General features: G+C 39.2%; 3 protein-coding genes across 6 annotated transcripts; 2 read left to right on the top strand and 1 right to left on the bottom strand.

Moving 5' to 3' along the window:
- Positions 1–26,366: 26,366 nt before the first annotated feature.
- LOC140803919 (adenine/guanine permease AZG2-like) lies at positions 26,367–28,275 on the top strand. Its single transcript, XM_073159760.1, has one exon. The coding sequence runs from the start codon at positions 26,514–26,516 to the stop codon at positions 28,104–28,106; it is 1,593 nt and encodes a 530-aa protein (XP_073015861.1). The 5' UTR covers positions 26,367–26,513; the 3' UTR covers positions 28,107–28,275.
- A 376-nt stretch (positions 28,276–28,651) lies between these two features.
- LOC140803349 (uncharacterized) lies at positions 28,652–33,966 on the bottom strand. 3 transcript variants are annotated; one of them, XM_073159201.1, is made up of 6 exons: positions 33,700–33,817; positions 32,922–33,103; positions 30,511–31,594; positions 30,138–30,215; positions 29,889–30,034; positions 28,652–29,250 (listed from the first exon to the last, which is right to left on the bottom strand). In XM_073159201.1, exons 2-6 carry the CDS (start codon positions 33,096–33,098, stop codon positions 28,984–28,986), a joined length of 1,752 nt encoding a protein of 583 aa, XP_073015302.1. In that variant the 5' UTR covers positions 33,099–33,103; positions 33,700–33,817; the 3' UTR covers positions 28,652–28,983. The 3 variants fall into 3 exon arrangements, with proteins under 3 accessions (XP_073015302.1, XP_073015301.1, XP_073015303.1); XM_073159200.1 differs by lacking the exon at positions 33,700–33,817 and adding an exon at positions 33,849–33,966 and having other exon boundaries at positions 28,653–29,250; XM_073159202.1 differs by lacking the exon at positions 33,700–33,817 and adding an exon at positions 33,849–33,966 and having other exon boundaries at positions 28,653–29,250; positions 29,889–30,028.
- Positions 33,967–66,455: 32,489 nt separating this feature from the next.
- LOC140803348 (E3 ubiquitin-protein ligase AIRP2-like) lies at positions 66,456–69,103 on the top strand. Of its 2 annotated transcripts, none has more exons than XM_073159198.1 (5): positions 66,456–66,917; positions 67,734–67,891; positions 67,984–68,050; positions 68,377–68,611; positions 68,705–69,100. In XM_073159198.1, the coding sequence occupies exons 1-5, from the start codon at positions 66,905–66,907 to the stop codon at positions 68,913–68,915; spliced, it is 684 nt and encodes a 227-aa protein (XP_073015299.1). In that variant the 5' UTR covers positions 66,456–66,904; the 3' UTR covers positions 68,916–69,100. The 2 variants fall into 2 exon arrangements, with proteins under 2 accessions (XP_073015299.1, XP_073015300.1); XM_073159199.1 differs by having other exon boundaries at positions 66,811–66,917; positions 67,729–67,891; positions 68,705–69,103.
- The last annotated feature ends 2,986 nt before the right edge of the window (positions 69,104–72,089 follow it).

Genomic DNA, 72,089 nt, shown 5'->3' with positions numbered 1-72,089 from the left:
CGAGTAATTGTTAAAAAGAGAGAATTGGTGTCATCAATCATATCGATAATTTCATAAGATTGATGAAGCTTTGCATGTTAAAATAATTGGGTGTCAGTTTATTTTAAAAAAAATTGGGTGTCAGTTTATTAAAAGAAGAACCCCTTCAGGCTTTTGACAATATTAAAAATAAAATTAACAAGGAATTTTGCGCCTGAATTAAATTATAGTCGTAATTTATATATTAAAGTGGATCTTTTATTTTATCAAAATTAAAAAGTAATCGATTATATCAAAATTTAAAAGCCAGCTATGTTTGTTTTATTATAGATTGGTGTCGCACTAGAAAAGTCTTGAATTAACCATGGACATTTTATTTAATGTTCTCTTCTCTTATATGTATATAAGAGAAGAGAACATTAAATAAAATATCCATATATATATAGAAGAGAACATTAAATAAAATATCCATTTATATATATATATATATATATATATATATATATATATATATAATAAGTAAAGAGAACATTAAATAAAATATCCACATATATATATATATATGAAAAAAATGTCTAGGCTATTGAAATATTTAAAATTCGGCAGTATTTGTAAATAATATAGGTCGATAGAGTAAAATACGATTATAAATAATTTTTTTAAAAAAAGTCGATAAATCAGCATAATCATATCATAATTAAAAAATCGATAGGTTCTGAAAAGCATGAATAAATAATTAACTACCATCATTATAAACCTTTAATTTTGCAATCATTGTGCCGAGATTCATTCTATTATTATTATTATTATTATTATTATTATTATTATTATTATTATTATTATTATTATTATTATTATTATTTAATAAAAAAATATTTTAAATTTTTTGAAAGTTTATTTTTTGTTCCTTAAATTTCGGATATAACAAAAAATAAAAATATTTTAAATTTTTGGAAAGTTTTTTGTTCCTTAAATTTCGGACATCAGTGGCAGCTTAAACTACAGATAAATAATGACAACGTAAGAAAATTTCAATGATTTGGGATACGAGTATCTTCCGTCAGTTCTCCAAAACGGGAACAAAGTGGAATCTTAGAGTCAAGAAAATACTTTCTTTAGATCTATTTTATTAGTGCGTTTGGCCAAAATGCAATGGGAATCAATGTCTAGCCAAGTGCATCATATAAACCTATCACAATTTTTTTTAGATTGTCCTACGAGTCAATTTTATAAGATATATATCTTATTTGATGTCGACAAAGAAGTTAAAAGTGGTAGGCATTAAATGAGTTAACACGTTTTTTGAAGGTTTTTGAAAGTTGGCATTATTTGACTTAGGAAAGTTCAGAGGAGAAAACAAGTTTTTATACGGGTCTTCACATGGGCAATGTGCTCTATAAATAGAGCTCCTCCTTTCATTCTGAAATTATCTCTTCTTCGAGTTTTCTCTCATCTTATAAGCATTTGAGTGCTTAGTTCTATAATATTTATGTGGTGTTTTATTCTCCTGTATTAAGAGAGTGTGTGTTCTCTTTGAAAACACAGTGAGTAAGTTGTACAACACAAAATATTATAGTGGAATTTTTTTCATCTTGCCCGTGTTTTTTACCCTAATAATTTTAGGGGTTTTCTACGTAAATCTTGGTGTCCAGTTTATTCTTTATTTTCGGGTTTATTATCTCAAATTCCACACGTGGGACCAACAAGTGGTATCAGAGCTTTGGCTTAAAATTTCTTAAAATTCTGAGTATGCTATGTGGTTGCAGCCTAGACTGATCTTCCACATCAGAAAAGATTTTTTGAGATTTTTATTAAGGCGGGATTATTTTGTTGAGTCTACTAAAATTGTTATAGACACAATGGCGGGAGGTACGAGATAACAAAGTTCAACGGAAGCAATTTTATGCTGTGGAAAATAAAGATACAAGCAGTTTTAAGAAAGGAAAATTGCTTGACGGCTATCGGAGATAGATCGATGGAAATTATGGACGATGGAAAGTGGAACGAGATGAATGATAATAATATTGCCAATTTACACTTGGCTATAGCTGACAAAGTTTTGTCAAGTATTTTTAAGATAAAAACAACCAAAGTTATCTGGGATAATCTGACAAAGATGTGTGAGGTCAAGTCGCTACACAACATGATTTTCCTAAAGAGAAAGCTTTATACTCTTCGGATGACGGACTCCTCATCGATGACCGACCATATCAACACACTAAATACTATATTTGCCCAACTCACTTCCATGTGGCATAAAATAGGGGAAAATAAATGTGTGGAGCTTCTACTTCAAAGTCTACCAGATTCATTTGATCAACTTATCATCAACATAACCAACAATATTCTTATGAGCTTTCTAAGATTCGACGATGTCTTAACTGCGGTTCTCAGAGAAGAAAGTCGGCACAAGAATGAGGAAGATAGGTTGGTAACCTCGAAGCAGGCAGAAGCTTTACCGATGATAAGAGGAAGATTCATGGACCGTGACTCCAGTGGGAGCCAAAGACGAGATAGATCAAAGTCAAGAAGTAAGAAGAAAAATATTTATTATTTTAAATGTGGCGGTAAAGGGAACTTCAAGAAAGAGTGTACGAGTATCGATAAAAGTTCTCAAGGAAATGTGGCCAATACTTCAGGCAGTGGTGAAATATTATTCAGCGAACGGAAGCTGCTGCCGGGACTTACAAAAGTGTCACTATCCTTTTCTGAGCATTGTGTTACCAGTAAAAAACACATATCAAAGTTTGGCACTTCTACTGCCAGGAGCAAAAGTATATTGGATCTTATTCATTCGGATGTTTGGCAAGCACCGGTTGTGTCCCTAGGAGGAGCGAGATACTTTGTCTCGTTCATTGGCGATTTCTCTAGGAGATGTTGGGTGTATCCAATCAAGAAGAAATCAGATGTTTTCCAGATCTTCAAAGATTTCAAAGCGTGGGTTGAACTTGATTCTGAAAATAAAATCAAGTGTCTGAGGACTGACAATGGAGGCGAATATACCAGTGACGAATTTGATACATATTGTCAACATGAGGGTATCAAAAGACAGTTCACGACGGCCTAAACATCTCAACAGAATGGAGTGGCGGAGCGGATGAACAAAACCTTGTTGGATAGAACAAGAGCTATGTTGAGGACTTTGGGTCTAGACAAGTCATTTTGGGCAGAAGCAGTCAAAACCACTTGTTATATTATCAATCATTCTCCCTCAGTGGCGATTGAACTGAAGACTTCGATGGAGATGTGGATCGGGAAGCCGACAGATTATTCTCATTTGCATATATTTGGAAGTCCTGTGTACGTTCTGTACAATGAGCAAGAAAGATCGAAGTTGGATTCGAAATCCAAAAAATGTATCTTCTTGGGATATGCTGATGGAGTGAAAGGGTTTCGCTCGTGGGATCCTACTGTTCACAAGCTTGTCATCAGCAGAGATGTTATCTTCGAGGAAGATAAAGTAAAAGGAAGACAAAGGCACACCGAATTCAGAAACTACTATTTTTCAGGTGGAAAATAAGACAGACGAATGTCAAATTTCTTGTGAAGCAGTACCAGAGCACGAAGAACAAGAACAAGTTGAGTCTGAGATTTCCAATGTCAGGCAGTCAACTTGAGACAGAATACCATCAGGTTGGCTTTCAGATTATGTCACTCAAAGCAATATTGCTTATTGTCTATTATCAGAGGATGGTGAGCCATCGAGTTTCCACGAGGCTACTCAAAGCTCGGATGTATCCTTGTGGATGATAGCAATGCAAGAAGAGTTGGAGGCATTAGACATGAATAAAACATGGGATCTTGTTACACTACCACGAGGGAGGAAAGCCATTGGAAACAGATGGGTCTATAAGATCAAGTGTGATGGTAATAACCAAGTGGAGCGGTATCGTGCTAGGTTGGTGGTAAAAGGATATGCTCAGAAAGAATGTATTGACTTCAATGAGATATTTTCTCCTGTTGTTCGGCTTACAACAGTCAAAGAAGTGTTGGCATTGTGTGCGGTGTTTGACCTAAATCTAGAACAGCTAGATTTGAAAACAACATTTCTTCATGGAAATCTTGAAGAAGAAATCTATATGCTCCAGCCAGAAGGTTTTGCGAAAAAAGGCAAAGAGAATTTGGTTTGCAGGTTGAACAAATTTCTGTACGGTCTCAAACAGGCGCCTAAGTGTTGGTACAAGAAATTTGATTCCTATATCATGAGCCTGGGATACAATAGATTGAGTACAGACCCTTGTACGTATTTCAAGAGGTTTGGTGATGATCATAACATTTTGCTGTTGTATGTGGACGACATGTTGGTAGCAAGCCCCGACAAAGATCAGGTCCAAGGATTGAGGCACAATTGGATAGTGAATTTGATATGAAGGACTTGAGACCAGCAAACAAGATTCTAGGGATGCAAGTTCACCGAGACAGAAGTAACAGAAAGATTTTGATTTCCCAGAAAAATTATTTGAAGAAAGTCTTGCAACGCTTCAACATGCAAGACAGTAAGCCAATATCGACCCCTCTTCCTGTTAACTTCAAGTTATCCTCCGAGATGTGTCCTAGCAGTGAAGAAGAGAGGATGAAGAAGTCTTGAGTACCATATGCATCAGCAGTGGGAAGTTTGATGTTCGCTATGATATGCACAAGACCGGACATTGCTCAAGCAGTGGGAGCAGTTAGTCGGTATATGACGAATCTTGGACGAGAGCATTAGAGCACTCTTAAGATGATCCTTAGTTACATTAAGGGTACCTCAAATACTGCATTATGTTATGGAGGATCAGATTTTACACTCAGAGGCTATGTCGATTCAGATTATGCAGGTGATCCTGATAAGAGGAAATCTACTACTGGTTATGTGTTTACACTTGCAGGGGGAGATGTTAGCTGGGTTTCAAAATTGCAGACAGTTGTGGCGTTGTCTACAACAGAGGCAGAATATATGACAGCTACTTAAGCTTGCAAGGAGGCAATATGGATTAAAAGGCTATTGGAGGAGATCGGACATAAACAAGATAATGTTCATTTGTTTTGTGACAGTCAAAGTGTCTTGCACATCGCAAGGAATTCAGCCTTTCATTCCAGGACGAAACACATTGGAGTCCAATTCCACTTTGTACGGGAAGTAGTAGAAGAAGGAAATGTGGATATATAGAAGATCCATAAAAAAGATAACATAAATGATTTTCTGACCAAGCCAGTAAACACTGATAAATTTGAGTGGTGTAGATCCTCAAGTGGTATAGGGAAAAAGTAAGCAGCAAGGAATGAGTAGATTGAAAGAATATGTGGAGATATGTTTGATTCTCAATCAAATCTCCAAGTGGGAGAAATATCACCAAAGAAGTCAAAAGTGGCAGGCATTAAATGAGTTAACACGTTTTTTGCAGGTTTTTGAAAGTTGGCATTATTTGACTCAGGAAAGTTCAGAGGAAAAAACACGTTTTTATACGCGTCTTCACACGGGCAATGTGCTCTATAAATAGAGCTCATCTTTTCATTCTGAAATTATCCCTTCTTCGAGTTTTCTCTCATCTTATAAGCATTTGAGTGCTTAGTTTTATAATATTTATGAGGTGTTTTGTTCTCCTGTATTAAGAGAGTGTGTGTTCTCTTTGGAAACACAGTGAGTAAGTTGTACACCACAAAATATTATAGTGGAATTCATTTCATCATGCCCGTGGTTTTTACCCTAATAATTTTTAGAGTTTTTCCACGTAAATATCGGTGTCTAGTTTATTCTTTATTTCCGAGTTTATTATCTCAAATTCCGAACGTGGGACCAACATTTGAGTTACATATGAAAAAAAATATTACTTATTATTATAAATATATGTAATATTGACCCGTGAGATCGTATATATATATATTGCATGGATATGAATTTTTTGCCGGATTATACGGCAGGAGAGTGTTTTGTAACAGTTGATAGTTTGTTTTGCACTCATTAGTGGAAAGTATTTTACATCTTACAATAGCCGAATATATTATAATATAATTAAAAAGATTGATGCAAAATATTATTATTTAAATGAAATAAAGTGTGTAAAATATTATCACAAGTACGTTTTATTGATTGATTTAACATAATCACATTGAGCTATTGATTAAAATTCATCTTTTAGTTGATAAATATATCCATAGAAGAAATAAATTTCTCCTAATAAAAATATCATATTTCTAAGAATATTTGGAAAATAACATCAATCTGTTGACTTTTGACGAGTTAGGTTGTTTAGTACGAAAATTAATACAATGAGTTCTATATAATTTCTGTACTTTATTGACAAATTATTCATAATATTTCCCAAATATATTTAATGTTTTAATTACTTAAAATTTTAAAATAAAAAATTCCCGACGTACACACGCATATTTGTTCGTTATGTTTTAGTTGTTTTTTCATGGACTTTATGCACAAGCATCATAACACTATTTAGTAGCCTCTGACACAGCTTAATGCAAATGATAAGATATTGATTGATTGATTATTCATCTTTATTTTAATCAATATTTGGCTTAAATTCTAAAAAAATATTAGCGATATGCACCAATATCTTATCCATGTAAATTAATTTATCATTCCTATATCATGTTGTAATGCCCGGAAATTTAATCCCAGTAATCTGTAATTATTGATTTATAATTGATAGGATTACAAAAGGATTAATTGGGACATTGAGAAAAGAATTAGAAATGAAATGGTGAAGGTGAGGCCGAGGGGACACCGCACCCGCGGCCTAGGAAGCACCGCACCCGCGGTTGTGCTTCGGGAAATGTTGTGCATCGAAACCGTAGGGTGACCGCACCCGCGGTCTTGCAGCGACCGCACCCGCGGTATTGAGCGCACCCGCGGTCCCTATGACACCGCACCCGCGGTGCTACGTGTTGCGAGAAAAATGTTGCCACCTCGTGAATGCATGCACGGTTATATATAATGGTTATCCCTTCGAAAATCAGAACATAAATCGAGAAAGGGTCGAGGGAGATTTGTGAAAAATCCTTACGCCTTTATCTTTCAATCCGTCCGTCCGAATTTGAATCCGACTTCGGTATTGAGTTCCTGGCAACGTAGGCTACAACTGGACGTAAGTTTTACTACGTTTTGACATGTTTTAGAATTATGATATCGTCAGAATTGAATTGAATTCATATATGATGTTCTTGACATATGAGACATCGTAGAATCGAAGTCAGATTAAGAAACAGACTGATTATGGAATTGTTATGATTTTCTGATTATAATCAGTTAATACCGGACAGATTTGGATTATGGATTGATTATAGAATGTATTGGATATGGGTTATAGATTGTAACTATTATCTGGTGAATTGGTATAGACGGGGATATTGGAATTGTACCGTTATACTGTTGATTTTGAATTAATTCCAGATTGATCAGATTATTATGGAGTTGACTAGTATATTGATATGAGATTATTGATATTGTCAGTACCAGACAGGCTTTGAATTCAGGACTTCGACTGAGCGAGAAACCGACGAAAGAAAGGTATAAGTCAATGTGGTATTGGGAGATGGACTTGAGTCGGTTTAGACTTGGGTTTCCCTAAATCACATACTTTATTTTATTGCATGGATATTTGCATTACATTGATTAATGTACTTGTTCTCTTGAATTTAGATGACAGGTATTAGACGAGGTATCTTGTGACAGAAGTGCCGGATAGTGGTGGTATCGCCACGGCACATTGCACGATGTCACAAGATAGGATGCTAGCGATAGAGCTACAGTCCATGACGGTTAGGTCAGGACACTGGATGTATGGTTATATCGAGTAATGGAATCCATTACGGAATTCGATATAGGAACACCATATTTGGTTATATCGAGTAAAGGATATTGGAATTCTTCTATTACGGAATTCGATATAGGAATACCGGGGCACTGGTTATATCGAGTAATAGAGATTATGGTTCCATCCTTTACGGAATTCGATATAGGAATACCACATCTGGAAACCGGGATCCCTAGACTAGGATTGAGTCTAGTCTGAATTATGAGTTATGTCGACAGATTGATATTGATTATGTTTCAGATTTTGATACATATATCTGTTACCTGATTACATGCTTTATAGTGTTTTATATGATTGCATGTTTCATTGATTTATACTGGGATTATATTCTCACCGGTATATCCGGCTGTTGTCTTGTCTGTATGTGTACTTGACAACAGGTGGGACAGGTCCAGGGTCGAAGAGATGAAGAGCTAGATCGTGATTAGAGTGGTGGCACCGGACTTGGACTAGATGTAGGGTTAAACACTTGCCTTTAGTTTTAAACCCTAGTTTGAATAAATGTTGAAATACAGGATTTGTATTTTATATACTGATATGTATATATGTTGTATGTCACTACGTTCCGCATTTTGAAAAAAAAAAAAATTTAGACCCTGTTGTAATTGATTAATTAGTCCCAATGATGATTAAGAACTTGATTAGCGTCCGGGTCCCCACAACAGGTGGTATCAGAGCGATAGATCCTTGAGATTGAGATAGGAGCTCGTGAGCGGGGTAGAATGTGTTTTCTTTCCTGCTTTTGATTGCTAGCATGATTTACTGCTTTATAATGCATGTTTATCTGTTTATCTGATTTGATTTGAAAACATGTATTATTGAGATTGAATCAGAACCGATTCTGGATCAACAGTAAGATGATCCGAGGAGGCTTGAAACAGGATTATTGTTGGAATTGCTAACCCTTTTGGTTATCAGATATGCCTCCGAGAAGAATGCCAGAACAGGGGAGTACCTCGAATCCTCCCATGGATGTGACACCTACAGCAATGGAGAAATTGCTGAAAAGGTTTCAGTCATTTCATCCACCGACTTTGAAAGGAACGGAGAACTCCGTGGAATGTGAAAGTTGGTTGGACGACATTGAATCACTGTTTGAATCTTTGGAGTATACTGAGGAAAAGAGGGTGAAACTGATAATACACCAGTTGCATGACGTTGCTAAACACTGGTGGATCACGACTAAAAGGGCATTGGAACAGCGAGGTACGGCCATTACCTGGAATGTGTTCAAATCTGAATTTTATCTACGGTTCTTTCCAGTTTCTTATAGGAAGGACAAGGGAGCCGAGTTTGCAAACCTGAAACAAGGCCAGTTGAACATTGATGATTATGTGGCTAAGTTTTCGACATTGCTCCGATTTGCTCCTCACGTAGCTGAACATGATGAGGCCGTAGCAGATCAGTTCATAAATGGCCTAAATCCTGAGATTTTTACGCTGGTAAATACTGGGAGGCCCAACAACTTCACCGATGCCCTGAACAGAGCCAAGGGAGCCGAGGCAGGCTTGATGAGGCAGAGAGAGGCTTCATTTGTGCTTCCAGCACCGGGACAGCAACAACCACCTCCTCGATTTGAAGGTGGCAGCAGCGGTAGCGGAAAGAAGGATTTCTTGAAGGCTAGAGGGAAGCAATTCAAGAAATCAGGGACTACCTCGTCCAGTTCGAGTGGCTCTAGACAGACCGGTCAGAGCCAGAGCTATGCAGGACCATACTGTGGTACTTGTGGAGGGAGGCATTCCACAGATCAGTGCCGAGGAGTAGTTGGCAGCTGTCGTATCTGTAGACAGCAGGGACACTTTGCCCGAGTGTGTCCACAGCGAGGTGCCCAGGGATCCCAGGCAGCTGAGTCATCTGGATCAGTGGCTCAGGCAGGTAGACGACCGTCTGCCGTGCATACTTTTCAGCCAGTACCGTCTACTCTGTCACAGCAGAGGCCAGGAGGGGGCCAGACCGCGAGCCAGCCTCCTAGACAGCAGGCCCGATTGTTTGCTTTGACTGAGGAGCAAGCACAGGATGCACCTGATGATGTAGTTGCAGGTAACTGTTTTATTTCTGGTTATCCTGCATATGTACTGATTGATACTGGTGCATCACATACTTTTATGTCTGAGCGATTTGCTTTAATGCATGCATTGCCTGTTGAGTCCTTAGCTACTGTAGTATCTGTCACGTCTCCGTTAGGAACAGGTTTGATATCGGTGAAATCTGTGAAATCGTGTATACTGCAGTACGACGGGCATACGATTGATTTAGACTGTATTGCTCTTGGTTTATCTGATTTTGATTGTATTGTCGGCATCGACATGTTGACCAAGTACCGAGCTACAGTCGATTGTTTCCACAAGATTGTTCGATTCAGACCTGAAATGGCTGAGGAGTGGAAATTTTATGGTAAGGGTTCTAGAGCTAGAATTCCTTTGATATCTGCCATAAATATGACTCGATTATTGCAGAAGGGAGCGGATGGATTCCTGGTATATTCAGTTGATTTACTGAAGACGAGCCCATCATTGGCGGACTTGCCAGTGGTGTGTGAGTTTGCTGATGTCTTTCCAGATGAGATTCCTGGATTGCCTCCGATTCGAGAGATAGACTTCGGCATTGAGTTAATGCCAGGAACAGTTCCGATTTCGAGAGCTCCTTACAGGATGGCACCGATCGAGTTGAAAGAGTTGAAAGAACAGTTGGAGGATTTATTGGCCAAGGGTTACATTAGACCTAGTGTATCTCCTTGGGGTGCTCCAGTACTGTTCGTGAGAAAGAAGGATGGGTCGATGAGACTTTGTATCGACTACAGGCAACTGAACAAGGCAACGGTAAAGAATAAATACCCCTTGCCTCGTATTGATGATTTATTTGATCAGTTGCAGGGTTCATCGGTATATTCCAAGATCGACTTGAGATCTGGATACCATCAATTGAGAGTCAGGGATTCTGATATCTCAAAGACAGCATTCAGAACCAGGTATGGACACTATGAGTTTATTGTCATGCCTTTTGGTTTGACGAATGCACCTGCGGTATTTATGGGATTGATGAACCGCGTATTTCAGAAATACTTGGATGATTTTGTTATCATATTCATTGATGATATATTGATTTATTCAAAGAATATGATTGAGCATGCTAATCATCTGAGGACTGTGTTGAGAATTTTGAGGGCAGAGAAACTGTATGCTAAATTGTCGAAATGCGAGTTTTGGCTGAAACAGGTTGTGTTTTTGGGTCACATTATATCGGGAGACGGTATATCAGTTGATCCTAGTAAGGTTGAAGCCGTGATGAGTTGGCCGAGACCTATATCTGTACCAGAAATTCGCAGTTTTATGGGTTTGGCAGGATATTATCGACGATTTATTAAAGATTTCTCGAGTATTGCCAAACCGATTACGCAGTTAACTCAGAAGAATGCTCCATTCGTGTGGACAGAAGACTGTGAATCCAGTTTTCTTGAGTTGAAAAAGAGACTGACCAGTGCGCCTGTGTTGACGATTCCTTCAGGCACTGGTGGATTTGTTGTTTATTGTGATGCATCTCACCGAGGATTGGGTTGTGTTTTGATGCAGCGAGGGCATGTGATTGCCTATGCCTCGAGACAATTGAAACCACATGAGACCTGTTACCCAATTCATGATCTTGAATTGGCAGCCATAGTCTTTGCATTGAAGATATGGCGGCATTATCTGTACGGTGAAAAATTTGAAATATATTCTGATCATAAAAGCTTGAAATATCTGTTTTCGCAATCAGAGCTGAATATGAGACAGCGGAGATGGCTGGATTTACTGAAAGACTTTGATTGTGAGATTAAATATTATCCAGGGAAGTCCAATGCAGCAGCAGATGCGTTGAGTCGAAAGGTATGTGCACTATCCTTATCGACGATAGGTGTCTCGAATTTGATAGAAGACTGCTGTTTGTCTGGATTAGCTTTTGAGACGGATTGTCAGCCTCTAAGATTATATGCAATTCGAGCTGAACCAGAATTGATATTGAGAATCAAAGAGGCGCAGAAAATTGATCAGAACGTACAGAATTCGATTGCGATGGTCAGAACTGGACATCAATCGGAATATCAGGTTCGTGACAATGTCTTGTATGTGAATAATCGTATTGTTGTGCCAAATGTTTCAGAATTGAGACAGCGAATACTGACAGAAGCGCACAACAGTCGTTTTAGCATTCATCCTGGTGGCAGGAAAATGTATAATGATTTAAAGACACAGTATTGGTGGAAACAAATGAAATCTGATGTGACTGAATTTGTAGCCAAGTGTCTGAATTGCCAACAGGTGAAGGCTGAAAGAAAGAAACCAGGAGGATTGTTACAGAGTTTGTCCATTCCTGAATGGAAATGGGATCACATTTCCATGGATTTTGTGACGCAGTTACCGAGATCCTCCCGAGGTTGTGATGCGATTTGGGTCGTGATTGATCGATTGACCAAATCTGCATGTTTTATTCCATACAAGATGACGTATAGATATGATCAGATGGCCGATATCTATGTCCGAGAAGTGATTAGATTGCACGGAGTGCCGAAGTCGATTGTTTCAGACCGTGATCCTCGATTCACTTCGCACTTCTGGCAGAGTTTGCAGCAAGCTCTTGGTACGAAATTGCATTTGAGTACCGCATATCATCCACAAACTGACGGACAGTCAGAGCGTACGATCCAGACATTGGAAGATATGTTGAGAGCTATAGTGCTGGATTTTAGCACTAATTGGCAAGAAGCATTGCCACTTTGTGAATTTTCGTACAACAATAGTTATCAAACGAGTATTGAGATGGCACCATTTGAAGCGTTGTACGGAAAGAAATGCAGATCCCCATTATATTGGGATGATATCTCTGAAGTTCCTGAGACTGGACCGGATATGATCAGAGATATGACCGAGAAAGTTAAATTGATTCAAAAGAAAATGAAGGCATCTCAGGACAGACAAGCCAAATATGCCAACCTTCGATGACGACCGTTGGTATTTGAGACTGGAGACCGAGTATTCCTGAAGATTTCTCCTTTCAGAGGTGTTGTCAGATTTGGCAAGAAAGGGAAATTGTCTCCAAGATATGTAGGTCCATATGAGATTCTTGAAAAGATAGGAGATCGTGCCTATCGACTAGCATTGCCGCCTTCATTATCTGGAATACATGATGTTTTTCATGTGTCGATGCTGCGGAAATATCTCCCTGATGATTCTCACGTGATTCAGCCAGACGAGACCGAGCTGGATGAGACATTGAGTTATGTCGAGAAACCGATCAGGATTATTGATCGTAAAGAAAAATAGCTCAGAACGAAAATGATTCCCCTTGTGAAAGTTCAATGGACTCGTCATGGTGTTGAAGAAGCCACTTGGGAGACTGAATCAGATATGAGACAGGAATTCCCAGCATTGTTCCACTGATGTAAAGTTCTATTACATTTCTGTATATACTCCTTACTGATATGATAGATTGCTTGTGATTTCGAGGACGAAATCGTATCTTAGGGGGGGAGGAATGTAATGCCCGAAAATTTAATCCCAGTAATCTGTAATTATTGATTTATAATTGATAGGATTACAAAAGGATTAATTGGGACATTGAGAAAAGAATTAGAAATGAAATGGTGAAGGTGAGGCCGAGGGGACACCGCACCCGCGGCCTAGGAAGCACCGCACCTGCGGTTGTGCTTCGGGAAATGTTGTGCATCGAAACCGTAGGGTGACCGCACCCGCGGTCTTGCAGCGACCGCACCCGCGGTCCCTATGACACCGCACCCGCGGTGCTACGTGCTGCGAGAAAAATGTTGCCACCTCGTGAATGCATGCACGGTTATATATAATGGTTATCCCTTCGAAAATCAGAACATAAATCGAGAAAGGGTCGAGGGAGATTTGTGAAAAATCCTTACGCCTTTATCTTTCAATCCGTCCGTCCGAATTTGAATCCGACTTCGGTATTGAGTTCCTGGCAACGTAGGCTACAACTGGACGTAAGTTTTACTACGTTTTGACATGTTTTAGAATTATGATATCGTCAGAATTGAATTGAATTCATATATGATGTTCTTGACATATGAGACATCGTAGAATCGAAGTCAGATTAAGAAACAGACTGATTATGGAATTGTTATGATTTTCTGATTATAATCAGTTAATACCGGACAGATTTGGATTATGGATTGATTATAGAATGTATTGGATATGGGTTATAGATTGTAACTATTATCTGGTGAATTGGTATAGACGGGGATATTGGAATTGTACCGTTATACTGTTGATTTTGAATTAATTCCAGATTGATCAGATTATTATGGAGTTGACTAGTATATTGATATGAGATTATTGATATTGTCAGTACCAGACAGGCTTTGAATTCAGGACTTCGACTGAGCCAGAAACCGACGAAAGAAAGGTATAAGTCAATGTGGTATTGGGAGATGGACTTGAGTCGGTTTAGACTTGGGTTTCCCTAAATCACATACTTTATTTTATTGCATGGATATTTGCATTACATTGATTAATGTACTTGTTCTCTTGAATTTAGATGACAGGTATTAGACGAGGTATCTTGTGACAGAAGTGCCGGATAGTGGTGGTATCGCCACGGCACATTGCACGATGTCACAAGATAGGATGCTAGCGATAGAGCTACAGTCCATGACGGTTAGGTCAGGACACTGGATGTATGGTTATATCGAGTAATGGAATCCATTACGGAATTCGATATAGGAACACCATATTTGGTTATATCGAGTAAAGGATATTGGAATTCTTCTATTACGGAATTCGATATAGGAATACCGGGGCACTGGTTATATCGAGTAATAGAGATTATGGTTCCATCCTTTACGGAATTCGATATAGGAATACCACATCTGGAAACCGGGATCCCTAGACTAGGATTGAGTCTAGTCTGAATTATGAGTTATGTCGACAGATTGATATTGATTATGTTTCAGATTTTGATACATATATCTGTTACCTGATTACATGTAGTAGCCCGAATTCTAAATTGGGTAATTAACGGATTAATGGTGATTAAGAAGGTTTAATGTGTAATTTTGACCGTGGTCATGATCGGACGGACCGAAGATGGTTCGGTAGCACCGAAGAGTTCGGACGATCCGAAGTGGGTTCGGTGGATCCGATCATGAGGTGTCAAGAGTTGATCGACACGTCAGTTTACCTGCAAGTTCGGATGATCCGAAGTGTAGGTTCGGTGGATCTGATCATGAGGTGTCAAGAGCCGATGGACACGCAGGAGTTCGGACGTTCCGAAGTGGGTTCGGTGGATCCGAACATAGCCTATAAATAGTGCTCGGATTTCCTCATTTTGCATTGCAAATTCTTGAGTTGTGTCTCATATTTGAGAAGTTTGGAAGGTTTCTAGGGTTAGTTGTCGGTCGAGCGATAGCCAAGAGCTGCCAGGATTGGTAGCGTAGCGACGCCTGAGTTACGAGGCAATCGACATCAAAGGGCTGTCGACGGACGAAGGTAAACCCTAAACCTTTGGTAGTACTGGTTTTGCTAGTCGAGCATGGTAGTATTGTTCATTGGGTATGCTTTTGATGCGTAGGCTTGTTCTAGACCTGATTAGCGGTGTTGCGTAAGGCTAGGCTTGCTGTGATAGAGGTACGAAAGTACTATCCGAGATATCCTGGTCGAGTATACATCCTTATATGTGTTGCATGATTATGTGGTGCATTGATATATGTCATATGATGCATGCTATTATGTCACGTTTTATGATGCATGTTGCATTTCATGTTGAGCCGTATCTCCTTCGAGATAGCCTTTACTGTTGAGCTGTATCTCTTTCGAGATAAGCTATATCTTGTGGGGCCGCTCAGCCCTGTCTTGTCTTGTGGACGCATTGTAGTAGCCCGAATCCCAAATTGGGTAATTAACGGATTAATGGTGATTAAGAAGGTTTAATGTGTAATTTTGACCGAGTCATGACCGGACGGACCGAAGATGGTTCGGAAGCACCGAAGAGTTCGGAAGGTCCGAAGTGGGTTAGGTGGATCCGATCATGAGGTGTCAAGAGCAGCTGGACACGTGCATGTTCGGACGGTCCGAAGTGTATGATCGGAGGATCCGATCATGAGCTGTCAAGAGCCGATGGACACGTAAGAGTTCGGACGTTCCGAAGAGGGTTCGGACGATCCGAACATGGCCTATAAATAGTGGTCGGATTTCCTCATTTTGACTCGCCAATTCAGAGAATTCCATAGCATTTCAGTCGTTTCTGACAGGTTCTAGTCTTGTTCCGAGATTTGGGCACTAGCGGGGAGCTGCTGGTCTTGTAGCAGAGCTGTGCTCTAGTTGGGAGCTAGCGGCATCAGCGGGCTAGCGACGGACGAAGGTTTGGAATTTTATCAGTATTTATCTCAGGATTATCTAGTTAAGTCTGGTAGATAAGTTTAGTGATGGTTTTCACTTGATGAATAGGCTTGGATTAGACCTGTTGTCTGGTTGTTCCAGTGAATTAGGATTGCTGTGATAGAGGTACGAAAGTACTATCCGAGATATCCTGGTTGAGTATACATTCTTATATGTGTTGCCTGATTATGTGGTGCATTGATATATGTCATATGATGCATGCTATTATGTCACGTTTATTACTGCACGTTGCATTTCATGTTGAGCCGTACCTCCTTCGAGATAGCCTTTACTGTTGAGCTGTATCTCTTTCGAGATAAGCTATATCTTGGGGCCGCTCAGCCCTGTCTTGTGGACGCATGGACACCGAGAGTACACAGTGGCCGACGGGTCGGGAGGGCTTCGGTGGTCCGGGACATTTTAGGTCCACGTCTGTCTTGTAGTGGATGCAGTGACCCAGAGGTGTACCGCGCGGCACTATCCACTTGGCGCCTCTAGACTGAGCATTGTTGAGATCCTTTTGTGACTCCTGTTTCTTGACTACCCTGGTATCATGATCATAGCATGTGCATTTCATATAGGTCTGTATACTCATACTTTTGTACTGGGCGTTCTTATCGCTCACGTCCTCGGTTTTGTTTATTCTTGGACACCCCATTCCCACGGGGCAGGCCTCAGGTTGGACAGCTCAGGAGGAGCAGGAGGAGGACGTTGAGTAGCTGGTTGGTTTAGTTTATCGGTACTGTTTTGATTCGATATGGTTGTATTGGATATTTTATTTTGAGTTATTCTAGACTTCAGTTGGGTTGTATAACTTTCGTTTGGTGTCAGTTTTCCGCTGTTATCTCTGATTATTGTTATTAGGTTAATTGCATGCTTAGTTTTTGATTAGTAGGTGATTCTGGAACGGGTCACTACATTTATGGTATCAGAGCATGCATACGATTTTGGGATATAGATTTCTGTTTTGGGATTTCCGTTGACCAATTTACTAGTTTCCCCATTCTATTGTTGTAGCAATGGCTGACCACTTTGGTAATGAGAGTAGTCAGGGGAGTGTAGGTCGTTGGGGTGACCAGGACGATCGTAGACGTCATCGTGAGCATCGTCATCGTCGGGATGGTCCTAGGCGTTTCGATATGCATCGTTTCATGCAGATGGGGCCTAAGCCTCTAGTTGGTGGAGAGACTCCCGATGATGCGGAGGATTGGTTAGAGCGTATGGAGAGTTGTTTTGTTTTGTTCATCCTCTAAGCTTGATTTCGAGGACGAAATCGTTTTTTTAGGGGGGGAGAATGTAGTAGCCCGAATCCCAAATTGGGTAATTAACGGATTAATGGTGATTAAGAAGGTTTAATGTGTAATTTTGACCGAGTCATGACCGGACGGACCGAAGATGGTTCGGAAGCACCGAAGAGTTCGGAAGGTCCGAAGTGGGTTAGGTGGATCCGATCATGAGGTGTCAAGAGCAGCTGGACACGTGCATGTTCGGACGGTCCGAAGTGTATGATCGGAGGATCCGATCATGAGCTGTCAAGAGCCGATGGACACGTAAGAGTTCGGACGTTCCGAAGAGGGTTCGGACGATCCGAACATGGCCTATAAATAGTGGTCGGATTTCCTCATTTTGACTCGCCAATTCAGAGAATTCCATAGCATTTCAGTCGTTTCTGACAGGTTCTAGTCTTGTTCCGAGATTTGGGCACTAGCGGGGAGCTGCTGGTCTTGTAGCAGAGCTGTGCTCTAGTTGGGAGCTAGCGGCATCAGCGGGCTAGCGACGGACGAAGGTTTGGAATTTTATCAGTATTTATCTCAGGATTATCTAGTTAAGTCTGGTAGATAAGTTTAGTGATGGTTTTCACTTGATGAATAGGCTTGGATTAGACCTGTTGTCTGGTTGTTCCAGTGAATTAGAATTGCTGTGATAGAGGTACGAAAGTACTATCCGAGATATCCTGGTTGAGTATACATTCTTATATGTGTTGCCTGATTATGTGGTGCATTGATATATGTCATATGATGCATGCTATTATGTCACGTTTATTACTGCACGTTGCATTTCATGTTGAGCCGTACCTCCTTCGAGATAGCCTTTACTGTTGAGCTGTATCTCTTTCGAGATAAGCTATATCTTGGGGCCGCTCAGCCCTGTCTTGTGGACGCATGGACACCGAGAGTACACAGTGGCCGACGGGTCGGGAGGGCTTCGGTGGTCCGGGACATTTTAGGTCCACGTCTGTCTTGTAGTGGATGCAGTGACCCAGAGGTGTACCGCGCGGCACTATCCACTTGGCGCCTCTAGACTGAGCATTGTTGAGATCCTTTTGTGACTCCTGTTTCTTGACTACCCTGGTATCATGATCATAGCATGTGCATTTCATATAGGTCTGTATACTCATACTTTTGTACTGGGCGTTCTTATCGCTCACGTCCTCGGTTTTGTTTATTCTTGGACACCCCATTCCCACGGGGCAGGCCTCAGGTTGGACAGCTCAGGAGGAGCAGGAGGAGGACGTTGAGTAGCTGGTTGGTTTAGTTTATCGGTACTGTTTTGATTCGATATGGTTGTATTGGATATTTTATTTTGAGTTATTCTAGACTTCAGTTGGGTTGTATAACTTTCGTTTGGTGTCAGTTTTCCGCTGTTATCTCTGATTATTGTTATTAGGTTAATTGCATGCTTAGTTTTTGATTAGTAGGTGATTCTGGAACGGGTCACTACACGCATGGACACCGAGAGTACACAGTGGCCGACGGGTCCGGAGGGCTTCGGTGATCCGGGACATTTTAGGTCCACGTCTGTTCTTGTAGTGGATGCAGTGACCCAGAGGAGTACCGCGCGGCACTATCCACTTGGCGCCTCTAGACTGAGCATTTTGAGATCCTTTGTTACTCCTGTTTCTTGACTACCCTGGTATCATATCATAGCATGTGCATTTCATATAGGCTTGTATACTCATGCTTTTGTACTGGGCGTTCTTATCGCTCACGTCCTCGGTTTTGTTTATCTTGGACACCCCATTCCCACGGGGCAGGCCTCAGGTTGGATGGCTCGGGAAGAGCAGGAGGAGGATAGTGAGTAGCTGGTTGGTTTAGTTTTCAGTACTATTCTTTTCGATATGGTTGTACCGAATATATTTTGAGTTGTTCTGATTTCGATTGGGTTGTATAACTACTGTCGTTGGCCATATTTCCGCTGTTATCTCTGATTATTATTAATTAAGTTAATTGCATGCTTAGTTCTTCATTAGTAGGTGATTCTGGAACGGGTCACTACATTTATGGTATCAGAGCATGCTTACGATTTTGGGATATAGATTCTGTTTTGGGATTTTCGTTGACCATTTTACCATTTTCCCCATTCTATCTTGTAGCGATGGCTGACCACTTTGGTGATGAGAGTAGTCAGGGAAGTGTAGGTCGTTGGGGTGACCAGGACGATCGTAGGCGTCATCGTGAACATCGTCATCGTCGGGATGGTCCTAGGCGTTTTGATTTGCACCGTTTCATTCAGATGGGGCCTAAGCCTTTAGTCGGCGGTGAGACTCCCGATGATGCTGAGGATTGGTTAGAGCGCATGGAGAGTTGTTTCCGTGCATTCCAGTGCACCGAGGAGCAGAGGATGGAGACCCTTAGTTTTCTTCTCGAGGGCTGTGCGCGCAAGTGGTGGCGATCGACTTCTGCGCCGATAGTCCAGTCTCAGGGTAGGGTGACTTGGGCCGATTTCCGTGCAGCTTTCATGCAGCTGTATTTTCCTCCAGCCCTTCGCCAGGCAAAGACGATTGAGCTCCTGAATCTTAAGCAGGGGAGTATGTCTGTTGATGAATATCAGCAGAAGTTCTTCGAGTTGTTACCCTTTGCCCCTCATATCAGTGGCAGTTCTGAGGCCAAGTATGACCATTTCCTCCAGGGTCTTAACCAGGAGATTTTTGATCGAGTCACTGTCTGTGATAATCCTACTTCTTATGATGGGTTAGTGAACCGGTGTCGCCAGGCAGAGATCAGTCTCCAGCGTGGTAGGGCTATTCTTTCTTCTAGACCTCCGAGTACTTTGAGCCCTCGATCTCAGTCTTTCAAGAAATCTGGTTCTTCTTCTTCTGGATCTGGATCACGGTCTAGCGGTGTTTTCCGCTTTGGTAAGAAGAAGGTTTCTTGTGTGCATTGTGGGAAGAACCATCCATCGGAGCAATGCCGATCAGCCGCGGGAGCTTGTTTTCAGTGCGGAGAGATGGGTCATCTCAAGAAGAATTGTCCTCAGTTGCGAGGTGGAGTAGGATCTGGTTCCGGATCTCAAACGACTGTTCAGCAGAGGAGGCAGGGTCAGGCAGTGGGTAGTTCAAATCTTCGACCTCGTGCCCAAGGTCAGGTTTTTGCGCTGAACCAGGATCAGGCTGCAGATGAAACGGAGAGAGTCATAGCAGGTACTTTTCGTTTATGCGGTATTCCTGATTTTGTTCTTATTGATACCGGAGCATCACATTCATTCATTTCTGCACGATTTGTTAAGCGTCATAAGTTACCGTATGTTTCTCTAGACGTCATTCTTTCCGTTTCTACCCCGATGGGTCATTCGGTGTTAGCGAAGCGTCTAGTGATGGGTTGTCCCTTAGATTTTGAGGGTAACGAATTGATTGCGAATCTTATGATCCTGGAGATGGAAGATTTTGATTGTATTCTAAGTATAGACCTATTGACTACCTACCGAGCTACCGTGAATTGTTACCAGAAGCTTGTTCAGTTTCGTACGACTGAGAGCTCTAGTTGGTTTTTCTATGGTGAGGGAGCGCGACCTCCGATGCCAGTGGTATCTGCTCTGAAAGCCTGTCGTGCTTTAGAGGCGGGCGGGGAAGGCTACCTCATCTATGCGATTGATTCCTCCACAGGTAGTGTTGGTCTAGACGATCTTCCAGTGGTTTGTGAATTTCCTGATGTTTTCCCAGATGAGATTCCTGGTTTTCCTCCGGTTAGAGAGGTGGAATTTGGCATTGAGTTAATGCCAGGGACTGCACCGATTTCTCGTGCCCCCTATCGTCTTGCTCCGTCAGAGATGAGAGAATTGAAGCAGCAATTGCAGGATCTTCTTGATAAAGGTTATATTCGCCCGAGTGTTTCACCTTGGGGAGCTCCAGTCTTGTTTGTCAAGAAGAAAGATGGATCTATGCGATTGTGCATTGATTATCGCCAGCTGAATCGTGTGACGATCAAAAACAAGTATCCATTACCTCGTATCGATGATTTGTTCGATCAGCTTCAGGGTACCTCTGTTTACTCCAAGATTGACTTGCGATCGGGTTATCATCAGATGAGAGTTAGAGATGATGATATTTCCAAGACTGCATTTCGTACTCGATATGGGCATTACGAGTTTCTAGTTATGCCATTTGGATTGACGAATGCGCCAGCAATGTTCATGGATCTGATGAATCGAGTCTTTCGGGATTTTCTAGATCAGTTTGTTGTGGTTTTCATCGACGATATCTTGATTTATTCTCACAGTGTGGAAGAGCATATCCAGCACTTGAGGATTGTGTTGCAGATTCTTCGCGAGAAGCAATTGTATGCTAAGCTGAGTAAGTGCGAGTTCTGGATTGATCGTGTAGTATTTCTTGGTCATGTGATTTCCAAGGAAGGAATTTCTGTGGATCCTTGCAAGATTGAGGCAGTGCTGAATTGGTCACGTCCGATGACGGTGGCTGAGATCCGTAGTTTTCTAGGTCTGGCAGGGTATTATCGTCGCTTCATCGTGAATTTCTCTCAGGTAGCTAGACCATTGACGCAACTTACTCGGAAGGATGTTCCATTTGAGTGGTCATCTGAGTGCGAAGATAGTTTCAGAGAGCTTCGTCGACTTCTGACTTCTGCACCTGTTTTGGCGTTACCGTCAGGATCTGATGGTTTCAGTGTTTACACCGATGCTTCTTTTCAAGGCTTAGGGTGTGTGTTGACGCAGAATGGTCATGTGATCGCTTATGCTTCCAGACAGTTGAAACCTCACGAGGAAAAGTATCCTATTCATGATCTAGAATTAGCTGCTATTGTGTTCGCGCTGAAGATATGGCGTCATTACTTGTACGGGGTTAAGTTTGAAATTTTTACTGATCATAAGAGTCTGAAGTATCTGTTCACTCAGGCTGAGTTGAACATGAGACAACGTCGTTGGATGGATCTACTTAAAGATTATGACTGCGAGATCAAATACCATCCAGGTTCTGCGAATCTCACAGCCGATGCTCTTAGTCGCAAGGTGAGAGCCTCTGCACTTCAGACCAGTGCTATGATTAGTACTATCCAGGATTGTTGTTCATTGGGATTTAATTTCAAACATCGGAAAGGTATGGAGAGCATTCGTGTTGCTACCATTTTATCTGAGCCAGCTTTGTTCGCTCGGATTCGAGATGCACAGATGTCTGATCTCAAGACTCAGAGATTAGCCCGATTGGTTGGTGGAGATAGCAATTTCCATTATCAGTCTAATGGTCTTCTGTGTTTGTCTAATCGGGTTGTGGTACCAGAGGATGATACTTTGAGGGAAGAGATCTTGGCTCAGGCTCATCGAAGCAAGTTGAGTGTCCATCCGGGAAGCAACAAGATGTATAAAAATTTGAGGACACGATTTTGGTGGAAAGGGATGAAGCACAGCGTTTATCAGTTTGTTTCCAAGTGTCTTGTTTGTCAGCAGGTTAAGGCAGAGCACCGTCGAACGGGAGGATTATTGTTGAACTTACCTATTCCCGAATGGAAGTGGGAGCATATCGCGATGGACTTCATTACTCACTTACCATTGTCTTCGAGGAATAGTGATGCTATTTGGGTAGTGGTGGATCGACTCACCAAGTCTGCTCATTTTCTGCCATATAACCGTGATTTCACTTTCGATCGTATGGCTCGATTGTACATTCAAGAGATTGTACGTTTGCATGGGTGCCAGTTAGTACTGTCAGTGACAGAGATCCTCGTTTTACCTCACGATTTTGGGGTAGTTTCCAGGCGGTATTGGGTACGTCCCTAAGTTTAAGTACAGCTTATCATCCAGAGACCGACGGTCAGACGGAGAGGACTATCCGTACACTTGAGGATATGATGCGAGCTTGTGTGATGGATTTCGGAACCGATTGGCAGGATCATTTGCCTTTGATTGAGTTCGCGTACAACAACAGCTATCATCGTAGTATTGGTATGGCACCATTTGAGGCGTTGTATGGGCGACGTTGTCGTACTCCATTATTTTGGGATGAAGTTGGGGAACGACATGTTGAGGGACCGGAGTTAGTCCAGCAGGCTATTGATAAGGTTGCGATAATCAAGAAACGGATTAAGATCGCTCAGGATCGACAGGCTAGTTATGCGAACACCAAGCGGCGACCTCTTTATTTTCAGCCAGGTGAGAAAGTGTTTCTCCGAGTTTCGCCTTTTCGCAGGATTTTGAGATTTGGTCTCAAGGGTAAGCTGTCTCCAAGATTTATTGGTCCATTTGAAATATTGGAAAGCGTGGGAGATTTGGCTTACAGACTTGCTTTGCCGCCGTACCTATCAAGTATTCATGATGTGTTCCACGTATCTTTGTTGAGACGATACGTAGCAGATGAGTCTCACATTTTGCATCCCTCTGAAGTTCAACTAAATTCAGATTTGTCTTACGTGGAACGACCAGTGCGGATCCTCGATCGCAAAGACAAGGTGTTGCGGAATAAGATCATTCCTCTTGTCTTAGTTCAGTGGCAGCGCAGAGGCACTGAAGAAGCCACTTGGGAGCTAGAGAGTCGTATGCGTTCGGAGCATCCAGAGCTCTTTTGAGTTATGCTTTGTATATGTTTGTGTTTTCAGTTGTAATCGAAATATCAGTTGTATTCAACAACAATTGAGATGTAATAATGATGTTGTTATTTCGTTTTGTTCATCCTCTAAGCCTGATTTCGAGGACGAAATCTTTTAAGGGGAGGAGAATGTAGTAGCCCGAATTCCAAATTGGGTAATTAACGGATTAATGGTGATTAAGAAGGTTTAATGTGTAATTTTGACCGTGGTCATGATCGGACGGACCGAAGATGGTTCGGTAGCACCGAAGAGTTCGGACGATCCGAAGTGGGTTCGGTGGATCCGATCATGAGGTGTCAAAAGTTGATCGACACGTCAGTTTACCTGCAAGTTCGGATGATCCGAAGTGTAGGTTCGGTGGATCCGATCATGAGGTGTCAAGAGCCGATGGACACGCAGGAGTTCGGACGTTCCGAAGTGGGTTCGGTGGATCCGAACATAGCCTATAAATAGTGCTCGGATTTCCTCATTTTGCATTGCAAATTCTTGAGTTGTGTCTCATATTTGAGAAGTTTGGAAGGTTTCTAGGGTTAGTTGTCGGTCGAGCGATAGCCAAGAGCTGCCAGGATTGGTAGCGTAGCGACGCCTGAGTTACGAGGCAATCGACATCAAAGGGCTGTCGACGGACGAAGGTAAACCCTAAACCTTTGGTAGTACTGGTTTTGCTAGTCGAGCATGGTAGTATTGTTCATTGGGTATGCTTTTGATGCGTAGGCTTGTTCTAGACCTGATTAGCGGTGTTGCGTAAGGCTAGGCTTGCTGTGATAGAGGTACGAAAGTACTATCCGAGATATCCTGGTCGAGTATACATCCTTATATGTGTTGCATGATTATGTGGTGCATTGATATATGTCATATGATGCATGCTATTATGTCACGTTTTATGATGCATGTTGCATTTCATGTTGAGCCGTATCTCCTTCGAGATAGCCTTTACTGTTGAGCTGTATCTCTTTCGAGATAAGCTATATCTTGTGGGGCCGCTCAGCCCTGTCTTGTCTTGTGGACGCATGGACACCGAGAGTACACAGTGGCCGACGGGTCCGGAGGGCTTCGGTGATCCGGGACATTTTAGGTCCACGTCTGTTCTTGTAGTGGATGCAGTGACCCAGAGGAGTACCGCGCGGCACTATCCACTTGGCGCCTCTAGACTGAGCATTTTGAGATCCTTTGTTACTCCTGTTTCTTGACTACCCTGGTATCATATCATAGCATGTGCATTTCATATAGGCTTGTATACTCATGCTTTTGTACTGGGCGTTCTTATCGCTCACGTCCTCGGTTTTGTTTATCTTGGACACCCCATTCCCACGGGGCAGGCCTCAGGTTGGATGGCTCGGGAAGAGCAGGAGGAGGACAGTGAGTAGCTGGTTGGTTTAGTTTTCAGTACTATTCTTTTCGACATGGTTGTACCGAATATATTTTGAGTTGTTCTGATTTCGATTGGGTTGTATAACTACTGTCGTTGGCCATATTTCCGCTGTTATCTCTGATTATTATTAATTAAGTTAATTGCATGCTTAGTTCTTCATTAGTAGGTGATTCTGGAACGGGTCACTACATTACATGCTTTATAGTGTTTTATATGATTGCATGTTTCATTGATTTATACTGGGATTATATTCTCACCGGTATATCCGGCTGTTGTCTTGTCTGTATGTGTACTTGACAACAGGTGGGACAGGTCCAGGGTCGAAGAGATGAAGAGCTAGATCGTGATTAGAGTGGTGGCACCGGACTTGGACTAGATGTAGGGTTAAACACTTGCCTTTAGTTTTAAACCCTAGTTTGAATAAATGTTGAAATACAGGATTTGTATTTTATATACTGATATGTATATATGTTGTATGTCACTACGTTCCGCATTTTGAAAAAAAAAAAAATTTAGACCCTGTTGTAATTGATTAATTAGTCCCAATGATGATTAAGAACTTGATTAGCGTCCGGGTCCCCACACATGTATCCTCCATCGTCTCATCCAAGCGCTCTTTCAAGAGCGTATTAGTACTCTTGTGTAATCAATCAATTCAAATTTGAACCTTAAACAATCCCACAATTCATCAAAGTATGTTGAATAATGTGACATTATAGGTTAAATCACGGTGGGAACAAAAGTCATTAGTGGCAACTTAAATGCAGCATTATTGGAAATATAGAATGTTAAAGTAAATAAAAGTTTGAAAAAGTACACTTATTAACTAATACAAGAATGCAGCCTTAATTATGCCTACCAACTTTACTCATACTATATTTCCTTAAAATAAATGATTGCCTTTTGTTTTGTAATGCCTGCATATTCAACCAGTCAGTCCGCATGAAACCATATTATTACTGTTGAATAACATATCCATACAATCAAGATTCTTTATTACATCATATTTACATTAAAAAAATTAAAAAAAAATTCCTCCCCATAATAATGCATGAGAATCTCATAATAAGACTGCCCAAATTCTACATACACATATATACCTACTTAACAAAACACTTGGAGCATAACAAAAAGAAAAAGTGAAACACAAAATAACACTCAAATGGGGAGAAAGTTGTGTGCAAATGTGCAAAGAGGTTTGGATGAAGCATTTTCAAAGAGCAAAGTTGGTAAGTTTTTCAAGTTGGAATCAAGAAAGACTTCTTTTACCAAAGAGTGGCAAGCTGGGACGACAACGTTTCTCACGATGGCATACATTATCACCGTGAACGCTACCATCTTGGCGGATTCTGGTGGGTTGTGCTCCGTTTTCGATTGTACGGTGGAGTTGGGTCAAGCGGCGAGTCCGGACTGTGTGATGAAGCCTAATGTAGGCTACCAAAAATGCCTTGCAAAACTCAAGAGTGATCTTATTGTTGCCACTGCATTGTCTTCTATGATTGGGTCATTTGCAATGGGCTTATTTGCAAACCTCCCGCTTGGCCTGGCTCCTGGAATGGGCCCAAATGCTTTCCTGGCCTATAATTTAGTTGGATTCCATGGTTCTGGGTCCATGTCATACAAGACAGCCATGGCTGTGGTCTTGGTAGAAGGATGTGCATTTCTTGCCATAGCTGTTTTCGGGCTTCGTGCCAAACTGGCTCGGCTGATCCCTAAGTCAGTGAGGCTAGCCTGTGCGGCTGGCATTGGGCTGTTCATCGCGTTTGTGGGCCTACAGGCCCACCAAGGATTGGGCCTCATCGGCCCAGATGCTGCGACTCTCGTAACAGTCGCTGCTTGCAAAGACTCGAACCCAACCACGGGAGAGTGCATCGGAGGAACGATGCAAAGCCCGACATTTTGGCTCGGCTTGGCCGGCTTCCTCATCATATGCTATGGCCTAATGAAAAATGTCAAAGTTAGCATGATATATGGCATGCTTTTTGTTACACTAGTGTCATGGATCAGAGGAACTAGTGTGACAATTTTCCCATACACACCACAAGGAAACTCAAACTATGAGTATTTCAAGAAAGTCATGGATTTCCACAAGATTGAGTCCACTTTAGGGGCCATTAGCTTCACAAACTTCAACACTAGTGAAGTTTGGATAGCCCTAGTGACATTGTTGTATGTTGATGTGCTGGCCACTACAGGTACATTGTACACAATGGCAGAGATAGGAGAGTTTGTCAATGAGGAAGGCGAATTTGAGGGCGAGTACTCCGCATACATGGTTGATGCGGGCACCACAATCTTGGGGTCCATGCTAGGAGTTTCGCCAATCGCCACTTATATCGAGTCAGTTTCTGGGATTCGAGAAGGTGGTAGGACCGGTCTTACGGCATTGTTCATCGGAATATACTTTGGACTATCTATATTCTTCACACCTATGTTTGCCAATGTGCCACCATGGGCAATAGGTCCATCTCTAGTGATTGTAGGGGTGCTAATGATGAAAGTGGTGAAAGATATTGATTGGGGAAACATTAAAGAAGCTGTGCCAGCATTTGTTACCATGCTAATAATGCCTTTAACATATTCCATTTCAAATGGGATTGTGGGAGGGATTGGGATATATATTGCACTTGGGATTTATGATTGTTTTGTGGGGTGGATCCAGTGGATGATTGAGATGAGAAAAGTGGTGGTGGAGGAGCAAAATCAGGTGTCCGCGACGGTGGCCGGAACAAAACATAATCTTGAAATCGTATGAGAAATTTAATATAAGATTTGTGTTATGGTACTTTTTTTTGTTGTTTGAGCTTTGTGAAAAGATGCACAAGTCACCTTGAGATGTGTAATTAGGGAGGACCGCTCAAGGGAACTAGCGCATTTCTTTGATTTCTACATGATGAGTTTCGATCACAAACTTTGATTTTTTATTTGGTTTGGCTTTGTTCAAATTATTATATTAAATATGGTTAAAAAATGATTCGCTTTTTTGTTTTCAACATGGCAAACTAAACTTCAATACAGAATTATATTTATATACATGTAAATTTAATATGAACTAATGATATCAGAGTAATTTTTTACTTGCTATTAATGTTTAAATTTGATTTTTGTTATATTCTATACTATTTTTTAAAAAGAAAATAATGGTATTAATTTTGGAAAAGAAAATTTGATATGGGCAAAGTCAATATTGGTTCGAAATATTTGTGATATAATATCAGATAAATCATCCTAGCCTTCTAATGTATCATGTTTTGAGACAAGTCTTAAAAGCCAAGTTTTATTACTACTTCAATAGATGCCATTCCCACTTTTCCCCTAGTTTGGTCGATTCTTGCATAACCACTCACCCACCTTAATATGGACAACTTTCATTTATATTCACCTCACAAGTATGCACAAAAAAGCGCTTCACACGTCACATACAGATTACTTCGCAAAACAATTTCTTCCCATAGCCTACACAGACTACCATCGAACATAGACGGTCTGAGACATGGAACGTTCGTCCGTTCATGATCATAACCCGGAATTTTTTTCCCAGTTTCTGGGGGGAATCAGATATCCTACAAGGCTACAAAAGACTAAAGTTTGTTTAGAAGATCTGGCTGATACTGCAAAACAAAAACCTTAAATCACCACTCAGATGATAGGCCAGCTTTCCGGATGATAACTTTAAAAACGCATGGCATATGTGTCTCAAGTTGAAAACTGCATACATCTCGGGCCCTGATGTTGTTTCCTCTGCAAAATGTTTTCCACCCGTCAGTAAACGCTTTAACAAATGATTTACCAGGATACAGCACAGGCCAGAGCCTTGTAGATGAATTTTTAAGATAGACAACTTTCCCACGTCCTCGCTCTCTTCTCCCCTGAATTGAAGGCATGCACAATGGCAGCTCCTATGAAAGAACAAAGGAGAGTTGAGGACCAATAAAAAAAGATGGAAAATATGATATAATCCAGAGAAAATAAACCTTTTATGAACATAAATTAAACCCAACAAAATTATAAGGGGAAAAAATGTGGAAGTAGCCAATAACTGTACATTAAAACCATGTGGTTTAGAAAACAAGCTAGGCCTGGCTTATGTTCTATCCATAAGAGTATCGAGCAATCAACAACCACTGTTGTACCAGAAGTTACTGCTAATAGCTCCGTTACTACTAAAATCTTTCAAGATTATACGATTATTTCAATTGATGTCTAACATAGATAACCACATAGTTTAGTAGAGGCAAATATAGCTCCCCGGCCATCTATTTAGGTTTCTTTTAGGGAATTAAAGGACAGAGAAATTGGGGATTTACTTTTAAGCCAGTTCCTACTTCCACATTTGAACAAATGATGAATGACTCTTTATTAGACCACCTATAACACCGCACATTTATCACATTATCGTTTATCAAACATAGAGGGCCATCAAGGGTGAATATTTTTGACAAACTTTTTCCACTTCCTGTTGAAAAAAGACAGCAATGCCTCCATATATGGAGAATAGTGAAGAGAAAGAAGTATCTTTCAAAATGAAAAATCGTACCAGGAACGCTAGGCTTTTCACCTCTGCTGAGAAGGGACTAGTGGCTACTGCTGGGACAAAAACATCAACCATGTCAGGTTCGGTTTTTACAATGGGAGACGGAATTTGACCGTGTTTCATTCCAAAAGTTGATGCTATTCCTGCATCTTCCGATCAATTTTAGATGAAACTAATAAGCTCCGCGTATGAGTGTGAAAAGCATATATCAGTAAATCATAAAATGGTAGAAGATTACAAACTATAACGCACCACTAGATACAAGAGGAAAACCATAAACTTCCTCTCCCAATTCCACCACCTCTTTCTTAAATGTAGCAGCCGATTTACCTGTTTAGTTTGAAATGAAACCAATACAAAGATTATATATCAACTTTAAATTACATGAACTCCAATTTCTTGAAAATGTACTGGAGGGCATAACAAAAAAACACAAACACATGGATCCTTGAGCATGGAACTAGTGACTGAAGCATCACAAAACTTGGAGTTTAAGGAATAATCGCTCTCAGCTAACAGACTACTGCATATACAAGGAGTTTTCATATCTGATGCAAGACACGGTTATTTCTTGATGTACCAAATAATTGATTAATAAATAAAGTGAGAAGTTAAGAGGAACTACCTCTAGCAATAAAAGGAGGGGAAACACTTTTCTTAAAAGTCTGGAATTTAGAACCGTCGTCGAACATGTCTTTGCCAGAATCACTATTATTGGAAGATTTTGCTAGGAATACATCACTGAAAATACCATATGACCGATAGTTATTCGTCACACCAGTTCCGCATTTGATAACATCTGGCATGCCTTTCCGGGAGTCACTATTACCAGAAGGCGCTTTTTGGAGTGCATCACTGAAAATGCCATACAAACGGTTATTCTCCATCTTACCAGCCTGAAATTCGGAAACGTCATCTGGTATGCCTTTGCTTGAGTCACTATTACCAGAATGTTTGTTTTGGAGTGCATCACTGGAAATGCCAAGCGATGAGTTATTCTCTGTCTCACCAACCTGGAATTTGGAAACATCATAGGGCATATCTTTGCTGGAATTACTATCACCTGAAGGTTCGGTTTGGAAAGCATCAGTTGAAATGCCATACAAATGGTTATTTTTCTTATCTTTTAGTGGCATAGACATTTGGGTGTCATTCCTCACAACTTCAACCTGCTCTCTAATTAGGGTCTCAACATGGGTGATATTTCTGTCTAAAGAAGTCTCAGATTTCTCAGCAACAGACGAATTTTTCCCCATCTCAAATTTTGATAAATCAAACAAAAACTCTCTATCTTCTACATCATATTTTCCAGAATCTCTGTCGAGCATACAAGAAGGATCCCCACTGTTTTTAAATGTAGTGAATTGCTTGTTCCTTATCTGATGTGGTTCATCATGAAAGACTGTACCCTGGTCACTCCTGGATCTTTTCCTTTGAAGTTTCCTTCCCCTGTTGAAGTCTGTTATCTCACATGCACTTAGTCCATATATTTCAACAACAAAGTGCCTGTGCTTTACATAGTTAAACACCAACATTTCACCATGTTCCAATTGATGGTCTTCAACAAATTTGTGCCACCCCTCCTGGAAGACCAGCAGATCATCAACATGTGAAAATCGTACAGTCCATTTCTGCCCATTTGAATCCTCAATCTGAGTTTTTTGACCAACCAAGTCTCTCACATCTCGAGCAAATTTGGGAGGCAAAAACTGAAAATGAGTTAAATAAACTCCCATCAAGTCAAAGATAAAATGAAGTTGTGGACATTTTACGTGTTTAATCCCACTCAAGTCATCAGTTGCACACGCTAATCATATAAAATACACTATGGGTGTGCACTATCCTCCAAAGGTTTCCGTCATAAATCCAAGCTTCTAAATGTTTTTTAAAGGAGAAGAGGTTGTGACTAGGTGTATGGCTCAGGAACATTGTTAGAGCCTTCCATCTTAAGCCATCAATCAACTCAAAGGCAGGCACTAAAAATGAGCTCTGTCAAAAACCTGAACTTAATGAAGTACTTAATAACATTGGCTTTTACCTGTCTAAATATGCACACATTTCACTGTGATAAACTAAGATAAAAATTGTTGCTTCTGCTCATACCTTCACGGGGTTCATATTCGTGACAGGCCAAAACTAAAGCTGAATTTATTCAAATTGTTTTAACTATGTCCAAAATAAGAATTGTTGTCACGTCCAGGTAGAATGTGCATTTGTATGCTTGAATCTAAAAAGGTGCCTTCTTGGCTTCGCTGCTAAGACTTAAGCTCCATGAGCCATTGGTGTCATTATTCACCTTTGGCTTTTAGCTTTTAGTATCACACTGTGCCAAAGTGTTGGTACAGTTTTAGTAGTGCCTGCACTAGTGGTCAGGTATCATGAACTCTTCTACCGTAAAGAATAAAATCTATATCCATAAAAATAAAAAATAAAAACGCTAACTGATCAGGAGTAGTAAAGTTGTCTGGAAATATTTACAACTGCTTAACTATGTGATATACACATGAAAAAAATTCATTAATCATAACTCACGCGTGGAATCCATGACACGAGTTCATTTGAATAGAAATAAATGGTAAGCAAAGTTTCTTGTTGCGGTGTCTAGTACAAAGCACTATGCAAAAAGTACAAATTAAAAATGTATAAACGCCAAACTGATGTTAGGAATAGCTAGTAGAACTGCTACAATTCCAAAAACACTCCTAGAAAGAGGAACGAAGGTACAAAATGTTTAAATTCAATAACTAGTATTCCCACCGGCAATACATGGATTTTTACCGTGGGACATGTTAAGTAACCCAAGCAAACTATGACTGCACAATTTCAGGTCTTCTATTGCAAATATACCAAAATAAAAGGTATATATACATATACACAGCCTTCACCTTTGTATTAGGAAGAAACAGTGACAACACTAGAAGAACCAACGATCATCAATGAAGAATTTCAGATTCAACCTTTTAAATTTATGATAGGCAGTAAAACAATACAGATAAATCGTGTGTATAACAATAGGTAAGAAATATCTCTAAGTACCAGAAAATCAGACCAATGCTTTCCGTGCATGATTTTGAAAAACCGACTGACAGTGGATGAAGGGCCTCTCTGCTCTGGATGATGGATTTTTAAGCAATTTTTGGTGCACTCATCACATGCAGCTATCCCTCTGTGAAACATATGTCCAACAATCTTGCTTTTGCCTCGATTTTGCATATTACCTGAAGAACATAATTTGCTTTGAAAAAGATAAAAAAAATTAAAAGAAAAGTCAAATAAGGTCAAGACGTAGTCCAAGGAGTGGTTCTAAGAATCCAAGAAAAAGAGCTATTACATAGATTTCCTTAAATGGAAAATATTACCGTTGCCACCATAGATCAAGGTTATCAATAATTTCTGTGATTTCTAAGACACACTTTCAAATTACCATAAACCGGAAAACTCCACGTTAATTAACTCTACCTTCATCACGCATTCATGTTTTTCCATTACAGAAAGTCCATCTCATTTGCAGGAAAACAAAAGGTAAACAAACGTCGTACAAATCTAAAACGCACAACCAATACACCCAAACTAAAGAATGCAAGAGATTCGACCACAAATATCAAACAAATTAAGGTATAAGGTGCTGAAGAACCAAGAATGATCGTAATAAGCCCTGTTGGCCTCGTTTAAACACATAAAGATTACCGTACAGTCACACGTAAAACAGAATAAAGCTTTCTTGCAGAAAACCCACATCAAAAATCGTAAAAAAAAGGAGAAAATCAAACCGAGCATGCATGAAAATAGGTATGGAGCCTTGAGAAACCACAACCTAGACCGAGCTACACAAAAACTCCCCTTCGAAAAAAGACAGTTGTCGAGAAGAAGAAGAACAGGCGATGTTTCGAAATATCGTAATAATGAGGCCGAGAAATCGAAACGATTGTTCGAAAATGGAGGGAATGAAGGCAAAAGAGAAACCTTTCAGTTCACTGTTCACGTGGTGCCCAGGCAGACCGCTAGCACTGTTTTCGGAACTCGTCCCAGCGTTTCCCTCCCAATCATCGTTGTCCTCTCTCTCTTTGAAAACTGTTGGCAATTGATTTGGCGAAGCTTATGATAACTTTACGCTTTTTACCCTCTTAAAAATTAGGCAAAAACTTGTGTCAAACGGTCTCACAGATCGTATTTGTGAGACGAGTCTTTTATTTGAGTCATCCATGAAAAAATATTACTTTATGCTAAGAGTATTACTTTTTAGACAAAAACTTGTGTGAGACGGTCTTATGGATCGTATTTGTGAGACGGATCTCTTATTTGGGTCATCCATGACTAAGTATTACTTTTTATGCTAAGAGTATTACATTTTATTGTGAATATGGGTAGGGTTGACCCATCTCAGAGATTAAGATCCGTGAGACGGTCTCACATAAGACTCACTCTACTTTTTATTGTGAATATCGGTAGAGTTGACCCGTCTCACAGATTAAGATCCGTGAGACAGTCTCACGTTAGAACCACTCTTTAAATTATTCTTTAGCAATAACAAATTGGCAAAAACTTGTGTGAGACGGTCTCACGGGTCGTACTTGTGAGACGGATCTTTTATTTGGGTCATCCATGAAAAAGTATTACTTTTTATGCAAAGAGTATCTTTTTATTGTGAATATGGGTAGGGTTGACCCGTCTCACAAATTAAGATCCGTGAGACGGTCAAATGAGACCAACTCTAACAAATTATGTTCGGAAGAGTAATTTTACCCATTCAATTCTCCAATACATTATTCTGTCTGTGATTTCAAATAATTAATGGTGATTTAATAATCAAGGGGAGTTCTTTCACACGTTTTGTTTGTTTGTTTTTTTTTTTTATTATTGTGGAGAACAAAAGAAGGCATGTTATAAGAAATGATATGGAAGTTTGGGAAAAAAATGATTCAACATGCTAATGTAACAATGTAAATTTCACGAGTTAATTTTGTCATAAACCTCCTATTTCAAAGGACTTTCTTAATTGGTTAATGTGTTTCAAAGGACTTTCTTAATTGGTTAATGTGTTTGAATCGAGAACCAATGCCTGCAGGATACCCTGCAAGGGATGCAAGAAAAACTACTGCATCCTCAGGCAAAGTTTGCAAGCCACACAGAGCCCTCAAGCTCAGGCAACCTTCCTTTCATCTGTCCAAGACTCCCAAAGACCCGCTATGTATGTATAGTATGTATGTAGACCAGTTCTATATAATTCTATTCCTTAACATATGTTTTGGTCCCTTTGATTTGTTTCGGTCTTTGTTATTTGAAGCTTGTGGGAGGACGGTGAATCTAGTGAACGGAGCCGTGGGATTACAGGCGGGTGTGCCAAGCGCCGGTGTTCCCGTGCCTTGCCGGAGTTTGAAGAAGGTTTTGCTGGAAATGAAAAATGATATGGAAGAGATTATATTATCTGTCTGATATTTATCAATGCACAATTTGTTCTCATTTTAATGCTTTTGTGATATAATTGCATAATGAATATGTTGTAATGAATTCATGTTTAGTTATGATTGGATAAAGAAAATAACAATGTCATTAAAATATTTTATTGGTTGTTTATGTCAAAAATATTATTTTTATAATGTAGTAAAGCAATTGGTTTAGCTTGAAAATTTGTACACGTACTTCACTTTGCTTCGTACAGATTGTGGTCGTTATTTTACAGACGTAACGTTGGTGCACGTTTTATTTTATATTTTTCATTGAGATAATTTAAATTTGATAATTTTTATATTTTTATTACTTCTTGTTTTGTAGGTTCACGGCTTCTTCTTTTTTTTTTTCCCCAAGTTATCGAGGATAATTATCTAAATAATTGAAATATGTATTATCTATTTTTGTGAGCATTGGCCATTTTTTCGATATGTTATCGAATAAATAATTAAAAACAAGGGTGATAATTACAATTTTAAATCTTTACTTTAAAATCTTAAATCTTAAGTTAATACGGAAAATAAAAATCCCTCAAGAGTGTACTGTCGGACTCGATCCACTCAAGCGACGGAGCCTTCCTCATCATTATCCTCAACTGCAACCGTTTAAATCTAGTGAGTCTAATGACTAAGCACGTTTTAACCATACATAACAAGTAATATAAATATAGGCACATGCATATTTAAAATAAATCTTTTAATAAAATAAACTGGTGTAAAATCACGTAAGCACATATCATTTTCGTAAATCCTTTAACATATAACATCATAAATCATTTCCTCGTCATATATCATTTTGGGTGAAGTTTGATCATTGAAACCAGCTTTATCCTTTATCATTCATCATTTGGTCGACTGATCAGTCAATATACACCAAGTATCTGGGAGCGGGCCATCACCAACTCTCGTACTGGACCGTGGCAAGAAATCCTGTTGGTTACCCAAAAGGTCCTCAAACAACTCCAAGGGATATCCAAATATGGAAATACGATCATCGAGCTCTCTCTAGGCCTTCTCCCGTAAACGGGCTCCCTCTGAAGTCTTTTTCCTTACGATATTCCCATTTTATCCTCCGTGTCACAGTCAATTCACATCATTCAAAATATTTTTCCTTTCATTAAAAAATATTATATCCTTCAAAAATCGTAAAATACTATTTTCCGAGAAAATCGTGCAGCCTTTGCATATATCGTAAAAATATCATATTTTTATCATAAACATTTTAAAATATCATTTAGCATTTATTATGACTCTTCGGGACACTGCCAGACCTCTCGAACTATCCGAGACGTAAAATAACCATTTTACTCCAGAAACCCGAACTTCATGTTTTTGACTTTTTATTAATTTTCTTGACTCGAGCATATCCTTAACCATCAAATAAGATTAAATTTGACTTGTGATATTTTTATTATACGTAAACCAGAGGTTTTCGATTTAATGACTTGATAACTAAACCATAAAGAGTTTTTAACCTGAATAACTTCAAAATTTTATATTTCTTCCTAAATTTTAAAATTAAACTTTTCATCCCTAAACTACCCCCGTGAGTCATGAACCACGGTCCGAACCCCATCTATTTTCCTAGCCATTTTCGAACACTTCTTCCCTTCCTAAGCCACGCCCTTCCAAAAACCTGAGCCACCCTCGAGCCACCATGGACCAGACCACGCCCAGACCCTAGCCTACCCTCCTGGACCATCGCAGGCCGACCTGGACCAGCTCTAACCAGCCTACGCACCATACAACCTAGCCGTGCCAAACCGAACCTTAAAGCCCTTCCACGGCCGCGGTTGCCTTCGTCCTTGCGCGTCAATGAGTCCAACCATGCTAGGACTTTTCATAGCATTACAATGCAACCATCATAGTGTCTTGACCAAGCCTGGTTAAGCCCTTGGTCCAGCCGCCTCCTAGTTGTCCCCTATAGCCCAAAAGAAACCCTTGCAAACCCTAGGTTCTAGCCTCGCCAATGCATGGCTCATCTTCGATATGACTGCCCTCATCGACACTTTACTCGTCCCCTTCAACCAGGGGCGGAGCCACCCTTGGGCTAGGGTGGGCTCCAGCCCCACCCAAATTTAATTTTTTTTTGTTTTGTTTTGCTGTATTTTTTATTTTTGTTTTTAAAAGGTGGGATCCAGCCCCACCCAAATTTTAAATTTTTTTTTGTTTTTCTGTATTTTTTATTTTTTTTATATATTTTTTGGTTTTGTTGACTTTATTTTATTGAGGTAAATTTGAAGAATTTTTGTTAATTATGAGTGATTTTTTTAAAATAATCTTATGCAAATATCTATAATCAAATTTGACTTTCGCTCGTATTTTGCTCAAAAAGTTGAAGAACTTAATGTAAGTTGATTTTTAAAATTAACTTTAAATTCCAAATATATTTTTAGACCATATTTACAATAACACACAAATATATTAAATTTAACTAATATGATAATATAATTATGCAGTTACTACATATTTTATTATATCTTTATTTAATTTCTATTAATACTAAAATTTTTATAGAATTTTAATTTTTTTTAGTATGAACTGGTATATGCATATAAGAATTGATTTTGAGAAAAATAAAGTATTGATTTTGAGAAATTACGCAAATTTTCCATGTGAATCGTAGCATGTGATATTATATGATTTATCAATTATTTGAATTTTTTGCATAATGTCTTAAATGATGTATCAAGCCTTTTGTTTTCTATTAATGTCTATATTATTCTTTGATGTTTGTAAATATAATTTTTTTTATCGTTGGTTTTAAAAATGAAGTGAACTGACTTTGGCTTTTGACCAAAATGATTCTTAAGAGTAAAAAATTTGAAAAATATTTTTTGGAATTAAGATAAGGTCATACATTATTTCAGTCTATGGCTGAAAAAAATATCGATTTCAACCTAAATAACTTATCAAGCTGAATTAATTTAAAAAATCATTGAAACTTGTTAAAGCAACTCTTCGTAACAAGATGGAAGCGTAGTTTTTCGGAGATTCTATGGTAACTTATATTGAACGAAATTTTGTTGAAAAAATTGATAACAATTTAATAAAGCTAAGAACACAACTTCAGTAGTGTTTTAGGTCCTTGTTTTTGAAGGTATTAAATACTCTTGTTCTATATTTTCATTAAGTCAATGTTTACATATTTTTTATTTTAAATTTTTTAGTTAATTATTTATTTTATTAAATACAGTATAGGACGGAGCCAGCCCCAGGTATTTTCAAATCCTGGCTCCGCCCCTGCCTTCAACCTCTCATATTGGCAGTGCATTCCTTAGATCATATAACACAAACCTTATATGCATTAAAACATCAAAATTTTGAAAAATATTCATCCAATCGTCAAATAATTTGATCAATATAATTTTCATGCTTCAAAACATAAAACAAACATATCATGATTTGGATGGTGCAAAAACAAGGTTTATAAACGTGTCTTTGCGTTTAGAACTCTCGAAATACAAATACCAAAACGGTGGAACGTCGGTGACGAACAAATGACAATTTCTACCCTTTTTCTATCCTTTTCTCTCATCAAAACCCCACCAAAAATGGCCCACCTTGGAATGCGAATGAGTCGGATGATCGTTCTTGGAAGAAAAACGAGGAAGAAAATCGAAGAACAATGGAGAAAAAAATTGTCAAAACTCCCATGGCCAAGGTCCCAAGGTTTCAGCCTTGCACCTTTTCAATTCACTTTTCACGTAATTGTGTGTGTGTTACGGGGTGTGTGTGTGTGTTTCGAGGTGTGTATGTATTTAAGTTTTAGGGCTTAACTATATATTAAAAAATAAAAAGGTTTCTAAATCACTTAATTAATGAGCTTAATTAACTTAGTTTTTAATTAATAAATTAGGCCCATTAAGATTAAATAAAATTATTAGGCCTCAAATTAAAAGATTTAAAAATATATATTTCCAAAAAAAATCCTTTATAAAATACATAATTTCCTTGTTCTCACTAATTAATTTAAATTTGACCTTAAAAATATGAAAATTCTTAAATTATTTGAAATAAATATTTTCTTAACTAAAAATAAAAAATTTAGCTTTTAAATCTTTAACGCCTTGATCGTCTCTGGTACTACATCCACAGCCAACCACCGATATTCGCCTGAAAATATTTATATTACGCAATCGAGTAAATTACACAATTAATCATTTAGTCACTCAAAATATATCATTCATGCATCTAAAATCATTTAATTAAAATATTTTGTCAATTTAATAATTTGCATGCATGCGGTCTACGCAAATTGATTTTCAGGCGTTACACTAAGGCCATTCACAATAGCAAATATATTTCCTCCAAATATTTTTGGGCCCCGTGATCCACATCATCAATCAAATATTTCATCACTCAAATTTCCTACATTTCACAATCAAATATCAGACAAACCAAATATTTATGGGTGTCACTGTCACTTTGATTAATATTTTATTTTCATTAAATAAATAACTTACAATTTATGAAAGTAAATTTGAAGGTACTTTTGTATTCTTCATGAACCCGCATCATCAAATCCTCGTCACTCCTACCACTTGGTCGATCCATGTACTATTTATTTTAGATTCTATTATATCTATTCACGATCCTTTTCACCGCAACCTAGTGTGCTTTGGCTTTCTTTGCAGTTCTTTTTTAGGCTTTCTAATCTCGATTGGTATTGTGGTATTCTACCACCCATTTCCGAAAAAACTCGCTCTTCTGGGCATTACCAATGGTTGGGTCTTCGTTCATCATTGTGTACGCTGCTGCAAGGAGCTTATCCTTTGCTACTGTCCACTCTGTTCGCTTGCCATAATCTCCATCTGAATCTTGGCTCGTCTCGCTTGCCTGATTGAGAGTAATATTTTCAAGTCCTATTTGGGACTATAAAAGAAGAAATTATGAATTTTGGAATTAATAAGGTGCTTCTAGCCCTTTATTACTACTACACTTGCATTAGTCCTTATCGATTCAGTTGATTGAACCCTCGGTGATTGAACAAGATTAATTCCATGGGATGGAGCTTGCACCAAATATTGTCTACTCTACCAATATTCTGGGGGATATGTATTCCACGGATTTAGAGAGACATTCAAAAAATATGATAGTGGATATGGAAAATGTTGTAAATTATGTGAGTATTGTGTAAGAAATGAAGATGGAGAATGTTGGACACTCAGAAGAACCCGAGAATTTTTGTCACTTTAACTTTCGTCTGTATTTGGAGAGTTCAAAAATCTCTTAAAAAATTATTGGAATTATTATCCATTCCAAAAAATTTTTGTATGTAGTTTTTTTTTTTTTTGTGGGAGAAATATTTATGTAGGATGTTGAAATTAAGAATTTTAATTTCTTAAAAACTGATGCATTTATAGAATTATTTTTGAACATTGGGTAACTTTCAAAACCCAAAGTTCAAAAAATTAATTCATTGGAAAGAATAAAAGTTGCAGGCAACGTTTGTTTATATAGTAATAACTGCTTATCTCCAACATTTTAGTCAATTGGATTTGCAATATAATTTAAAAAGTATATTAGAAAAAATAGACATCTTCCAGAGAAAGAGATATTCCATGTACATTTCATTTTAATAATTAATTATAATTTAAAAAGTATTAAAAAATGAAAAAAAAAAAACAAAACAAAACAAAACAACCTACAGCTGCAGGTCTTCTCGTGCTGGCAGAAAAAAATGAATACCTGGTTACAAATTTGTAACTAGTTATTCATTTGACACACAAATCAAGAAGTTACAATGATAAATATTAAGAATTTGAAGATATTTGGATGACATGGCAATTACAGTAACTACTACTGTGGATGTCCTAACGATAAAATCTATTACATCGAGATTTAAAGGAGATAAAAAAATTTAACTGAATTTGTAATATATTTGTCGTTTGAAAAAAATCACATTGTGTTAAAAGTAAAAATTTACGGTACAAGGTAAAAATCTCAAAATCACAAAATATATCAAATTACGAACTTTATAAAATTTTGTCTCTACTCAATTGTGATTTTTTTCACAAATTGAGAGACATATTCATAGAAATTTTTTGGAAATAATTCAAAAATAAATACATCATTACATACATCATCACACACTAATTTTCAATATTTACAACTCTTATTTTCAACATTCAAATATTTCAACTCATATTTTTCAACATTCAATAATTCTTTATTTTCAACACTCCCGCTTGTGATGATGATCATGATACAATGATTGTCTTTATTACATGTTTTTATACTGCCTCATTAAAAACCTTATTAGGAAAAACTCATTGGGATAAAAACCATAGTAAGAGAAAAAGAATGCAGTCACGTAAACTCCCCCTCATGTTAACACAAACGATTCTTCACAAATTTCATAGATTGCGCATCTGAATGTTATATATATGCTTTCTGAATATTATCGTAGGAAGTGTCTTTGTGAAGAGATCCGATGAGCTTTTACTTGATTGAATGTAACAAATATCAATATATTTATTCTTCTCAAACTCTTGTGTGAATGCAAAGAATTTAGGGGGAATATGTTTAGTTCTGTCGTTTTTTATGTATCACTCTTTCATTTGAGCAACACATGCATCATTATCTTCGTATAGTATCACATGCTTCTCGTCAAATGATAATCCACATGAGATTTGGATATGTTTGGTTATTGATTTTAGCCACACACATTTACGACTTACTTCATGTAGTGCAATAATTTTGGCATGATTTGATAAAGTTGTTACAAGTGTTTGTTTCTGTAAACTCCAAGAAATTCCAGTGCCTCAACGAGTAAATACATATCTGGTTTGGGAACGTGCCTTGTATAGATCAGATAAATACTCAGCATCAGCATAACCAATTATTCTTTGATTGGTATCTTTTGAATACAAAAGTCCCAAGTCTTTCGCTCATCATAGATAACGGAATATATGTTTAATTCCATTCCAGTGTATTTTTGTTGGATATGAGCTAAATATTGCCAATAAGTTTACAGCAAAAGATACATCAGGTCTTATACAATTTTCAAGATACATGATGACACCGATAGCACTTAGATATGGTACTTCTGGACCAAAAATAACTGCATCATCTTCACATGGACGGGATGGATCATTTTCTATGTTTAATGATCTAACAACCATTGGAGTACTTAAAAGATTTAATTTATCCATATTAAAATGTTTAATAACCTTTTCTTTATAATTTGACTGGTGAACAAATATTCTATATTTTCTGTATTCAATTTGCAAATTCAGGCAATACTTTGTTTTTCCAAGGTCTTTCATTTCAAATTCTTCCTTCAAGTACGACACAAATTCTTGAATTTCGTTATTCATTCCAATGATGTTTAAATCATCAACATATACAACAATAATTACACATCCGGATGTTGTTTTTTTAATGAAAACGCAATGGCATATTGAATTGTTTACTTATCCCTTTTTCATTAAGTGTTCACTTAGTCGATTATACCACATTCGACCAGATTACTTTAACTCATATAATGATCTTTGTAATTTCACAGAATAACATTATCTGAGTTTTGAACTTTGTGCTTCATGCATCTTAAATCCTTGAGGGGATTTTCACACACACACACACACAGATATATATATATATATATATATATATATATATATATATATATATATATAAATATATATATATATATTACTATCAAGTGATACGTATAAGTAAGCTGTGACAACATCCATAAGACGCATTTCTAAATTTTCAGATACCGTCAAACTAATCAAATATCGAAACGTAATTGCATCCATAACAACATAATCAATTCCAGACCTTTAAGAAAATTCTTGTGCAACAAGTCTAGCTTTATATTTTACTATGTCATTTTTCTCATTTCGCTTTCGAATAAAAACCCATTTGTACCCAACAGGTTTTACACATTCAGGTCCAAAAACATTACATTTATTTAGCAAATCCAATTCAACCCGGATGACATCTTTCCATTTTATCCAATCCTGTCGATTTTTACATTCACCAAAAGATTTTGGTTTATGATTTCATTGTCATTTATGATGTCAAATGCCCTATTGTAAGAAAAAATCTCATCAATTTCTTTTATATCTTTTCGGTTTCATATTTTTTCAGTATTAATATAATTGATAGAAGTTTCATGATTCATATCAGTTTGTAGTTCTAACAGAACATTTTCATTATCATGTATTTCTGCAGGAATATCATTCTCTATTTTGTGATCATCGTGTTTCTCTATGTTTTTCCTTTTTTGAATATTTTTATCCTTGAAACCGACTTGCCTTCCAAGCTTCAAGCGTTTATGACATCATGAGTGCCTTCAATTTGTTTCTTTGGAATTTAAATTCGAGCATGGGCATTTACAATATGTATATATGATTTAATTGTCTTTTTTGTGTCTGCAAATGCATATGATATTTGATTTGATATTCTTTGCAAATGCACAATTTGTTGTATATCTTTTTCATATTGTTTAGTTCTTGGATCCAGATGTAACAATGATGATGTATCCATGTAATTTCATTTTCGATATGTTTCTTTTCTCCCCCTTACATTGGGAGATTTGCTCATTAAAATGACAATCAGCAAAACGTGCTGTAAATATTAACCAACATAAATTTTGATTTTTCTTTGAGGTACCATTTTTTTCCGTTGAGGCGGTACAATAGACACATATACCATACATCCAAAAATTCTTAGATGAGAAATATCTGATTCTTTACCAAATGCAAGCTGCAATGGAGAGTATTTATGGTATGCACTTGGTCTGTGCGAATTAATGCAGCAGCATGTAAAATTGCATGTCCCCATATAGAAACTATAACGGCCCGAAAATTCGTGTTTTAATATTTGCGGAAAAATTAAAAAATTTCTTTGTAAAGTAAGTAAAATGCCTCATTTATAAAATAGACCGTTAAATAAAGATTAAATGTTAAAAATAGCAGCAGAAGAAATTATTTGTTCGCAAAAGAACAATTTAGAAAACCGCTTTCAGCCTATTTGAGGTAAAACAGAGGCAAGACGAGACCTTGAGAGCATACCTCAAAAGGTTCAACCGGGTGGCCTTGGATGTACCAACCTGTGCACCCGAGACAAAAACCACAGCATTTATGCAAGGGCTATGGGAAGGGGATTTCTTCCGATCCTTGACGAAAAAATTGCCGGGGAATTTTGAGGATCTCTTGTCCCGAGCGGAAAAATACATCAATATGGAAGAACAGAACCAGAAGAGAGAGGCCTTGAAAAGAGCAAGAGGAGATCGGGTCACCAAGACCGAAGATAGAGCTCCCTAGAAGAACAGCTCGGGACACTTCTCCCATGTGCCTTTGAGAGTTGCCCGAGACAGAGAGATTCAAGAATGCAGATCAGATGAAGCCCCCCTCCCAATTCTTTGGCAAGAACCCCCAGGCCAGCACAAAAGGGGTATTGTACCATCCATAAAGATTGTGCCCACCATACCAATGAATGCCGGGTCCTGAGGAGGAATTCCAATAAACATCCTATGTCAGCGCCTCGCCCTTCGAGAGACAAGGCTAGACAGCCACCCTGGGTGTCTAGACGTCCGATATCGAATATACCACCAAAGACAATAAGCACCTCCAGTGGGAGGCGGGGAGGGGACATGAATACCCGGGAGGAGAGAATCAAACCAGCAGAAAGGAAAGATCCCTTCCCAAGTCGGGGGATAATCAAAATGATTTCAGGAGGGTTTACCGATGGTGACTCTAACCGGGCTAGAAAGGCGAGAAGTAGGAGGGAATGTTTAGAGGTTGAGGGAAGGAGGAGAGACGAGCCGGTCATAAGCTTCGGGCCAGAAGATCTCCTAGGGGTGAGCTTGCCCCATAATGACGCTCTTGTCATTCAAGCCCGGGTGGCCAATTACGACATATTGAGGGTGTTTGTAGACAATGGGAGCTCCGTTAATGTTATTTTCAAAGAGGCCCTAGTTCAAATGGATTTACATGAATACCAGCTGGAAGCCGTTGAAACTGCCCTATTCGGGTTCGCCGGCCACGCCGTATATCCAGAAGGAGAAATTGCTCTACCCTTGACCCTGGGCATGGGAGATTTGAGGAAGACTGTGATGACTACGTTCACAGTGGTGGATGCCCCGTCTTCATACAATGTCATATTGGGAAGGCCGGCCATGAATGAAATGAAGGCCGTGGCCTCAACTTATCATCAAAAAATCAAATTCCCAGTGCGAGGACAGGTTGGAGAAGTTAAAGGCGATCAACCCTCTTCTCGAAGATGTTATGGAGAAACAGTCCGGGTTGACCAAAAGAAAGCAAGGAAGGAAGGGAAGGGAAAAGAGCACCAGGAGAAGGCCCGAGAAAGGGAAGTACACTTTGTGGCTGAAGAAGAACAGGAAGTGGTAGAAATTGAGCCAGGGAAGAACGTCCGGGTAGCCCGGGATATCTGCACAACCACCCGGGTAAACCTCTTGCAATGTTTGAAAACTAACGTTGATATCTTCGCTTGGTCTCAGCAGGAATTGTCCGGGATCTCACCCCGAGTGGCCGAGCATAAATTAACGTCCTCCCGGGATCCCGGCCAGTTAAGCAGAAAAAGCGACATTTCGGCCCGGAAAAGGATAAAGTAATTGAAAAACAGGTGGAAGAATTGCTAAAGGCCGGGCACATTAGGGAAGTCCGTTTCCCTTCTTGGCTATCGAACGTAGTTCTCGTCCCAAAGTCTACCGGGAAATGGAGAATGTGCGTTGATTTCAGGGATTTGAATAAAGCTTGCCCTAAGGATTTTTATCCGCTCCCTCGAATCGATCAGCTAGTCGATTCCACCTCTGGATGTGAACTGTTAAGCTTTCTAGATGCATATCAGGGATATCATCAGATCCCTTTAGCTTCAGAAGATCAAGATAAAGCTAGTTTCATTACTTCCGGGGGAACCTTTTGCTATGTTGTAATGCCTTTTGGATTAAAGAATGCGGGGGCCACGTACCAGCGGTTGATGAATCTGGTTTTTCAGAAACAGATAGGTCGTAATATCGAGGTGTATGTGGATGACATTCTAATCAAAACCCGGGAAGTCGCTCATTTTATTGATGATTTAGCTGAAACTTTCGCTACTCTGAAGCAGTACAGGATAAAACTTAACCCGGCCAAATGTGTGTTCGGGGTTAAAAGCGGAAAATTCTTGGGGTTCATGGTCACGGACCGAGGAATTGAGGTTAACCCGGAAAAAATCCAAACCATCGTGGACATGCCCTCTCCTCAGTCCGTCCGAGACGTGCAAAAATTGAAAGGGAGAATTGCAGCTTTATCACGTTTCATTTCCCGATCTGCACACCGCAGTTACCCTTTCTTTCAAGTTATGAGGAGAGCGCAGAAATTCGGGTGGGATGACAACTGCGAGCAGGCCTTTCAAGATTTGAAAAAACACCTGGCTGAACTGCCCGTCTTGGCAAAGCCTGAGCCCGGAGAAAAATTGTGGGTCTATCTCTCGGCCACCGAAGTTGCTGTTAGCTCCGTACTCATCAAAGAAGAAGGGACCGATCAGAAGCCTGTCTATTATGTCAGTCACGCCCTCCGAGGACCCGAATTGAGATACAGTGAATTAGAAAAGATCGCATTGGCTTTAGTAATGACTGCTCGAAATCTAAGGCCGTATTTCCTCTCGCATCCCATTGTGGTCCTTACTAATTCTCCTCTCGGAAGAGTCATGACTCGTGCAGAGATCTCGGGGAGAATGATCAAATGGACTGTGGAACTCGGGGAATATGATATCGAGTACAGACCCCGGGCTGCTATAAAGGCGCAGGCATTATCGGATTTCTTAACATAGATGGTTCAGTCCGGTGAGGAAGAAATATGGAGCTTATTACTTCTCAAGAATGAAAAGATGCTCAAGTACTTCAAGCTTATTACTTCTCAAGCTTCATCCTTCGTGGACTGGAGTATCGAACAAATTCCCCGGGAAGAGAACACCGAGGCCGACATGTTAGCCAAATTGGCTGCTTCCTTGACAGAAATAAGCACCCGGGAGGTTCTCTGTTTTACTCGGTTAGTATCATCCCTTGAAGAAGAAACACCCCAGCCTCCAACAAACTCATGGATGGCCCCTCTCGTGGAATACATAGAGCATAAAAAAATCCCAGAAGATCCAGTCCAGGCTGCAAGAATCAGGAGACAAGCGCCCAGGTTCTTTCTTCTAAATAATGTCTTGTACAGACGATCCCATCAGGGCCCCTTGCTTAAATGCTTAGCAGAAGACGGAGTGGATTATGTCCTTCGGGAGATACATGAAGGATGCTGCGGTGAACACCTCGGTGCAACAGCGCTATCTCGCAAAGCCATATTGGCCGGATTCTGGTGGCCTCAGATGACCCAGGACGCCGCCCGTTTTGTTCAAAAATGTCAGGGTTGTCAACATCACTCTAACTTCCACCACCGCTCGGCTACAAGCCTGCAACCCGTCTTCGCATCATGCCTTTTTGATCAGTGGGGTTTAGATATTGTGGGGCCTTTCCCTATAGCCCGGGCACAGAAGAAATTCCTCCTCGTGGCAGTGGATTATTTCTCCAAGTGGGTTGAGGCTGAACCCTTAGCAAGAATCACCGAAGACGAGGTTATGAAATTCTTGTGGAAAAATATTGTCTGCAGGTATGGAATCCCGAGAAAATTAATCTCAGATAATGGAAGGAAGTTCCAAGGAAAGAAGATCACCTCTTGGTGCCAAGAAATGAAGATAACCCAGTCCTTCACTTCGGTAGCATATCCTCAGGCTAATGGTCAAACCGAGGTAACAAACAGAATCATTGTGCAGGCGTTAAAGGCCCGACTCCATGAAAAGGCAAGGATTGGGTGGAAGAATTACCCAGTGTATTATGGGCATATCGGACCACACCACGATCATCTACTCAGGAAACACCTTACAGCCTTGTTTATAAATCAGAAACAGTCCTCCCTGTGGAAATTGGGTTGCCTTCCGCCCGAATAGAATCCTACTCGAACAACAATGATCAAACCCGAGCCCTTGAACTTGATCTGGTTGAAGAAAAGAGAGATCAGGCAGCTCTTCGGATGGAAGCTTATCGCAGCCGAATAATGAGATCTTACAATAAACATGTCCGAGCAAGAGAATTTCAAGTAGGGGACCTCGTCATGAAGAAAGTCAAACCAGTGGGTGATGTCGGAAAGCTAGAAGCGAAATGGGAAGGACCCTTCAAAGTAATTAAAAAAGTCAGCTCGGGTACAGCCTATTATCTCGAAGATCCTCAAGGGCATGTTCTTAAAAGGCCATGGAATGCTTTTCATTTAAAGAAGTATTATGTTTGAGAAACATTTGTATCTGTTATTTCTACATAAAAGGAAGAAAATTGCTTGAAAGGTTATCTTTAAAGCCCAGGGACCCGTACCCTGGCCCGGTGGACCCGTACCCCGGATTATCTTTAAAGCCCAGGGACCCGTACCCTGGCCCGGTGGAACCATATCCCATTTAGCAATCGAGATCACAAAATTTTACTTTAGCATGAAAGGAAACAAAATCGAAGGAAAAACAAGCATATATATTTCATCAAGGGAAAAAGATTACAAGAAAAAAAAGGGGTTATTTAATTCGCGGGGGGATCCTGTCTACCCGTATCTTCCTCTTCATCATCTGGGAGGGATGCAGCAGCCTTCTCCAAATCCGGGAAATCTTCCCTATCGGCTGGAACCAGACCGGCTTCCTCGAATTGCTCCAAACATTTGTTGAAGCCTTGTTCGAAGTATGGGAAGGCCTTTCTGGCCAGCATTTGCTTGAAATCAGAGGACTTCAGGAAGTGTGATAATTGTTCTGATTGAGTATTCTTCAAAAAGGTCACAGCTGCCTGAAAATCCTCAGCCCTGACCCGGTGGTACTCTGCATCTTCCCTGGCCGCCAGCACCCCCTCTCTAGCCTCAGCAGCTAATGCCTCAAAATCCTCAGCACGGGCTCGGGAGGATTCTGCCTCTGCCCTGGCCGTCTGCACCACTGCCCGGGCATCAGATAATTCAGCCCGGATCAGGTCCATCTGCTGCTGCCAAACGGCCTTCTCCCGGGCTAGAACATTCTCGTGGATTTCTTTAATCGGCCAATTTCCTCCTGAAGTTTGCCGTGCGTCTCCTGAACGGCCTTGGTTTGGGCATAAGCTCCCTTGGCCATCTTCGCCACCCGTTCATGCCCATGCATTAACATCTGTAAGCCCTGGGAATAAAAGAAGTCATGAAAGCTTGTATCAAAGGAAAAAGCAAAAATAATAGACTTACAGAGAAAGTCCGGGATGCTCCTTCACTTAGAAGCATATTAGGGTGCATCCCCTGAAGATGTGCCACCTCATCAGGCCGGAGGAAGCCTCGAATCACCCTTATCAAACCTGAACTGATGGTATCCCCAAAAATATTGGGGAGAACCAAAGGCCTCTCCACAGAAGCACCTGCGGAAGAACCAGCAAAGGAAGGGGAGTGAGTCATCTCCTCGGGCTCATCTTCCACCAGTATTGTCTCCACCCCTGGCCCCGTCGTGGGTTTCCTCTTGCGACGATTCAGAGGAGTCGGGTCTTCCTCCATGCCCGAGGAAAGAGGCCCTTCACGGGGAGGAACGGCCTCCGCTTGGGCATTAACCTCTGCTTCCCGGGCCACAACCGCTTCCCTGGCTCTACGTTCTTCCGTTTCTTGAGCCTCAGCTATCTCCCTGGCTCGACGTACCTCCGCTTCACCAGCCTCGGCTGCCTCCCTGGCTTGGCGTTCCTCCTGTTCCTGGGCTTCCTTAGCCCTTTTATCCGCTCTAATTTTCTTTTGCTCCGCTTTCCTCTTAGCGGCAGCCTCTTGGAAGCTCGCTCTGATCATATCTTCTTCGGCTACAATAGAGACAGAGCGAATTAAAAAAAAAAAGAAAAAAAAGAGAGAATAAGAAGATCGAGAAAAGCAGTTTACCCGCCTGTGACCCGGGTCGATCAAACTCATCAATAATCTGATCTACAGGGTCTTCAGGTCGGGATCCGATCCCATAATAAGCCAGATTATTCGACCCAATCAACACTGAGGATAAGAAAGATTGCTTCCCCAAAGCATCCCAAGCATGGGTGAAAGGAGGCAGAAGTTTGAAATCTCGGGGAAGCTCAGATTGTTTGGGCATGGAAGGAAGAAATCCGAGAGCATAGGTGGGGAGAGATGGGAATTGAAGGAAGAAAAATTTTGTTTTCCATCCCTTCAAAGAGGAAGGTATGTCGGTTAAAAACCGATAATGCATCCGGGCCATAAAAGAGAAGACCCCATAATTGAATCGGCAAGAATAGAAATAATGAAAGATGGAGGAGTTAATGGGAATAAGCTTCATACGAAACAAAACGAAGGTAGCTGCCATAATACGAAAGGCATTGGGATGGAGATGATTAAGAGGGAGATTAAAAAATCGAGCAACTCCTTCAAAAAAGTGATGCACCGGAAAACGGAGACCACTCTTAAGTAGCTCGATGAAGAAAGCATGGTATCCAGGGAGAGGGGTGTCGGGGTGGTCATTTGGTCCGGGAATTCTAACGTCATAAGAAGAGAGAATAACTCCCAAAGACCGGATTTCTCCTAAACTACCCGGACGGAGAGTGGAAGTCACCGTGGAAAACCAAAGGGGCCCTGTTATTTTATCTTTCCCCTTACTCGGGGAGCCCAAGGGTCGGGAGGAAGACGCTTTTGCGACCTTTTGGGGAAGGGGCCGAGAAGAGATAGTAGGAACACCCCTTGAAATTTGAACAGATTGCTCGGAAGGGGTAGGGGAGTTGTCCTCCGATTGACCTCTCACATTCTTACCGGAAGTAGAGGAGGTAGAGTTGGACATGATGGAAAAAGGAATAAATAAGATGCGAGGAAAGAAGAACTTACTAGAAAAGAGTGAAAGTAGTGGTTGGTAGCCGGAGAGGTTGCCGGAAAGATCTACGTAACAGAGAGATCGAAAGAAGAAACGAACAGGGCTTCGCCGCAGAATGAATTTACAAATGATTTTTGGAAAAATCAATGAACTACTATATATAGGGGAAAGATGGAATCTATGCCGTTGATCCGAAATAGATTGGACGGGCCAGATGAGCCTTGGAAATTGAGCGGCATAATTCGGCAGGAAAATTGAAAAGACAGATGCTAAAATCGAGGCGTCATGATAGCTGGGAATGTGTACAGACTCTGACAACACGCCAGCAAAAAGTTTTATCATTTGTGACTGTACACTAATTGACTGGAAAAGCGAATAAGAGAATTGGGATAATACAATATCTCGGTCTTATTTATGTCCCGAGAGAAGCGAAGTGGAAGAGTAAATATCCGCTATATTTAAAGACCGGGACTTTCCAATTTATCGTATGATTATTCTTCTATATCCAGGCGGGGAAAAGTAAAGAGGTAGTATGCACCAATAAAATATTTTTATTATGGTCGAAAATGAAGGCGGCGTGCAGTTAGGTTGTCCATTATTGAAGATACAGAGTCTTGCCACTCGGTTATCCAGTTAGTTAATTCGTGAATTCGAAGATTCACGAAGGGCTCGGCGGTCATAATCTTTTCCAACTGATGCCACTCCTTCCAAAGCATCATGTGTAGCAGAACTTGATCGGTAGCCAAGTCTGTAACTCGGGCCACTTCAAATTCCCGGATGTACTTCCTCGCTCTTGCTCTTTGTGCTCGAGTAGGAGCGAGACCGTTACGGTAAGTAGTATCCAGGTCGTAAACCTTATCTCGCACGACCATGACCTTCGCCCATATGCGCTGTTCTATTCTCTTTTTCAGCTCCTCCACGTGAGGACGCATTTCCGGAGTCACCTGAGCATGTGTGCTGCTGCAAGCACTGGAAGCACTCGAGCTCGACATTTTGATTTAATGACCTACGCCTTCTCTTCTTACCTTCATATTTATAGGTAAATGGTATGTAATGTAGGGCAAGACGGAAGGTCTTAAATCAGTTGAAACGCCCTCTCACCTGTATAGAGGGGCGATTAATCACAGCCGTAGATCTATACACATGGACGATGGAGATAAACCTCGAACATAGAACTGAGCCATTGAAAAGACACACGGATATCCACACGTCATCCTTGTCACATTCTGGGGAAGTGTAACGTCGAAAGCGATCTAGATGCCAAGTAGGCATCATAATGGCACTTTGAAATCCGAGAACATTAATTAACATAAGACTCCAGACCGGGAGATACGAAGTCCCGGCATTCTACGTGATAACCCGGGAATAGGCGATCCCAGCACCCAGCTAATGGGTCAGGACAGCATAAGGGCCTGGCGTTTTATGTTGTTTTAAACCAATCTTTTCAACTTTTCGACTGATGATTAGTTTGTTTTATGTTAAGACATTTACAGAAAATTAAGAGGACGCGAGAAATAATCATTGAAATTTTTATTAAGGAAATGGTCGGCGTCGTATTACAGAAATTTCCGAGGCCACTCGGCCTTTCCATTCATCCATCCAGTCGGTAACCTCTTGAATGCCAAGACTGGCAAAGGAATTGGTGTTCGAGACCTTATTTAGATGAAGCCATTCCTTCCACAACATGGCATGCAGCAGATTCTGGTCAGTCAACAACTCTTCAATGCGAGATATCCCCAGCTCCCGCCTATATTTCCTCATTACCATCCTTTGAGAACGGGTGAGGACTGTGCCGTTCAAGTATAGAAGGCCGATGAATTGAAGCTTATGCCAAGCACATATGACCTTGGCCAGAATGTACTCATCAACAGTCTTCTTAAAGTATTCTACGTATGGACGCAACTCAGCTGGGATCTGACTTTGCGCACCATCGGAGGAGATAACACTGCTGCAGATACTGGAATCGCTGGAGCTTGACATTGTTCCGCTAATGCCGATGCATCTTGTCCACCAGTTTATTTATAGGAGGGGGAGGGAAAGGACGTTTGAAATGAAGGAGTGCGAAGGGCCTACGGCTAATTAAAGCATACTGTCGCTTGTTTGGAAAGAGAATGTGTTAAGACCACTAAAACACGTGCACGTGGACAATCAGTAAATGTCTCGAAATATTGTGATAAATCATCCTCGAGAACATAAAAACGCTGGAGATGTGATTGATGTATGCCGCGTGTTTCCACCATGTACTAGCATCGGTACAACTATGATCAGACCAGAAAGCGTACCGAAGTGACTTTCCTGACCGGGCACGCGGGACCAATCGGGACAGCGAGTAGACTCTAGCCCGACTATTTAAGAAGGGAGTGATGATGCCCCGATATGTCCCGGGCCATTGATATATCGCGGGAATTCTCGGGTCATGGGTCCTGCCCATGAGCGATGCTGTAGTGACCCGTTCCAGAATCACCTACTAGTCAAGAACTAAGCATGCAACTAACTTAATTAATTAGGTTAATTGCATGCTTAGTTTTTGATTAGTAGGTGATTCTGGAACGGGTCACTACATTTATGGTATCAGAGCATGCGTATGATTTTGGGATATAGATTCTGTTTTGGGATTTCCGTTGACCATTTTACCATTTTCCCTATTCTATCTTGTAGCGATGGCTGACCATTTTGATGACGGGAGTAGTCAGGGGAGTGTAGGTCGATGGGGTGACCAGGACGATCATAGACGTCATCGTGAGCATCGTCATCGTCGGGATGGTCCTAGGCGTTTCGATTTGCATCGTTTTATTCAGATGGGGCCTAAGCCTTTAGTTGGTGGTGAGACTCCCGATGATGCTGAGGACTGGTTAGAGCGCATGGAGAGTTGTTTCCGTGCATTTCAGTGCACCGAGGAGCAGAAGATAGAGACCCTTAGCTTTCTTCTCGAGGGCCGTGCGCGCAAGTGGTGGCGATCAACTTCTGCGCCGATAGTCCAGTCCCAAGGTAGGGTGACTTGGGTCGATTTCCGTGCAGCTTTCATGCAGCTGTACTTTCCTCCAGCCCTTCGCCAAGCCAAGACGATTGAGCTCCTGAACCTTAAGCAGGGGAGTATGTCTGTTGATGAGTATCAGCAGAAATTCTTTGAGTTGTTACCCTTCGCTCCTCATATCAGTGGCAGTTCTGAGGCCAAGTATGATCATTTCCTCCAGGGCCTTAATCAGGAGATCTTTGATCGAGTCACTGTCTGTGATAATCCTACTTCTTATGATGGGTTAGTGAACCGGTGTCGCCAGGCAGAGATCAGTCTCCAGCGTGGTAGGGCTATTCTTTCTTCTTCTAGACCTCCGAGTACTTTGAGGCCTCGATCTCAGTCATTCAAGAAATCTGGTTCATCTTCTTCTGGATCTGGATCTCGATCTAGTGGTGTTTTCCGCTTTGGTAAGAAGAAGGAGTCTTGTGCGCATTGTGGGAAGAACCATCCATCGGAGCAATGCCGAGTAGCCGCAGGAGCTTGTTATCAGTGCGGAGAGATGGGGCATATTAAGAAGAATTGTCCTCAGTTGCGAGGTGGAGCAGGATCCGGTTCTGGATCTCAGACGACTGTTCAGCAGAGGAGGCAGGGTCAGGCAGTGGGTAGTTCGAATCTTCGACCTCGTGCCCAAGGTCAGGTTTTTGCGCTGAACCAGGATCAGGCTGCAGATGAGACGGAGAGAGTCATAGCAGGTACTTTTCATTTATGCGGTATTCCTGCTTTTGTTCTTATTGATACAGGAGCCTCTCATTCCTTCATTTCTGCACGATTTGTTAAGCGTCATAGGTTACCCTATGTTTCTCTAGACGTCATTCTTTCTGTTTCTACTCCGATGGGTCATTCGGTATTAGCGAAGCGTCTAGTGATGGGTTGTCCCTTAGATTTTGAGGGTAACGAGTTGACTGCGAATCTTATGATCCTAGAGATGGAAGATTTTGATTGTATCTTGGGTATAGACTTATTGACTACCTACCGAGCTACTGTGGATTGTTACCAGAAGCTTGTTCAGTTTCGTACGACTGAAAGCTCTAGTTGGTTTTTCTATGGTGAGGGAGCGCGACCTCCGATGCCAGTGGTATCTGCTCTGAAAGCCTGTCGTGCTTTAGAGTCGGGCGGGGAAGGCTACCTCATCTATGCGATTGATTCATCCACAGGTAGTGTTGGTCTAGAGGATATTCCAGTGGTTTGTGAATTTCCTGATGTTTTCCCAGATGAGATTCCTGGTTTTCCTCCGGTTAGAGAGGTGGAATTTGGCATAGATTTAATGCCAGGGACTGCACCGATTTCTCGTGCCCCCTATCGTCTTGCTCCGTCAGAGATGAGAGAGCTGAAGCAGCAATTGCAGGATCTTCTTGATAAGGGTTATATTCGCCCGAGTGTTTCGCCTTGGGGAGCTCCAGTCTTGTTTGTCAAGAAGAAGGATGGATCGATGCGGTTGTGCATTGATTATCGCCAGCTGAATCGGGTGACGATCAAAAACAAGTACCCTTTACCCCGTATTGATGACTTGTTCGATCAGCTTCAGGGTACTTCTGTTTACTCCAAGATCGACTTGCGATCGGGTTATCATCAGATGAGAGTCAGAGATGATGATATTTCCAAGACTGCATTTCGTACTCGTTATGGGCATTACGAGTTTCTAGTTATGCCATTCGGATTGACGAATGCGCCAGCGGTGTTCATGGATCTGATGAACCGAGTCTTCCGAGATTTTCTGGATCAGTTTGTGGTGGTTTTCATTGACGATATCTTGATCTATTCCCACAGTGTGGAAGAGCATGCCCAACACTTGAGGATTGTGTTGCAGATTCTTCGCGAGAAGCAATTGTATGCTAAGCTGAGTAAGTGCGAGTTCTGGATTGATCATGTGGTATTCCTTGGTCATGTGATTTCCAAGGAAGGAGTTTCTATGGATCCCAGCAAGATTGAAGCAGTGCTGAATTGGTCACGTCCGACGACGGTGGCTGAGATCCGTAGTTTTCTAGGTCTGGCAGGGTATTATCGTCGCTTCATCGTGAATTTCTCTCAGATAGCCAGACCATTGACGCAACTTACTCGGAAGGATGTTCCATTTGAGTGGTCATCCGAGTGCGAAGATAGTTTCAGAGAGCTTCGTCGACTTCTGACTTCCGCACCTGTTTTGGCGTTACCGTCAGGATCTGATGGTTTCAGTGTTTACACCGATGCCTCCACTCAAGGCTTAGGGTGTGTGTTGACGCAAAACGGTCATGTGATTGCTTATGCTTCCAGACAGCTGAAATCTCACGAGGAGAAGTATCCCACTCATGATCTGGAATTGGCAGCTATTGTGTTTGCGCTGAAGATTTGGCGTCATTATTTGTACGGTGTTCAGTTTGAAATCTTTACTGATCATAAGAGTCTGAAATATCTGTTCACTCAGGCTGAGTTGAACATGAGGCAACGTCGTTGGATGGATTTGCTGAAGGATTATGATTGCGAGATCAAGTACCATCCAGGTTCTGCGAATCTCACAGCTGATGCGCTTAGTCGCAAGGTGAGAGCCTCTGCACTTCAGACTTGTGCTATGACTAGTGCCATCCAGGATAGTTGCTCGTTGGGGTTTAACTTCAAGCATCGGAAAGGTATGGAGAGCATTCGTGTTGCTACCATTTTATCTGAGCCCAATTTGTTCACTCGGATTCGAGAAGCTCAGATGTCTGATCTCAAGACTCAGAGATTAGCTCGGTTAGTTGGTGGTGATAGTAATTTCCATTATCAGTCCAATGGTCTTCTGTGCTTATCTAATCGGGTTGTAGTACCAGAGGATGACACTTTGAGGGACGAGATATTGTCTCAGGCGCATCGAAGCAAGTTAAGTGTTCATCCAGGAAGCAACAAGATGTATAGAGACTTGAGGCTGCGGTTTTGGTGGAAAGGGATGAAGCGCAGCGTGTATCAGTTTGTCTCCAAGTGTCTAGTTTGCCAGCAGGTTAAGGCAGAGCACCGTCGACCGGGAGGATTGTTGTTGAACTTACCTATTCCAGAATGGAAGTGGGAGCATATTACGATGGATTTCATTACTCACTTGCCATTATCTTCGAGGAACAGCGATGCTATCTGGGTAGTGGTGGATCGACTCACCAAGTCTGCTCATTTTCTGCCGTATAATCGTGATTTCACTTTCGATCGTATGGCTCGATTGTACATTCAGGAGATTGTACGTTTGCATGGAGTGCCTGTCAGTATTGTTAGTGACAGAGATCCTCGTTTTACCTCACGGTTTTGGGGTAGTTTCCAGTCAGCTTTGGGTACTACACTGAGTCTGAGTACTGCTTATCATCCGGAGACTGACGGTCAATCAGAGAGGACTATCCGTACGCTTGAGGATATGTTGCGAGCCTGTGTTATGGATTTCGGACCCGCTTGGCAGGATCATTTGCCTTTGATTGAGTTCGCGTACAACAACAGCTATCATCGTAGTATTGGTATGGCACCATTTGAGGCGTTGTACGGGCGATGTTGTCGTACTCCATTATTCTGGGATGAAGTCGGGGAACGACAGGTAGAGGGACCGGAGTTAGTCCAGCAGGCTATAGATAAGGTTGCAGTAATCAAGAAGCGGATTAAGACTGCTCAGGATCGACAGGCTAGTTATGCGAACACAAAGCGTCGACCTCTTCATTTTCAACCAGGTGAGAAGGTGTTTCTCCGAGTTTCGCCTTTTCGCAGGATTTTGAGATTTGGTCTCAAGGGTAAGCTGTCTCCGAGATTTATTGGTCCATTCGAGATACTGGAATGTGTGGGAGATTTAGCTTACAGACTTGCGTTGCCGCCGTACCTATCAAGTATTCATGATGTGTTCCACGTATCCTTGTTGAGACGTTATGTAGCAGATGAGTTGCACATCTTACATCCATCTGAAGTTCAACTTGATACGGATTTGTCTTACGTGGAGCGACCAGTTCAGATTCTAGATCGCAAAGATAAGGTGTTGCGGAATAAGATCATTCCTCTTGTCTTAGTGCAGTGGCAGCGTCGAGGCACTGAAGAAGCCACTTGGGAGTTAGAGAGTCGTATGCGTTCGGAGCATCCAGAGCTCTTTTGAGTTGTGCTTTGTATAAGTTTGTGTTTTCAGTTGTAATCATAGTATCAGTTGTATTCAACAACAATTGAGATGTATTAATGATGTTGTTATTTCGTTTTGTTCATTCTCTAAGCCTGATTTCGAGGACGAAATCTTTTAAGGGGGGGAGAATGTAGTAGCCCGAATTCCAAATTGGGTAATTAACGGAGTAATGGTGATTAAGAAGGTTTAAGATGTAATTTTGGCTATGGTCATGATCGGACGGACCGAAGAAGGTTCGGAAGCACCGAAGAGTTCGGACGATCCGAAGTGTAGTTCGGTGAATCCGATCATAGGTGTCAAGTGTTGATCGACACGTCATTTTCCATGCATGTTCGGACGGTCCGAAGTGTATGATCGGAGGATCCGATCATGAGCTGTCAAGAGCCAATGGACACGTAGCGTTCGGACGTTCCGAAGTGTTGTTCGGAGGATCCGAACATGGCCTATAAATAGTGCTCGGATTTCCTCATTTTGACTTGCCAATTTCTTGAGTTTTCTCTCATTTTGGAGAGTTTGGAAGGTTTCTAGGGTTAGTTGTTGGTCGAGCGATAGCCAAGAGCTGCCAGGAGTAGTAGCGTAGCGGCGCCTGAGTTTCAAGGCAATCGACATCAAAGGGCTGTCGACGGACGAAGGTAAACCCTAAACCTTTGGTAGTACTAGGGAGTACTGGTTTTGCTAGTCGAGCATGGTAGTATTGATTGAGTATGCTTTTGATGCGTAGGCTTGTGCTAAACCTGATTAGCGGTGTTGCGTAAGGCTAGGCTTGCTGTGATAGAGGTACGAAAGTACTATCCGAGATATCCTGGTTGAGTATACATTCATATATGTGTTGCATGAGTATTTGCTGCATTGTTATATGTCATATGATGCATGCTATTATGTCACGAGTTATGATGCATATTGCATATCATGTTGAGCCGTATCTCCTTCGAGATAGCCTTTACTGTTGAGCTGTATCTCTTTCGAGATAAGCTATATCTTGGGGCCGCTCAGCCCTGTCTTGTGGACGCATGGACACCGAGAGTACACAGTGGCCGACGGGTCGGGAGGGCTTCGGTGGTCCGGGACATTTTAGGTCCACGTCTGTCTTGTAGTGGATGCAGTGACCCAGAGGTTGGACCGCGCGGCACTATCCACTTGGCGCCTCTAGACTGAGCATTTTGAGATCCTTTGTGATTCCTGTTTCTTGACTACCCTGGTATCATATCATAGCATGTGCATTTCATATAGGTTTGTATACTCATATTTTTGTACTGGGCGTTCTTATCGCTCACGTCCTCGGTTTTATTTATTCTTGGACACCCCATTCCCACGGGGCAGGCCTCAGGTTGGATGGCTCAGGAGGAGCAGGAGGAGGACGTTGAGTAGCTGGTTGGTTTAGTTTTCAGTGTTTTCCATTTGATTCGATATGGTTGTACTGGATATTTCATTTTGAGTTAGTCTAGACTTCGATTTCGATTGGGTTGTATAACTATTGTTGTTGGCCATATTTCCGCTGTTATCTCTGATTATAATTAATTAGGTTAATTGCATGCTTAGTTTTTGATTAGTAGGTGATTCTGGAACGGGTCACTACAGATGCTCGGGTCAGTACAGTAGTAAATGCAATAACTAATGCTCGAATAACAGGTTGTGGGTTTAAGACCTGGCGCCCGAGTTCTGGCACAATTACCCAAGAAGTTTTTCTCTTCTGACATCTCGATGCGAGGGAAACATTTAATTACGTTGACTTCGTAGAGTGCACGCGGCCGACCTATCTTCCTTTGGTTAACATTAATGGGTGACAAGACAGATCGGACATGATTAATACGATTTGACATGTCAGAACAATATGGTACAATCAGCCACCCTATTATATTTAATGCTCGCACACCCCCAAAAACGAGATCATCATTACCTCCTCCATTATAAATATCAGGTTTCGCATTTATTCATTCATTCAGATATTGATGAACATTTAATACTCTCATTTATTACACACCAATCACCACAACCATCACTTGGTTACATTGGTTTTCTTGCTTGAGTACCCTACTGACTTAAGCATCGGAGTGGCCACGCTGGACACCCCTCCGGCGCCCATTCACGTGGTTGTTTTCCTTGTTCTCAGGTCCTTCGCAGCATTTGAGGAGTCGTAATCCAAGTTCCACGCTCAGACTCATACTTCCTCCAACATTTTTGATAGTCTGCCCGGCAAAGTTCCCGACCCGACTCGACCATTTGACCCGGGTGGCATCATATACCATGAAAAATATGCAATAGATTTATGGGACCAAACTATGCAATAAAATTCGAAAATGTGACAATTACACCGAACGACTTCGTATTTAATCATGACTCCGAACCAACCCGAGCCAACACTGAAACATCATATAGTCATGATTAAAATACGCTTAAAATGGTGAATTAATGCTCCTAAAATGATGCAAGTCGAATTTTAGGTGAATGGAGGCCAAAACATGAAATGCTCTTTCGAGAGTCAATTTGGCACATCGCACCGTAAATTCTCGTACGACCTCAAAAATGATCCAAATCACAAACGGCCAAAAACATGACCTTCCTGACTCGATGAGGCACTGTCCAGTCCAAGGCCATGGGCTAAAAGCCAACCAAGAACTCAAACGACGCCTGAGAACAACAGCACACTTGCTGTCAAAATTACAGCAGTTGCACATTTTCTTTTCTTGTGTCGTTTTCGAGACTACCGGCCATTGGGGCTTGAACCACCGACCAGAGACTTTTACCAACATCCCAAGGAATGGTTTGAACCATGGCTAAGGGCCCTAGGCCAGCCACAATCCAAACCACGCCAGAAACAAGACCACACTCCTAGCCGAGAACGTAATCTATGCGCTTGGGGAGTTTTGCTTCGTTTGCTGTCATGGACCTTTCCAGTGGCCATTTGTTGACCATGGCACGATCTAGACATCTTGGGGTATGGTATGAACCGTGGCTAAGGGCCATAGGCCAACCAAGATCGACACCAATCCACCAAAATTCGAAACACACATGCTGTACAAATGAAGAGCCAAAATGGGGAAGGGGCTGTTCTTGAGTTATTTTGTAAAAACCGATTCACCATGGACCAAGCCACCAAAAGGGCGACTTAGTCACGTCTTAGACATGCTACGGAAGTGATCTAACCATGGCTATATGCCTTGTGGCAGCCTAGATCAGATCCATCCCCTTGACAGCACACAACAGATTTTTCGAAAACTCAAATGGCCAAGAATGAAGAGTTGCTGTCAAATTCGAATTCTATCATGCATGGGGCTTGTTTGAATGGACCAACATGGTCTTGACACACCCTAGTATGTGTCTAGATGTAGCCTAGTGAGCCTGGAGTCGAACCATCCACCTGAAACATCAAAACAAGAGAACCCGTGAAGAGCATCATGAAAGTCGAAATCTGCATGTGTGATTTTTCTGAAAATTTCTTGCTATGTTTCGGTTTTTGCATGAAATGATGATCATGAAACATAAAAATAACGATAGTAGGACTTGATTGAAGAGTCAAGTAAGAATATATGCATGTCTGGTTTCGTTTGAATGAAAAACGAAAGAATGAGACGATGTGGCGCGGAGGAGGTGGAGCGCTTTCTTTTCTTGCTACCTTGCTCTCGATTTTTCTCTCTTGCTCTCACTGAATTCTCACGATTTTTAACACTGAAATTGCTCTGGATTTCGGTGATGGAGAGGAGAAATATTGGTTAGGGGAGTGAGGGAGATGTGTGCAAAATATAGGGAAAAATCAAGACCAAATATCCACTTTTTTTGAATTTTGAATTTTGTTTGCTAACAAATGATTATTGGATGACTCTAGAATGTGGTGACCGAATTCCTCGTGCCATCTAGACTAGGATAATGCTTATTAGTTAATTAATTAAGATTGCTCAATAATTAAAAATATTATCATGCTAAAACAACAAAGAATGGGTCAAAGGATGAGTTGGCCGTTGAATTTCTTAATTTTCTAAGGTGGCCGAAATCATCAATAAAAATGAAGGGAAATGTTGATTATTTACTAAATTTATAACCCTTAAAAGCCTTACCTATCTTTTAATTAATTTAGTGAACTAACCCCTTAATTAAGGATCTTAAATGAATTTATTTTCTACTCACCTCAAGTAACTTAAATAATTCCTTAAACTTCTTTATTAACTTAAATTAACTTACTTGCTAGCTAAAATAAATTCTGGAAATGATTTCTAAATCTTAAACTTTATCTCTAAACTCCAACTCCAGTCCGGCCTCACTGAATTAACTGAAATGATAAAAAGCAAACTACTATGATAAAATAATTAAATTAAGGAAAAGCGTTTAAATACTCGTGCAATAAAAATCATTTTAATTTAAATACTAGAATTATGCATGGCTTATACGTAGTCTAAGTTACGGGTTCTACAGAAACAGAGAGTTTTGTTTTCATAATAATTGGTCTAGCAATCAGTTGTAGATGTTTAATCAATGATTCGGCTAATCTATTTTGTGTACGTACATGAGCAACATGATGCTCAACAGTGATTCCTATTGACATACAATAATCATTGAAAGTCTATTTTTTTTTTTTTGAGAGAAATATTTATGTAGAATGTTGAAAATAAGAATTTTAATTTCTTAAAACTTGATGCATTTATAGAATTATTTTTGAACATTGGGTAACGATAAAAACCCAAAGTTCAAAAAATTAATTCATTGAGAAAGAATGAATGTTGCAGGAAAAGTTTGTTTTATATAGTAATCACTGCCTATCTCCAACATTTAATCAATTGGATTTGCAATATAATTTAAAAAATATATTAAAAAAATAGACATCTCACAGCGAAAGAGATATTCCATGTATATTTCATTTTAATAATTAATTATAATTTAAAAGTATTAAAAATGAAAAAAACAAAACAAAACAAAATAACCTACGAGACTGCAGGTCTTCTCACGCTGGTAGAAAAAAATGAATACCCAGTTACATAACTATTTATTCATTTGGCACACAAATCAAGAAGCTACATGAATTTGAATATATTTGGATGACATGGCAATTACAGTAACTACTATTGTGGGTGTCCTAATGATAAAATCTATTACATTGAGATTTAAAGTAGATAAAAAATTTAATTGAATTTTGTAATATATTTTTCGTATAAAAAAATCGCAATGTGTTAAAAGTAAAAATTTACGGTAAAAAGTAAAAATCTCAAACTAACAAAATATATCAAACTACACGCTTTATAAAAATTTTCTCTCTACTCAATTGTGAGTTTCTTCACAAATTGAGAGACATATTTATAGAATTTCTTTGGAAATAATCCAAAAATAAATATATCATTACATACATCATCGCACACTAGTTTTCAATATTTATAACTCTTATTTTCAACATTCAATAATTCTTTATTTTCAACACAATGATATTTGATATTGTTGAAATTTTAAAAGACTTTCACAAAACTAACATCATCGCACACATTTATATATGGGTGAGTGACATCTCATCAGTGCTCACATAGGTGTGCACGGTAGGTGTGTAGTATATCAACACTTATATGAGTTTTGATATGCTGCACACCTACCGTGCACACTATATATAAAAAAATAATATCCTTGTGTGTGTGTGTGTGTATAAATAAAATAATATCCTTGTGTGTGTTTGTTAATTACAACTAATATCATCACACCTGATGTATTGTATAAAACAATATAATATATTCAGTATTATATATCACATTCACGCAATTGTTTCATTTAGTTATGATTTTTTATATCTAAAATAATATTTAAACATATTGAATTTTTTAATAATAGCTAGTCGAGAAAAATATAAAAAAATTGATGGTGCTTAAAATTACTAATATATACATAAAATCAAATCTAATTATAAGACAATTTTGGAGAAAAAAATTTGGTCTCCTTGTAATAGGCTCAACTATCATATACAAAAGTTAGTTATTTTTTGGGTTTACTTTAACTGATAATAATTAATTTTTTAATTAATAGTTATATATGGTTTCAAAAAAAATTAATAGTTATATATAATAAAAAATATTATGGTGATTAATATGACTAAAAATTAATATTTTTAAAAAAATATATAATATGATTAAAAAATTTATGGATTATATTTTCGTCCAAAAATTTATGACTAATATTTTCTCTCACTCAATGAATGATACTTGAGTTACACGTCTTGTTGTTCAACGCTTTATAATTTATGGATTATATTTTCGTCCAAAAAATTTATATACTAAAAATATAGATAATAATCTTTATATTATACTATATATTAAGCAACAATATATTATTTCTATAGTTAAATTATATCTCTCACTAATAAAAAATCTATGCTATTTATTTAGTATTAATATATTGTACATGCAAGCAAAACTCGCAAAAACACTGGGTTTTGTTTTAAATAATTTAATTTGTAAAAATTATTTCAAAAATAATTTTAAAAAAATCGTAAGAATACTGCAATCCGCGCTTTGTAAGCGCGGACGGTGCTCACGAATGAGTTATCAATTTTTTCCTAAATTTTCTCTCAATTTTCATTGGCAAAATGTCTAACATCGACGTACTCTTATGTCTAACATCGACGTATTCTAAATTTTCTCCACGTGAGCACAGTCGCGCTTACGAAGCGCAGATTGTAATATTTTTGCAAATTTTTTTTAAAAAATTATTTTTGAATTAATTTTTAAAAATTAAATTATTTGAAAAAAAAAACCCAAAAACACTAGTCTTAATATTATGTAAGGCGTGAAGATTAAGTGAAAAACGAAAAATAAATTATATTTCATTTTATAAAAAAAATATTAGAGACACTATTTTTGTAAAATTCATTTATTGTTTCTTTGTGGCGTAGAGATTATCATCATAAACAAAATATCTAATTTTTTTTATTCCTAGGAAATATATATATATATATATATATATATATATATATATATATATATATATATAAATATATATATATATATAAATTAAATATACATAATTTATTTTAATCTTTTTAATCTAACCTTACGTTTAGGTCAACCTAAAGCACCTTTTTAGTTTTTATCGCTTTAAAACAGGCCTAGTCTATGTATAATTTACTTTGGTTTCACCGAAGACTATTCCAGGATTTCTAATTTATCATTCATCTATTTATTTTAACATAAAAAACATTTAGAATTCATTTACTTTAAAATATTTTTTTAATTAATACGTACAACATGTTTTGAGTATATTTTGACAATAAGATGGGCATAATTTTTTTCTACCATATTCCAAAATTTAGTAAGTTAGAAACATTTGAACTAAAAATGCAATAATTAAATTAAATTTTGAGAAATCAAAATTTCAAAACCGACCAACGACTACTTAGGGAAAATTTAGTTTGGAATTTGGGCCGCAGAAGGGAGAACACGATTATCTCATCATAAAATAAAGAAAAAAAAACAATTTCCATAATTTGTTCTTAACTTTTCCATGTTTAAATTTTGTTTCTCGGTGTATTCTTGAGTAAGTCTCTTGTGAGACTGTTTCATAAATCTTTTTTAAAAAACAGTTCAACCCTACACATGTTTACGATAAAAATTAGTATCTTTGACATGAAAAATAAATTTTTTTATGAGTGACCCAAATAAGATATCAGCATCACGAAATTGACCTGTAAGACCGTCTCATGTGAGTTTTTGTGTATATTCTTTATATTCCACACATTCAAATTAGTTATTATAATAATAAAATTTTTATTACTAACGACATAAAATAAGATTCATCATAAAAATTGATTCTCCATAACTTATAATATATCTGACACAAAAAACTCAAATTTAATAATAGATATTTGATTCAAAACTCAATTGTAACCAAATTATATTATGCCAGAATATAAAAACAAAAAGACCAAGTCACCAAAAGCCTATTTTAGTAGCATCATGAATTTTAAAAAAGTGCATATTTCAAAATAAAATTTACTATCAATAAAATGTAGATAAATTTTTTAAATAGAGTCACTATTAAATAATATGGAAATAATATGGAAATTCAATAAATCTAAATCATATTAATTGACTGAAATTTTCCTTTGTGAATACATGAAACATAAATTCAAGAAAAGGTTGTTGGCATTTCAATGGATTCGTAGAATCACACCACTCAGTCAAAGGAAATTTTTTCAATAAATCCAACAAAATATCATAACGCATTAACTGCAAATCAACCAAAACGAAGACCGAATCTCCTTCTGTCTCTTTCCATTTAACTTTTTTTTTGTAATATATAAGAATTTTATGATGGAGTATTTATGGCTCTCTCTCTTGTATAACTTGTGTCACACTGCATAGACTTCACCTCCTCTCTCTCCGATTGCCTTCAATACACTCGGTTTCAATTTATAGAATTTGAATGTGTTTTCAAGGACCGTTAAAAAAAATGATCTTTTAATTCTTTGCCAGAAACCCATTTAACTGGTTGAATGCATTTCACCCTCTGGCTTTGATTCTCTTCTGTTTGTTGAAAAAGTGGTAAAAGGCGCAGGCCGCAGAGGCAGGGAGGGAAAAAGCGTAATCTTGTTTTTTTTTTGTGGTGATGGATTTTTACCAGATTGAAAAGTCCGCTTCTTGCCAAGATTCTTTGAGGGCCATTGAGTCTGATATACAGCATGCCAATATGTTGTGGGTTCTCTCTCTTGCTGTTCATTAGTTTGCTTTTCTTGAGTTTCATTCTGAAACGTTTGGATTCTTTAAGGTTGCGTGGTTTCATGGTGGAATCGAATTACCAAGTGGGGAATCTTTTATCTGAAAAGAACTTGTGTGGTTACTGTTTGTTTCGTTTGTAGAGAATGGGACTGATTATGGTGTATAGTTTTTAAATTTTGCCTGTGATTCTGGTGTGTTTTGATTTGCTTGTGGTGAATGGTGGAACCTAGAATAGAGAACCTTTAGCTGTTTACAATAAACACAGCAAGAATTGTGTTTGTTTAGTTCTATGATTGCTACAATCAGCGTTGAAAATTTGTACTTTAGCCGACATAGCTTTGATTGTGTGACATATGGACTTCCTTCATGGGGTTGTTCTATTATTCGTGCGAGTTTGTTTCTGTGTATAATTGGTGAAAAAAATTGTTGATGTCAAGAACAATTACTTCTTTTAGCATCAAAAGGAGCAAGTAAGTTATTGAACTGAATTCTTTTGCCATTTGTTGTTTTATATGTCCTTAGGACGCAATTTACTGTTGCTAGAAACTGTCTTATGCCGTTGATCTGTTTGTATATGCCATATCTGTAGTTGTGTTTAAAATGTTTTCGACGTTTAGACTTTCTTGATATTTTATTCTCACACAAATCTGTCAATAGATGATACATTTTGATATCAACTTAATGGATTTGTTGAGTTTTAGTTTGTCTTTTAGCAGAGCGTAAGCATTCTTAGAAACACATTGTTCTCCATTCCATGGATCATAATATAGCCAAATTGTTGCTCCAGGGCAGCTTCGATTTCGAAAGCTAAAGGCGGTGCATGTCTGAAAATGAAACTGGTCTACAATCAGTTGGCACCTATATTTTTGTTTTTATTGCAATGGTTTGACTGCTCGTGCTCATGCTTATTTCCAAGCTACCTAAATCTTATCCACGTAGTTGTTTATAAGGTCAGTTATTAACAAGATTTTGTGCAAGCCATTGCTCATTGTTTTTTTAAAGATGACGGCATAGTCTAAGTTTAGCGTATTTTCTTCTTCAGGTGCACCTCGACTCAAAACAGAAGTTTCCTTCCCATGGTAGAAAGGCGACTATTAGACAGTTCTATGGTATGCAAATTATGTTTTGCTGTCATATGATTCAAAGGGGCATCAATCTATTTATTTTTACTCTTCTTTTTCAAGTCAACTCGTTCACTTGTCATCTCAAAACCGGTTGGGTAATGCTCGATGAATTTTAGATTTCGAATTTTAGATTTCCTTTGTTTTCCTGCGTGGTTCTGAGTTTTTATTGGATTCACCTTTCAAAATTGTGTATGTTCAATTAAAGATGGCGTGAATGTATTTTTTTAAAAGAGTTTCAAGTTCACGGTATCAATCGACAACTCTCCAATTTTACTATTCGATTGACTAATAAAAGATTGCATACTTTGCAGCTGTGATATTACCTTCTCTGGAACACTTGTACAATATCACATTGGATAAAGATAGTTATCAAGGTGAAGTCCATGGCTTGGACATGATTGCCAAAAAGAAACCCAATAATACTTTTAAGAATTTGGAAGTCGACTTGGAAAGGGAAGATGAGTGTGGAATTTGCCTAGAGCCCAGTACCAAGATTGTCTTACCAGATTGCTGTCATGAAATGTGCATCAACTGCTACCGGGACTGGTATATAAACTATGCACGACCCTCGTTCCCTCCTCTGATCTTAAAAGAAAGCTTAATCTTTGTTCTTCTTTGTACATCTTTACTTTCTTGCAGGAATATGAGATCAGAATCATGCCCCTTTTGCCGCGGTAGCCTCAAGAGAGTGAATTCTGGTGATTTGTGGGTTCTGACTTGCAGCAGAGACGTAGTTGATCAAGAAACGCTTTCAAAAGAAGACGTTTTACGGTTCTATCTCTATATAAACAACTTACCAAAAGACACCCCGGATGCCCTCTTCTTGGTTTATTATGAATACTTAATTTGATCTCTGCTGCTATGTAACAGTGTAGAAGTAAGCTGAAATACCGACCACCACATGTCCATAGTGTCCGGTAGATCTTTCTTTCATTCTCACCTTAATATCAGAATGATGTAAATGTTCGTTGTACAACAATTTGAGGCCATATAAAATATTCATTCTCAACATCCTTCAGATTTCTCACTTGTTCTTTTAAGAAATATCATGTGTTAGGGTGTGATATATATTTTCGCGTATTCATACGGTTGAGTTGTAGAGCACGGTAGTTTTCGTTATCTCCCATATCTAGGATCTCACTTTAGCGAGCAACTATTTTGCATTCATCCTCGCTCAACAATACGACTAGTCTCTCTCTTTTTTTTTCTTTGGCATATTCTACCAGCTAATGAATTCAAAATTCCCATGTAAATTGTTGTGTCGCGTTATTTTCCGGAAGGCATGTAAATTTGTGCATAACTAGTTCTCAAAAGTGTGTGTAGCCATAAATCATATTGTATTCATTAAGATATGTTGACTCTGTATAACATTCAGTTGTAAATAAAAGATCTTATTATAGATCTGGATCCATCTTTATAAACTTACATGTAAACCATATATAAAGTTTGTGTAGCAATAAATCTTATCTGTTGGGTCTTGAAGTTATATAATTATAATATAAACAGAAACCCTAATCGTCATCTTTATATCTGGTTTACATGTAAGTCTACGAGATATGTCTGTCTTATATACCGCTTTTGGGCAACGTTCTCAACAACTAGCTAAGAGATCCATTCGAGGATTCATTAAACTTATTCTTCTTCAAATCATTATGGATAATTTTCTTAGTTAGTTTGTTAAATTGTATCAAGTTTCATTTTCTCCACATTATATTAAATTGTAACTTTCAATTTCTAAAATGTGGTTTTTTAGTTTTTAAAGGTTTGCAGAGCTTCTTCGCCTTGGGAGTGATACATTTTCGTGACAAATTTATGAACATCAATGTTTCTTTATAATTTATTTCAGCCATCAAATTTAGATTTTAGTTGAACTTTAAGCCTTCATATATGCTATAATAGAACTTTTGGGGAAAATATTGGATTTTTTTTAGATTGCGAGGTCTTCTGTTTTATTTTTGTAAGTATAGTTCTAATTTTTATCTTTACCATAGAAATTTAAAAATAATTTTCAAATCTCATTAATATCGTTCTATTTACTTACTATATACAAGATTGTTTCCTAATTATGATATATAATAATATTATAAAATTTATTAAGTTACACACATCAATACATATGTCTTGAATGACATATCAGACCATATGATGTATAATATTATTAAATTTATTATGTTGCACACGCAATACGTATGTCTTGCTACTAGAATGACATAATCAGAACATATGATATAATTTTTTTTTACCATATATGCATAATACATAATATTTATTAGTTACACACAACGCGCGTGCGTGTCCGACAGTATATATTATATGATGCTTGAATGTAAAAGATTAATGGTAGAATGAGCAAATAATACAGATATTGAGATATCTGATTTATTGATTGATGACTCTAAAAAAAGTTGATGATCAAATCCCCGGAGTTGAAAATGAAGAGATCTCAATAATTATATCAGAACGGCGAAAAAATTAAATTGAGCAGAAATTATTGTCAACAATAAGCTTTCCTATAATGTGACATTTGATGTTAATGAAAATGCTAATCTAGATATTAAATCTATCGATGAATGTTGTAATAGACATGATTGACCAAGGTAGAAAAATGCAATGCAAAAACAGTTCAACTCATTATCAAAACATGAGGTTTTGGGACTTGTGATCCAAACACCTTAGGAAACATTCATGTAGGTTACAAATAGGTCTTTGTACAAAAACAAAATGAGAATAATGAAGTGACTCTATACAAAACTCGATTGGTAGCACAAGCTTTTTCTCAAAGAATCAGTATTGATTATGAAGAGACATGCTCTCTAGTGATGGATGCAATTACGTTCCAATACTTATTTGCTTGAATGTACAAGAAAGACTTGAAATACATCTTATGTATGTTGTTACTGCATACTTGCACAAAAACGTGATAATGATATTTACATGAAAATCCCAGAAGCATTTGGTTCAAATTGTAAAAATGTTTACTCCATTAAACAGCAAAGATCCTTGTATGGTAAATCAATCCGGGCGCATGTGGTATAAGCGACTATTTGTTGCAAGAAGGCTACAAAAATGATCCAATATGTCCATGTGTTGTTTATTCAATTGAATCGATCAACAATTTTCATTATTGATGTATATGTTGATGATTTAAATAAACTCTAAAACACATTTGATGTCTGGAAAAAATAAATTAAGATGAAAGATTTAAGCAAAACAGAATTATATCTTGGCTTGCAAATTGAGCACCTTACGGATGGAATTTTTATCCATCAATCAACTTATACAAAAAAAGTACTAAAACGCTTTTATATGTATATGGCTCATCCATTAAGTTCTCCCATGATTGTTTGATCCCTTGATACGGCAAAATATATTTTTTGACCTCGCGAGGACCATATTTTAGTGCAATTGGCGTATTAACGTACTCGCAAATGTCACAAGTCTGGACATAGCATTCGCTGTAAATTTATTGGCAATACATTTATTCTCCTACACAAAGGCATTGAAATGGAGTTAAACATATATTTAGATATCTTTATGACACCCATGAATTATGTTTATTTTAATCTAATGCTTGTGATTGGCAATTGATTGGTTATGAAGTTGATGGATTCCTATCTGATCCGTACAAGGGAAGATCAAAAACTAGATACTTATTTAATTATAATGTAACATCTATACCTTAGAGATCTACAAAGTAAAAATCCCCCCACTTCATCTAACCATGCGTAAATTATTTCAATTCATGAAGCTAATCGAGAATGTGTCTTGTCGAGAGATCAGTAATTCATCATATAAAAGATCAATGTGGCTTGTCTTCCAGCAAAAAAAAATGATGACAATACTCTATGAAGACAACACGACATGTATCGTACAACTAAATGATGAATACATCAAAGGTGATGGAACGAAGCACATATCTCCGAAGTTCTTTTTCACTCATGATTTGTAGAAGAGATGGGATATTGAAATTTTACAGATTCATTCAAATAATAATATGACCAATCTTTTCACAAAATCATTGCTC

Source organism: Primulina eburnea, chromosome 10, assembly GCF_022965805.1.
Source record: "Primulina eburnea isolate SZY01 chromosome 10, ASM2296580v1, whole genome shotgun sequence".
NCBI lineage: Eukaryota > Viridiplantae > Streptophyta > Magnoliopsida > Lamiales > Gesneriaceae > Primulina > Primulina eburnea.
This window is presented reverse-complemented; position numbering and strand designations above follow the sequence as displayed.

Coding starts and splice junctions, on each gene's coding strand:
- LOC140803919 (XM_073159760.1), top strand. CDS start 26,514: ATGGGGAGAAAGTTGTGTGCAAATGTGCAAAGAGGTTTGGATGAAGCA.
- LOC140803349 (XM_073159200.1), bottom strand. CDS start 33,098: ATGCAAAATCGAGGCAAAAGCAAGATTGTTGGACATATGTTTCACAGA. Junction 31,595..32,921: donor AGCATTGGTCTGATTTTCTG/GTACTTAGAGAT, acceptor ACTCATTTTCAG/TTTTTGCCTCCCAAATTTGC. Junction 29,251..29,888: donor TGAAAAGCCTAGCGTTCCTG/GTACGATTTTTC, acceptor GTTCTTTCATAG/GAGCTGCCATTGTGCATGCC.
- LOC140803348 (XM_073159199.1), top strand. CDS start 66,832: ATGGATTTTTACCAGATTGAAAAGTCCGCTTCTTGCCAAGATTCTTTG. Junction 67,892..67,983: donor TCCACGTAGTTGTTTATAAG/GTCAGTTATTAA, acceptor TTTCTTCTTCAG/GTGCACCTCGACTCAAAACA. Junction 68,612..68,704: donor ATCAACTGCTACCGGGACTG/GTATATAAACTA, acceptor ACTTTCTTGCAG/GAATATGAGATCAGAATCAT.